Source organism: Uloborus diversus, chromosome 8, assembly GCF_026930045.1.
Source record: "Uloborus diversus isolate 005 chromosome 8, Udiv.v.3.1, whole genome shotgun sequence".
Classification (NCBI taxonomy): domain Eukaryota; kingdom Metazoa; phylum Arthropoda; class Arachnida; order Araneae; family Uloboridae; genus Uloborus; species Uloborus diversus.
The window spans coordinates 125386239-125458327 of record NC_072738.1 but is presented as its reverse complement, the minus strand read 5'-3'; the positions used below and the strand labels follow the sequence as shown (position 1 = coordinate 125458327).

Genomic DNA, 72089 nt, shown 5'->3' with positions numbered 1-72089 from the left:
TAACTAGAATCTTAGTTAAGTAGTTTCATAGTATTTGTTTCACACATTTATCATATTTTTATTTATAGTACATTACATGACACAGACAACAGCTATAATATTTAAATTTAAAAATGTCTTTTTACATTCAACGCTAAAGAGGGGGAAAAAACCCTTAAAAAGCATATTTATAAGCAGTTTCTAATTATTACAAAAAGAAAAAAACAGAGAGAGAGGAAGGGGGGGGTGATGCTAGTATAAGACCTGAGATTCTTTGCTACTTTGGTAGGAAAAAAAAGTGTTTTTTTTTTTTTTTTTTGGAATTGATTAGCTGTTTAAATAAGAAAAGTAAAGCTGAGAGGAGGAAAAAACAGGGATGAAAACAGCCCAAAGTCAAAAAAGAGGAAAAACTGCGAGATATAATTTTTTTTTTACTAGTAGAAATGCTAACAAATGAATAAATAAAATAAGCTTGTAGTAATTTAAGATTTTAACAGATGTATCAATTCCATTTACCACTTTCAATTTTCCATAGCCTACAAATCAGGTGAAATTAAAACTTTATAAAGTGACATCTAATGCAATAAAACTTCCGTATAATTAAACACTTAATACAAGCTGAAGCATTGGACACCATAATTACAAAATGATATTATCTGTGTGGCTAACCTTGGAGAAACAATTTGAGGAGCATTTTGAAATTTTTTGGAGCAGCTAGGTATATTCTGACACAAGTTTGGTAAAATTTTAGGACATTTTTAAGACAACAAATATCAAGTTTTGATAACTTTATAAGATTGATTTTTGTAGTAGGTATCAAACGTTTTAAATTCAATCTTGAAAACTACATTAGAATGCATTCTTCAACACAGACATTGTGAACTTAAGATTTGAAACTGAGTTAATCTAAACAGGCAATTTAAAGGTAAATCTTCTGATGAATTTGACTTTATAATAAGTACACAAAAAAACATTTTATTACAGAAATAGACATTTTTGTCTCCCACTACTTTAGATTTTATGAACTTTAAAAACATACTTCTAATAAGTTTGTCCAATTTTAGGTACAAAAAAAAAAAAGAACACCTGGGCTTCGTTCTGGAAAAGTGGTACATATTTTTTCGAGCAGGTTGGAGAGAAATGAGACAAAATGTAATTGTACAAGTGTAAATGGATCTTTCAATAAATTTGCAGTTCTATTATATCTATCAAAATTGCCACCTTCATACTGAACAGATATAGATTTAAGAAGTAATATTCAACAACTAAATACTGCTCAATCAGTCTATCACAGACAGGCCCAAGAGTTAACCACCTTGTTTCAACATGTCGTAAAAAGACATGATCAGCCAAAGCTTCATCAAGCAATTCAACTTGCAAAGAATGAAAATCTCTCATGAGTGGTGATAATTTAAACCATTGATGAATGTTTAATGCAAACTTACCTATGTGGAGCAAGTTTTTCAACTCCCTTGTGGGTCAATTCATGTGAAATCATGCAGTCCATGTTGCTCACTATTTTTGATTTTTTAAATTTTTTGCCTGTTATTTAACTGTTTTATTGGGAGTCTGAAACAGTGGTTTGAAAAATTTTAAACTTTCTAAAATTTTTTTGGCAACCACTTTTTAGTAGCTGCAGAGTTAACTTCTCATAAAAATAGCACTTTACAAAAATTCTTAGAACTTTTTTATTTATGAATGTATCAAAATAATTTAAAAACCAAGTGTTTCAGCAGAAAGTGACCTAAATTTCTATATTAGTTACTTTTCTGATAAGTTTCAAAAAATTTGGGTAACACTGACTTAATAATAATATTTTTCGTGTAAAAATTCACATTTTTAGCATAAAAATATTAGTAGAAGGAAGTAATACCCACTCTTACTTTTCCCCCCTTATAGAACTATTCTCAGAAGCAGTATGAAACGTCTGAAGCAAGTCAGCAGTTAGTCAAACTTACCGTCTTAGCGAAAAAATGCTAAATTTAAGATTCAATATCTGAATATGAGTGAATCTTACTTTCTTCTGCTAATATTTTTATGCTAAAAATGTGAAATTTTACAAGGGAAATCTTATTTTTAAGTCAATGTTACCCATATTTGTTAAAACGTATCAGCAAAATAACTAACATAGAAATTTAGGCCATTTTCTGCTCTATCTAAAGGTTTTTAAATAATTTTACTACATTTATAAATAAAAAAGTTCCAAGAGTTTTTGTAAAGTGCTATTTTCATGAAAAGTTAACTCCGCAGCTACTAAAAAGTGGTTGCCAAAAAAAAAAAAAAAAAAAAAACTCACGGTTTATAAATTTTTAAACCATTGTTTCAGATTCCCAATATAACAGTTAAATAACAGGCAAAAAATTTGAAAAATCAAAAATAGTGAGCAACATTTTTTTTTTTTTCCTGTATGATTTCACATGGATTGACCCTTGTGCATAGCATTATGCACAGCATGCAAATAATAAGTTCCTAGGTTAACCAGATTAGGGAGCGGCATCTCAGTTAACATGGTTTAGATATTTTTCATTTCTTTTCAAAGGGGAAAAACCAAAAATATCAGATCCTTTGCCCCTCCCCTAACTCTTTTTCTGTGACCTCTGCTGCTTACTATTTTATTTTTATATCTTTTTTGCAGAAGAGGAATGACTGCAAGAGTTCTAAAGTATAGACAAAACAAATAGATTTATATTGAGCATATGTTACGGTTTAATGCCCCCCCCCCATCTTCACCAGAAAAAAGGCAGCAAAAGCATAGTTTTTTCTTTCTTTTTTTTTAGAGAGAAAATTTCTTAGGATCTAGCAAGTTCATTTTATCCTAAAATATAGACATATCATCATGAAAAGTTCCATTTTTAGGTTGAATTTTCTTTTTCTGCACAGGTAGGAAATAAAATACTGAAAATTTTACGAATTTTAGCACAAAACTCAAAATTTTAGGACAAAATTGAAAATTTAAAGGATTTTTAGGACAAAATTTTAAATTTAAGGATTTTTAGGACAACAACTCCTACTTCTGTTAAAATAAATTTGTATTTATTAAGATCTTCAAGAGCTATATCTTTGGTGAGCCTGATAAGCATTAAAATCAGATTTGAAGAATGATGTTGGCTTAAATTAACTCAGATGGAATAAGACAAACATTTTTTAATCGGCGTGGCAGTCTTCATAAAATAAATAAATAAAGTATAAGGAGGGTTTAAAATATTAGTCAACAAAAAGGTATTAATGTCTAAGCAGTAGAATGGCATAGCAGATAAAAATGAGAGAGTGCTACAGAAGCAATTGGATTTCAAAAGCTACATCTAAAGATTGCATCCACTGTAACTCTCAAGCATTTCCCCCTCCACTTCTATTTCACCCTCTTCACCAACAGCAAAAAGTTCCTTACTTCTTTCAACTCAAGAAAGAGTGTGCCTCAGCAAAAATCCTGATGGGAAGGACGGAGCAGAAGGGAGGTGAGGGCTGATTTGCGCGATCAAGTCTTCAGCAAAAAATAAAATACAAGAAGTGATGAAAATAATAGTCTACAAAAAGTTATAACATTTTATATATATAAGTGATAGGATGGCATAGTTGACAAAAATGAGCGAGTGTTAAGGAAGTGGATGCAATCGGATTTCGAAATGTATAAACACCGACACTTTCTACGTCATTCTCGAGCCTTTTTCCCTTCCCGCTCACGAAACGAAGTTCCTTTCTTCTTTCTACCTTAGAAAGGACACATGAGTCGAGCAAAAATCCTGACGCGAAGAACGCGAACACAATCGATCGCTTGAAAATGCTTAGCGGCAGGGAAATTAAAAAATATACAAAAAGCGGAAAATCGCGGATCCGCATAAGGTTCTTATCCCTGTAAAAACAAGTTTAAGAAATTGCATGAAATAAGATTTATTTAAAAGAAATTATTTTAAATTGTTTTGCTAGATTAGCTTTATTTACTAAATTAGAAAAATACATCAGAAGTTTAAGTTATGCATTTCATGTTTAAAATACTTGAACTAATGCACTTGAAAGAAAACATAAAAACTGCTTAAGTAATGACACAAGTGGTGAGGACGAGGAGCAACTCACTCACTCATATCCAGTAATGAAAATATAAAGTATCTGCTCACGTAGCTCAAAACTATCTGCAGGTATGAAAAACAATACACAGAGGGTAGTCAAAATGTTCAATAGGATAATGTCTTTTTCTTTCAATCATGTATCCGTGAAAACAAAAGGTGAATTTTAATCACTCATTTATTTATCTATTTTGAAGATAGTCAATGTTTAATATTGATATTAATTAACAACTATCAAGCTATGAATACAGAAGTAATTGGTGGAAAGCTGGAAATTGCTTCAATCTATGCCGTATGGGTCTGGAATGACCATACTAAGTTTTCTCCTTCGCCTAAATGAGCTTTAGCCGTTTCACCCAAAGTATTTAAATTGTTTAAATTAAAAAACTGCTAGAAGCGAACTGGAAAACTTTTTTACCATGAACAAAAAATTAATTTTCTAATTCAAATGATGTCACCCAAAACCAGTCATCTTCTCTGGATAATTCTACTAGAAATTAACATAAGTATTTTTGGATTTCCTTTTAAGTAATAAAATCAGTTCTGTATAAAGATTGGATCGTTTTTCATTTTTTTGTTATACTGTAATGAAATAAATTATTTTCAGCAACATCTAGTATGTCAACTTGATTATCACATACCTGTGTAGCTGCTTCTGTAGATAGGAAAGCACCGCATGTTATTGAGTGTTATTGTGTGTTTCGGGGAAAGCCAGTGGGAGTGGGAAAGGTATGTTCAGGCTTGAATCGCTTGGTTACTTCTTGGTTAAACTTTCAAGGGACCACAAAAAAACGTCTTTAAGTAGAGAGCGTCCTTAAATAGAATGCTTTTAACACTACAGTGGACCATCTGGGACTGTGAAAAGCTGTCGCTTTGCATTATATGATTTCTTGGTGTGAAACCAATTTTAAGACAACTTTGAGACTTCATATTTCTAAAACAACTAAGGGATCAAATATAAAATTTTTGCCACATATTTACAACTACACTGCTTGACAATTGCTAAGGAACAAGTGATTTATGCAAATTTGTACCTCAACCAGCTGGCCAATGGAAATAAATTAAAGTTCAGATGGCGTGGTAGATCAAGACTCGCTTTCTGTATAAAAGACAGTGCATACACGCTCAAAATTCTTGCGAAAATTCACGCTGTTTGGTTTTTAACAAAAATAGTGCTGGATGTTAAAAAGGGTTTTTCTCTGAAATTCTGTTTGGTTCTTGAAATATTTAAGAGTAAAATGTCAGCAAGACATCATTTGAGTATCTACGATCGTGGACGAGCGATTGGACGACTGGAAGCAGGTCAAAGTGTCACTACTGTGGCTGCTGCAATGAGTGTATCAAAAAGTGCCATCTCCCCGATTAAAGGCGGCCGCTGAAGGTGGAAATGTTTTGCAAAAGCATGTCGGGGTTCGTGGTAGGAGCACCGCACCTTCAGAGGATCGCTATGTATCCTCGTGGCAAAAACGAACAAAAATTTCACTCTTGGACAGATAGCTACAAATCTAACAACCACTACCTGTACTCATGTTTCAGCAAGAACCATCTCACGGCGAGTAAATAATGTCGGTTTGTATGCACGGAAGCCTGTACGTTGCAGTCAAGTTCAACCACGCCATCGTCGAGAGAGATTACGCTGGTGTAAGGAACATGTTGGTGGGATCATCAAAATTGATCAAGAGTCATGTTCTCTGACGAATCTCGTTTCAGTGTGACAAGTGATTCTGGTCACCAACTACTGTGGAGAGAACGCGGAACACGTGATGCACAGAAATTTGTTTGCGAACGCAATTGGTACCGCCCAGGCGTCACGGTGTGGGCAGGCATCATGCACAATGGCAGAACACCGCTTCACATTTTTGAATAAGAAAGCGATATGTCGCGAATGTATTGCAGAGATGTTATGCTGGACCATGTTTGTCTTTTTAGGGGTGCTGTAGGACCAGACTTTCTCTTTACGGACGACGATACACGACCACACTGGAGCATTGAAGTGTCAGACACACTGCAAAGTGAAAACATTCTCCGTATGCAGTGGTCTACTTACTTTCCTGACTTAAATCCAATTGAACTTGCTTGGGAGGCTCTTGGCAAACGTGTTGTGCGAAGAACCGTCCCTCCCAGAACAGTACAAGAACTCAAATCCGTATTTAGAGAGGAGTGGGAAAACATCCCCCAAGCACTCCTCAATAATTAGTGGGGAGCATGGAAAACAGATGTAAATTGTGCATCAATGTCCCTGCTAATCATACATCATATTAAGGTACTCATGTCTCGATTTAATCTGACATAGATCATTTTTTTGTGGTTGTATGAAAATCATTTAAGCAAGATTATTTTTTTTATTTCTAAGTTTTTACTTCTTTGATGCAGTGATATCTGTATTATTTCGTACTTAAAATAAAGGCACATCCTCCCTACTAACTATAGATTTCATTCTGTTTCTTTAATCATTATCTATTCTTAACTATTCCGAAAAACGTAATTGTTCCTTAGCAATTGTCGAGCAGTGTATATGAAGGTTATACAGTTAAATTTTCATAGATTTTTGTTCAATCCCTTTCCGGATATTGAATCTTAAATTTAGCCTTTTTAAATTTAGCATGTTATTGAATGTTACGGTCTTCTATTCCACAAGGTTTCGGGGAAAGCCAGTGGGAGAGAGAAAGGTATGTTCAGGCTTGAAATGCTTGGTTAATGGTTTTAGCCATGAAATTAAGCTGTGAATGAAATTAATATTTAATAAAGATATATATTGTGGGTATTCATTTTGTTCAGAATTTTAATTTCTACAAGCAATCTGGTTATATGTATGGCCGTTGCAAGAGTTGTTTTTGAGATATTGTTATATTAATGAAAAAACAGATGTTTTTTGTCACTAATTTGGGCGTAACGGTGTAAGCTCACATAGTAGAAGGGGGAAAACTTAGTATGGTCATTCCAGACCCATACTGCATAGATTAAAGCAATTTCCGGCTTTCCACCAATTACTTCTGTATTCAGCTTTTTTTCACTCTCTAACCACTGGCCTATATATACTGCAAATGTATCTTTTCCCTCACTCCCCATACAGGGCCGACGAAAAGGGGGTGTGGGGGGATGCTACACTCCCCCAGTTTTTCAAAAGTGGGGCAGCCAATTTCATTTTAACGATGCAACTAACAGGGGCAGATACAGAAAAATCTTTTAGTGGGGGCACGGGAAATTGAACAGATATCATATATAATTAAACAGAATCCCCAACTACTTGAAAAATTGTCGGGGATGACCCCCGAGTCTCTTCCTTTCTTAACATCACCATAGATCATCTGAAAGTGTTTTTCAAATAACAATCTTGAAAAATTCCTGGGGGAGAGCCCCCGGCAGGGTTGTCCTGTTTCGTCCACCCCGAAAAAACCGTCCCGGACAAAATGTCATTTTATCCATTTCGTCCACTTTTTTGGTAAACTGAAAGTTTTTATCTAAAAATTTGAAGTTTGAAAATAATAAATAACTATATAGATTCTTCCTATTCAAGTACTATTTCAATATAAAAATAGCATACATGAATACGTATATAAAAAATTGCTTGAAAAATATTTTAAAGTGAAAATGGAAAAATTACGATCAGTTTTAGTTTATGTAAATGTGTGTATAAATCAAATGAGTGTTAATCTGTATATATAAAGTAACTTGTCCTGACTGACAATCAACGCACAGCCAGACCTACTGAGGCTAGAAAGCTGAAATTTGAAACATACGCTCATTTTATGACGAAAGCGCGTGCTAAGAAAGGATTTTTCGAAATTTCGATTTTAAAAGGGTGAAACGGGATTGGGAATGTTCTGCACTCATATGCAAAATTCTCAAGAATGGGCTCGAGTTCAGGGTCGAACCAGGTATTAAAAAATTCGAAATTTTAGGAGGGTTACGAATACTTCAGCCTCATCCACGTAGGATGCTAATTAATGGAGATATTAATTAAAAACTCAATTTTATGTCCACTTGAACATACGTCTATGCCAAAAAATGGTCCGATTTTTTTCGGTTTTTGTACCATTAGAAAGCCCATAAAAAATAATCATTTCAAAAATATCGGCAAGGACTAAAGCCGCGGACATCGAAAAATGACTACAAAAAAAGTTATAAGAGTTTGAAGCAAAAAATAATTTATTTCAAAAAGAAATTTCTTCCTCCGTTTTTTTGCGCGAGATTGATTTTATCTTGAAGAAAAGCTGAACAATATTATTTGTCTCCATTTCTTGCTTGAGTATCTAGAAGTAAAATTTCTTGCAATCGGTTTTCAATAGATTGAGGCTTTGTCCGTAGCAGGGCATTCAAAATATATTTCCCTTTTGATTAGATTTTCGCAACTCTATGTTTTCATGTACGATTTTAATATATGTTTACGCATTTTAGAAAAAGAAAATTATTTTACATCAGAGGGGGGAGGAAGGGATTCCTTTTAATCAAGGATTTTTTTCTTTGATTGGATCGCTAATCGATCGTAGTTCGTATCACTCGCTAATCAGCTGGGTTACGGTAGCGGTGTCACATGGCGAGTTTGACGATACTCAATAGATTTGCGGAACTATATTTACTTTTAAAAGCTGCTGTGAATGTAATTTCATGCCTCTTTTTGTATTTTAACGAAAATTTTTAATTGAAAAAAAACTGCTTCACTCACAAAAGGATTGGGTTCCGGTAGCGTGGTCGCTTGGCAAGTTAGGCGATACAGTTATTGGAGGATTATTTTAAGTTTTTAAGCAACTGAATGCGTAATTTAACGTTTTGGTGAATTGCTTTGAAATCCAAAGAAATGTTTGATTTAATTTTAACTGAATGAAATATACTGCTATTTAATTTTCTTTTTTCTGACGATGATTTTCGAATGTCCCACACGGGAATTTTTTTTATATTTTTTAATTAGACAGATGGGATAGCTAATCAGTCGGAGTTCGCTTTCTTTGCTAACAGCTGGGTTAGGGCAGCGTGGTCGCTTGATGATAAACAAGAGAGTTGCAGAATTATTTTAAATTTGTGAGAAGCTATTTGATTTTTTTCTTGTGCATTTGGCAAAACATTTTAAATTGTAGAAAAAAAACTGCTTTACTCGCTAAAAGGCAGGGTTAAGAAAGTGCGGTTGCTTGGCGGGTTAAGCCTATACATTTGGAGGATTATTTTATGTTTTAAAGCAACAGTAAATTTAATTTAATGTTTTGGCAAGTAGTTTTTTATTTCAAAGAAACTTTAATAGGTTTTTTTTTTTTTTTTTGAAAAGTTTGAGCATTTTAGTTAAAGAAAAATAATCATTTCACATCAGTGGGGGGGGGGGGATTTTTTTAAGTAGAAATAAAAAGTTTTTAAGGGTTGGAATTTCTCAAAACATTAAAATCATAGTTTAAAAAAAAGAGAAAAACTACTTGATATTAATAAAGGAAACGTTGACATGAAGTGAAATCTGTTTTCGTAATACAAATATAATGATCAGCAACAGGCTCTGAACCTAGCTAGGCTGTTCCTAGTCAGTTTATTTGTCCCAAATGAAGATTAATGGCCATTTTAAAGCTATCTACCCCCTTGCTCATTATAGCCTCTTCCGGTACACTGTTCTGAGTACCCACAACCCTACAAAAGTAGTAATTTGTATAACATTAACATATCCATAAACACATGCAGAGTACATAAATATTTTACTATGGGGTGACATCAATAAAAACTCGAAAAATATAATAGTAAATTTTTTTAGTCTATAAATCTTCGTTTTACATGTCTCCAAGCATTTCTTTTGACTTTTCTATTAAATTTAATTTCTACTACTTCAATATATAAATAAAATGCAATATATAAATATTCAATAACTTATTCACATTCTTGAATTTTATTACATTTAAGAAAATTATGATCTAAAATTAGTTGAACCTATGTGTAATTAATTTTTTTTGGGGGGGGGGGATTTATTAAATTCTAAAGTTAACAATCATTTTATTTTAATTAAATGATTAATTCATAATACAAAATGTTTTTGAATTATATAGTAATTTTATTACACCATAACAATAAATTTATGTGTGGACAATCAGTTGATTTTTCATTTCGTCCATTTTGTCCAGTTTTTTCCGGCGTCTCGGAGTTTAACAAAAAAAAAAAGGACAAAATAGCAACCCTGGCCCCCGGACCCCCCTTCTTAAGCATTATCAAACATAACATACGATTGTGTTTTGGGAACCTAAATTTGGGTAAAAATTATCGGAAGAAACTATCCTGGACCTCCTCTCCCCAACTTAAAATACAGTCTAAAACTGCATTTTTATATCTTCAGTTTTGTATTTAAGCCAGGAGATAGCTTCTTGACACCCCCTATTTCTGATTGAATATTATCCTTACGATTAAATTTATATTGCTAGTACTAAGGTCTAGTAATATGACTATCCCTGCTAAACCAGAAGCTAAATCTCTCTCTCTCTCTCTCTGCCTCTTGGACATCAGTTTGAAACAATTAAGGGTGCTTATCCCCCCCCCCCCCCGTTTTTTGACTTAGCAACAGCCCTATCCCCATACATTATCTTTTAAACTGCTATGCTTTGAAATCCACGGAAAAGAGAGGAAAAAAAAATACACTGACTGATAACAACGTGAGACCAGAAATAGTGTGAAACTGCAGTGCATGCCACAGATTGGTGAGGAAGTCTACAGATTGCTTCTTACTGGGGGGGGGGGGGGGGGGGGGGGACCTAAAATTTGAAAATAATTTGGGTGAAAAAAATTTGCACATATTTTCTGAGGTATAATCTAAAGGTAGGATTTATTTGTATTTTTCATGATAGCATCTTTTTTTAAGCATTTAGGAATGATTGATCTAGTGTTGTTTTATGCAGTAGATCATTTTTTTATTTTTTTAATCTGCGTTGCTGATTGCTGAAAATATTCTGCTGCTGAGTTAATAACTCAGTTGTATTACTGAATCAGTGATTCTTGGTTAAAGTTCAAATTATATTAATTTTTCACCACTTTTTAAAGGTCTTTTAAAAATGTATGTACATCTGACAGATGCATAAAAGAGATAACATATAAGTGAGATTATTACATTTTTATTCAAATATCTCCCACCACCCCTCAAAAAAAGGTAAATCTACTTTACTAGTAATTTTTCTTAACAGCATAAATAAAATATTTAGAACACAACAGATAAAAACTTACCAAAAAGATAATTTAAAAGGAAGACGAATGGCAAAATAGTATCCGAATTCAAAAACGCAAGATTCTACAATTCTTTTTACTTACTTCCCATACGTGTATTTTTGATTAAACCCAATAAAATACCTCATAGAAACAAGAGAATGAGTATATCAGTTAATAAATAACTTTTTGTTTTGGGAATTATTTAGTGCAAAAACTGAACTTCAGAACATACAACAAAGTATAAAAAGTTTACACAGTATGTTATAAAGAGAAATTCTTTTACTTAAGATAGAGGAGAGAAAAAAAAAAAGAAATTGTTCAAATACCTTCCAATTCTGGGTTGTTGCTATATTCTAGTTTCAATTCTTCATTTAAAGCAGAAAATTTCTCTTTTAAACTAGGAGTCAAGGTTCCTACAAAGGTATTTCATTAAAAGTTGGAAATATATCTAAAACTAATTTGTACAGTATCAATAGTAATAATACAGCAAGTAATTATAAATAAATGCTTAGTCACAATTGGTAAAAAACTGCAATTTCGAGAGATCATTAGTTTAATGACATGTTTAAAACAGTATATCGTCGCCTCAGAGCAACAGTAAGATATCTTACTGTTGAATATAATCTGAAATATATCTAAAACTAATTTGTACAGTATCAATAGTAATAATACAGCAAGTAATTATAAAGAGTTTATAATAAATGCTTAGTCACAATTGGTAAAAAAACTGCAATTTAGAGAGATCATTAGTTTAATGATATGTTTTAACAGTATATCGTTGCCTCAGAGCAACAGTAAGATATCTTACTGTTGCTCTGAGGCGAAGATATAGACTATCCTTAAATCAGGATTAAGCTACTCATATATATATATATATATATATATATATATATATATTATATATATATATATATTTACATGGTGTGATTCCAAAAGTAATGAGCCTTCGTTTAAAAAGATACATTTATTGAGCTGATTGGTACAACTGCCCTAACAGTCTTAAAAATAGGCACCTACTGCAACAATGTACTTCTGTAGGCGACTTTTCCAGGACTCAAAGGCATCCCCTTAAGTCCTTTTTTGAGGTATCTGCAAGGGCTGCCTTGACATCTGCTTGGATGTCCTCGATGGAGTCGAAACGTTTCCTTTTCAGCGCTCATTTTAATAGTGGAATCAAGAAGTCAGGAGGCCACAAGCTCGGACAGTATAAAGGTTAGGGCAACACGGGAACATTGACTCGGACTTTCTTCAGTCAGAACGCTCGGCACAAGTTTCGCGCACTTTCCGCATGTGCAACTTCTACGTAGCAATGCGATGCACTGTTGTTTCCAATAAGTCCAGGGCTTTTGCTACTAGGTAGAGAATCAAACACCAGTTTCTGTTCAAAAATTTACACACTTGTTGCAAATTTACGTCAGTATGGGCCGAGAACGGGTGCCCAAACTGGGGTTCATCAGTCACCACTTCACGGCCTTACGAAAGGCCTCGTGTGATTTTTCTACTTTGAATAGGACAGACTCTCAGTCCCAAGAGCCTGTTGAAGCATTGCGAACGTTTGGGAAGGAAACCAGAAACATAATTTGACCTCTTTGCGTTGCTCTGACAAACTTTTCATATCGGCGTGTCACAAATCACCTTATAGGGGTTACTGTTAAGGCCGATGGTGTCGCTCCGAAAGCTGGGAGGCAGCTGACCTGCGATGCGCTGTAAAGCCAACAACCCCCACCACCTTAGGTGTCAAGCGGAGCGAGCTGCAGGGTGTGGATGCGCCAGTATAAAGTGAGGCTCATTACTTTTGGATCACACTATGTATATATATAAAGACTCAATTTAAAATATTATTTTTTACCTATAGTATAAATAAATGAACTTGATATGTAACCAGAAAAGAATTACTTTATACAATTTCTGAAAATGGTTTAGTAGCAATGACATTGAAAATTCCTAAAACTTTAGTACTTTCAGCCCGAAATCGACTACAGTATTGTGGCATTTAATTCAGAAATGTCATTTTTTTCCACTTTATCATGCTTTAAATTTACAAAGAAGCCTTTAAAATTAGCTGAAAATTCAAATGGCAGGTACTATCATACTAGTAGGTGTTCCTATACACCTGGTGTGAAGCAGGTCTTCTAATACCTCCGCCAAGTGGTATGTATTGTGTAGTGTTAATTTATTGCTTGTTGTGGGGGTCATCATTTGTGTGATAGATATAAACTCAGAAACATATGCTTAAGTGATTGTGCTTAGAGAATGCTCTTAAGACGTTATAGGAAATAGCTAAAATATGTGAAGTGAGTACAGCAAGTGTCGGAAGGGTATAGAAGCAGCTTCAGACAGCTGAAAATGCTAGAACCAACCTTACTAGAAAATGCGACCAAAAAGGATCAACTTCAGCTCGTGATGACAAAACTTTACATGGAATGTGATTTATAAATCCTCGGTTAACCAGTTTTGACCTGCCCAGGTCCATGGCGGGTAGCTGGTATAGATATTCTACCTTCAACTGTGCAATACAGCCTGTTAGAACACGGGTGGAGAGAACCTCAACTGTAAGCAGCTTTTCACGTCTGGAATGGCACGGAAATGCAAAGTATGGACCGAGGAGGTTCTCTTTCTAACAAAACATATTTTGTGGTTCGAGGATTTAGATCCAAGTTTGTCCGAAAGAACAACAGGCAACCTCTCGATCTGCACCACATTAATGGGGCACTAAAGACTCACGGATTATCCGCCCCACAGATAATTGGGAGTTTAATGTATTGAAAAATAAGGTATTAAAATGGGGAAAATGTGCTTGTCAGTCTGCCTATCACCCCCCCCCCCCCAATAACGTTTGAGTGAGTAGTCTAATTTGAACCAAATCACCTCATTCCCATGTTTCACTTTTCGATTTGAAAATTTTTTTGTTCAATTTTGAACAGTTCAAAAAAAAACTAACTTAACATCACAACCTATGGGGAAATTCAACCTGCAAATATAAATCCAAAACTTCGAAGCGAATTATCTTCAAACAAACTTTGTTAGAAAAAGCTCTTGATGAAGAACCATGTATAGAAAATATATTTTAGATTTGAACAATTTTCCATTTAATTTTGAACAGTTCAAATCACTTAACAATTGCACCTATATTGAAACTAAAACTCAATATAGATCCTGAACTTAAAGGAAGATTTGCTTCAAATAAATTTTGTTAGAAATAGCTTGATGACCAACTCCTAACTCCGACTCCAAGAATTTTAGAGCCATTGACTCTGACTCCAATACCCCAAAAATTAGTATGACTCTGACTATGGCTCCATAGCTTTTCCAGTGGGAAAATGACTGACGCCGACTCTCTGAAATTTCAAACCTTCGACTCCGACTGCTTTATCTCAAAAACAACTCTGATTCGGACTCCCAAATATCGGCAGAGTTGTGTACTTTAAGGGAAAATGACCAATTCCGAGTCTTTGGATTAAAGATCTTTGAATCTTGAATCTGATTCTTTTATCCCAAAATGAGATCGACTCCAACTTTGACGTCAAGGTTTCACTTTGAAATAATTTTGTTGATATGATTTGTTTTATTTTCACTCTAAAGTTTTAGTTTATGTTTTCACTTTTTGGCAGAAAAATTCGGAATTCTTTATGTTTTAACAAAAAGATAAGCGCAGACAATTTTTTTCGATAATGAGCATTCTTTTCTTAAGTTGACATTTTATTGTTGTTTATTTATTTTTGAAAGCATATCTATTCTTTTCTAAATTATTTTTTGGCAATGGGAAAAAACAGACTATTTTTTAAATATAATGTATCCTTATATATTATTTCTGTAGCCTGCTTTTTTTTTTTTTTTTTGCAAAGTGAGATCTTTCTCATTTCTTGATTGATTTCTTTGATTTACCCCTCATTTTAAAGTTCATTGTACAGGCTAATGATGAAAAATAGACCTCTGGTCTAAAAATTCTTTTTTCTATCAAAAGAACCTGTTTTAAAGCACCGGACTGAGGTTTTCGGTTAAACTTATAAGTTTAACTTGCGCTGCAACCCACAAAGCTGAATAGCTCGATCAGCAGAGCGTTCACCTGGTAACCAGAAGAACAAGTGTTCGGGCCCAGCCCGGATGATCTGCATCAAAATATTAGACAAATAGCATGCATTACATGAGCACTTAAAATACAATTAATAACGAAAGTGAGGCAATAAATTAAATGAGATGGGAATGCTCTTTGCTGTTACGAAAACTTGATGCAACTTGTAGCTACACTGATTCTTAATTGTAAGTTTTCTTTTTTCTTTCTTTTGTTTTTAAAGCTTTGGCACAGGTCAAAAATTAAAGCATAATGTAAGCAAAAATATAGGTATCAGGTTTAAGATTTCAGACTACAATGGAACAATTTTTTGTTCAGAAAAAAAATCGTATACTGAAATGTAGATTCTTCTAATGAGTTTTTCACCCTTTGTTAAAAAAAAAAAAAATTACTACCCCCGAATTGAAATTGCGCTTTTCATTTACTTAATCTATGAATATTTATTAGAATACAAAGTAAAACATTAAAATTACTAACAACTCGATGGGTAAAATATCTTTTTTCTTTTGGCAAAAAACAGTCAGTCACATTCTAACTACAATCGAAGAGCTGCGCTTAAAAAACGCTCAGTTCAACTGATTTTGTATTTCAACCGTTCAGTTAAATGATGAACACATGCTGCCATCTATGTCATAACAGTTCAAGCAGCCTAACAAATTGTATAAATTTTCAAAAATAAAAACACTTGTCTTCAATCTTATATATTATTTCTGTGGATTATTTTTTTGTCGGTATGCGAAAACTTTCTTATTTCTTGAAGAAATTCCCTCTCATTTTAAAGCCTATTGGGTTGGCTAATGACGAAAAATAGACATACAGTCTAAAATTAATTTTTCGGAAACGCCCCTTGCTGTGTCAAACCTTGATGCAGCCTGACGTTCTTATGCAGATTTCTTTTTAAAGCAAATTCTAATACAATATTGCAATGTTTTGCGACGCTTTCTGCGAAAAAAATTACAATTAACCTATTTTTTTTTAAATAAAGCTTAAAAGCACTAGACTTAGTTGTTAGGTTAAATTGATAAGTTTTTTGGTAGCGCGTTTGGCTATAAACTATCTGAACTTGGGGCCCATTGGGGCTGTCTGCCATTATAGCTAATTTAGATTCATATTACACATTACATGTACTCATGACATACGACAGATAACACATGTAAGGCAATAAAATAAATGCAACGGTAATGCTCCTTGGCGTTTCAACTCCGTTATGCAGGCTACAGTTATTATTCAGATAAATTGACTATTAATTGTGGGGTGTTCTTTCTGTTTAAACTTTGACTCCATTCAGATAGCTAAGCATAATGTAAGCATAAAAAAAAGTATTAGATTTAAAAATTCAGACCTCAAAGGAATCCTTTTTGTGCAGAAAAACTTTTTCCTTGATGCTGAAATGTCGATTTTTCTAATAGCAGTGTTAGACTTTTTGCAAAAAAAAAAAAAAAAAAGCACTACACCAAATTGAAATTACGAGTTTCACTTGGTAAACCTTTAACTATTTATTTGGGAATACGATGTAAAACATTAAAATTATTATCATCTTCAAAAGAAAGAAATCATTTTCTACTCCTCTGCTTTCGGCGGAATAAAAATGCATTTTGTCAATGTTCGAAAAATTACATACTTAAAAAAGACTTAGTTCAATTGGTTTTTGTTTTGAATATTAAGTGTTTGATTAAAAGAAAAAAATGTGCTGGCATTCAAGCCGTAAGGGTTAAAGCAGTTTGCTATGGGAAATTGTATCAATTGTCAAAAATAAAAACACTTATTTTCAAGCTAATTTACTATTTATCTAGAATGTTTGCTTCAATTGCTACGAAGGATTAATTTGCTCTCCTTTTAACGTTTGCTCTCCTTAGCTTTCAAAAATTGAGTTCACACGATTTGATCAACATTAACAAATTAATGTTGATCAAATCGTGTGAACTCAATTTTTGAAAGCTGAAAGTTTAGAGAAGCAAGCTTTGTTGCAATCGCCCGGTAATACACCTGGGGCGGTAATATGAAAAAACTCATTGTTTTCATCAACTGCTTTCCTCTAATGTAAGCTACAATAAAATTAATCCACGATTGAAAAATTTCAATTAACACCAAAAGAAAAAATTATTAAACAAACAAAAAGATAAAATAAACAAATTACAAAAATAAAGCAAAATATTGGAAAATAAAGATAATGTGAAAAGAATATTAACGGTATTAAAAAGCATATTGAATCAAATTACAACATAGACAGACTTGTTTCCCTAGAGAATTAAAATATATAATGGTACAACTCACCTCTTGCTGTAAGGGCTTTTGCAAAATCAGTTATTATTTTCTATGGAACAAAAATAAATAATGAAAATACACAATTGAAAGGTATTTTAAACAATACATGTTAAAAGATAACTTTATAGCTTAACATCTGAGCAAGTCATACCAGAAGGTGCCTATGAAGAGCTCTTTTCTTTCTGAGAGCATTATTAGTTGCATTAAGAGTTGAATTCATCTCAGCTATAGACACTAAGAAAAAAAAAGTACAAAATATAAACAAATAAAAATGCTTGTTTTATTTGAGCATTTATTTATTTATTTTGTCTGCAAACTCAAAGTAATATATACTATTTTTTTTCTGATGGTAACTACATCAATATAAGTACATTTCTTTACATAAAACAGTTTTTAATGAAAATTTTCTGGAGCGACTATTGATCTGAGGATCCAAAAATCTAGTGAATTTTCAGTATGACAGTTTAAAAATTTTCAGCACCACAACCTTCCTTTCTCTTTTTTGAAATTCTGAAACGAAATGTGAAACAAAAGAATACGTAGAAACTACACAATACACTTTCAGACCTTGTATTGGTTTCATAAGATAACCAGAACAAAATATTTAGGACACTTTCGGCAGAAAAGTTCCAATAGTACGCACTTAAAAAACAAAACAAAGCCAAAAAAGAAATGAAATCGTTTTCTTCTGATTGTTCAAGAAGCCTGAATTTTTTGAAACAAATTGAGACCTTCAGCTTCTTTGTTATTTTTTAAACTTTTACTACGACTTTGCTTTTAATGCTAAAAGTGAAAAAAGTTGCAACTGGTGAAGACAGGGAAAAAATGGATAATATCTTCAACATGCCTAAACAGGATTAGAAAAAAAAAAAAAAAAAAGAATTTTATTGCTTTTTTAAAAAAAAGCTTACATTTTTTTTTAAATGACACAGGACAGAAAAGTTACAGCAAAAACCACTACCCAAGGAAAGTATTTGATTTATCTGCTTACAGAGAACCTTTAAATTCTCAAATCTATTAATGTTAACTTATAACACTTTTTATACATATATATATATATTTTTATAAATTTTAAAGCACATTTGTGTTAACTTTTAAGGATTTGTAATGATGTTAACATAACAATAGTTCAGGTGGCTATCTTTATGTAAAGAAATAGTGGATAAGCATGTGTCAAAGGGTGCGCAAAAGAAAAAAAAGTTATTTTTGAGTCACTATAAATCACAAAAGTTGTGATTGAAGATTTCTAAATCACCAAAAAAATTCTTTGAAATGACATTTTTTATTTATTTTAGAAATGAACAATTTCAGTATTTTTTTGTAATTTTTTATTTAAGTGTTTGATGAGGTAAGGTTTCTTTTTTTTTCTTCTGTGCTATACACTAAAAAACATCGCAAAAGACGTATTACAACCAAGCAAAACTTTTATTCCTTGCAATCAAGGGCATTGATCAAAAAGTATCCATAAATTTTGAAAGTAAAGCTTTCTTTTCTGAAATTTTTTTTTATAGTTTTTACTGTTTGAGTCAAACAAGTTCTGAAAAATCACTTTTCTCAGCAAAGTTCCTAGTCAGGATTATAGTCATATAAACACCATTGTGGGTCTTTAATAACTAAAAAAATGCTTTAAAATTATAAAAAAATGCGAAAACTTGAAACTTTTTGGATTTATTTGAGGAATTGAAATGGGGGCTGGTAAGCAGTTTCTTATACAGTGGTTCTCATTCTCATTGCAACTTTTTTGTAAAAAACCATTAAAAAAATATTAAAGCAAAAGTTTTAAAAAATCCCATAGACCTAATTTCATTCATACTGCTTCATGCTTATACGATGCTGTCACTTTTGGTATTTCCAACACAATAAATTGTAATACAAAATTAAGTGCAAGAATGAATGTTAATAACTAGTGCTTGTGTAGAAAAAAAAAATATTTTTTTCTTGTTTAATATCTTATGAATAACAATTGTAAGAAAAGCAAAATACAAAGCATACTTACCATTTAGAGATTCATTTTCAGCTGTTACAGCAGTTCTTAAAGAGAATAATAAGAAGTTAGTAACTAGATATTTAATTTTGAGAAAAAGATATTTTTAATCTCTGACACACAAATGAAGGGGGTAATAAGTTTGAAGTGTCTGTGTATTTGTCTGTGGCACTCTAGCGCCTAAACGGATGGACCGATTTTGAAAAAAAAAAAACTGTTCAAAAGGAGAGTTGATCTAGAGTGTTCTTAGCTAGGTTGCATCTTTGGATGACATTAACGTATATATTAATTTAAAAACCTCTAAAAGGTTTTTCACGATTTTTGCAGTGAAAACACAGTTAAAATGTTTTTAATTTAATACCGAAATAAAAAGAATTTTTTCCCCGCGTCTGATGGAATGTGTTTGGAACTTCCATGTTTCATAGAATTCGAATTATAACCTTTTTTTAACACAAATTTTAATAACGGCTAAGCTTTTATTCACACGATTGATAACCTTGTTAACCAGCAAGGAAATTAACGCAATGATTTAAAATTTTTATCTGTTGCCAGTTTCTATTTAATAGCAAATAAAATACTTGACACTGATTTTCAGTAAATATAAGGCTTTTAAAAGGATTTTCAATTTTCCCTCTTGATTCTACAGTTGCGACTCAGTTGGGGTTTAAAATTTTTAATTATATCATTATTACATGAAAATAATACAAATATTCATATTCAAAGTGAGACTTAGAATACAGAACTGATAATCTAAACAACTTTTTTTGTATGGGGGGGGGGGGGGTGAGTACAGCCCTTAAGAAAAACTTGCTTAGTTTTTAATGTTGTATAAATGTAGTGTGTACATTGTTCTTATACTGAAATAAGAATTACATTTTGCAGATATAATTTTCTTCATATTTTATAGTAAATAATCTATCTGCACAAAATGCAGAGTGACATGAAATACCTTGAACACATAATTTTAATACTAATGAAAATAATATGACCAAACTTCAAAAAAATTACGAATTAATTATTCCCTCTAATATATTTAAATTTTCTAAGCAGCTACCTTTAGAATTAACACAGAGCTTTAAACGTGTCTCAAAATTTTATGGCTATGGGCTGCAACTTACTGATACTTCCTTGCATAAGGATTTCTTTAGGGATGCCAAAGTTTTATGGGGTTTAGCACACACCCTTGTCTACTAGTTCTCCTTACATTGTTTTATGGATTCAACAAACCCAATCTTAATGGTTTGGGGTGGGATATGAGACTGGTGGAAAAACACCACTTTGTTTTTGCTGTTAAGGGGATAAAATTAATGCAGAAACATATCGCAAACTCATTTTGGTAGATAATGTTTTACCTTGGCCTCAAAAGTTCTTTGGAAAGAAAAGATGGACCTTCCAAAAAGGATTACGCACCTGCACACAGAGCTAAAGACATTCAAGAGTGGTGCAAGACACATTTTCTGGACTTCATTGGAGCACAAGAACGGTCACCATATTCCCCAGATTTGAACCCAATAGATTACAGTCGAACCTCATTGTCCTGACACCCGGATTTCACAACAGTCCAGATATCATGTCACTTCAAAGTCTTCTTTCCTTCAAAGTCCCGAACTCATGCTATACAATCTTAATATTAAGTGGCTCCGGATTTCAGGACAGTGTTCAATGGTAAAACTCCAGTTACAATGACACTTTAAGCTGCTTACACAGGATCGAATTTTACTCGACAAGTAAAATTTGAAATATTTCACTTTACAAGTGAAATATTTAGGCAAAATAATGAAAACATCTGGAAAAGCTTAATGTAGGAATTCCAGACATGAGATAAGAGACATGTGTTACTATGGACCACGCATGCCACCTCAAGAATGGTGAGGAGCGAGTAAGATAAGTTCTGAAAAACAACAGATTTCAGACTTGGACAAGAAGGACAATCGCAAGAAATGCAAAGCAGGTGAATTTTAATTTTAGACTATGGAAGCAGCAGGAGAAGAGAAAGATCATAGCTGTAGGTGGCCACTGAAAGCTTCTTCCATGAGAGAAAAGGAGATTAGAGCTACTTTAATAAATTGACTCGAATCAAATCGTGGTCAAAGTTTCCTGCTTGGTTTCTTTCTTGCTGATTACAGGAGACCTTTTTTTCAATAATCAACTTTGTGTAAAGTAGGAGTGTTAATATTATTCAAAAACAAAGTAAACCCTTATTGGAAAGTATTTGAGAATGCAAAAAAAAAGTGATATATTTTTTTATAAATTTAGTTTTACCTACCAATTATTCAAAACTTTATTAGTGAAACCAAATTAAAAACATGAAAATATTTGCTTTCTGTAACTTTAGTATAAACTAATGTTTAATTAATAATTTTTAAGCTATTCCATTTATGACATTGCTCCGGCTATGACGACACTTTGTTGACAGTCCCATAGGTGACTTGATAACGAGGTTCGACTGTATTCTGTTTGGTTATTCTTGGAGACAAGGGTGTGGGCCAAACCTCATAAAACTTTGCATTCCTAAAGAAATCCTTATGCAATGAATAGGACAGGTGATGGTTTTTACCGTCCAAAACTGTCTAAAGCTGTCCAAAAGTGTTCGAAATTGTCCAAAAGTATTCTAAAACTAAAGAGGTGTAAATCTAATCAATTTGTATTTACTGCTATAGTTGTAATGCATAAATATAGATATTAATGAGGTTTAATTAATGAGTATTTGATAATATATTTCTCTAAAATGTTCATTTAAAAAAAAATTTCCTTCAAAAAATTACCCCTTATGTAGCAGTTGGTAGAGTTATGAAAGAAAAATAACAACATCATCAAGACAACTAATTTCAGTTTAATTTGTAACTCAAAGGAATGTAATTAAATATGCAATAGGTGCAAAAAAAGAAAGAAAGAAAAGAGCTTAATTTTTTAAATGTTTTTTTGCAAATAGGTTTTACATGATGCTTCAATGAAAATTATTTTTAAATCATAAATTAAAGAACAAGAAATAGATGATTAAACACTTATATTTTAAAACTTGTGTTATTCTTTTTTTAGTTCATATTTTTAATAATTTCTGTAAATTTCTGTAACTACAAAAAATTGTAATTTTTGGCATTTATGTCCATTTCTGAACTATACTTTGAACACTTTCTTTTGCACACATGCATAAATGTCTAAAAATTTCGTTTATGGGGGGGGGGGGGGGGACTCATGCATGCAAAATGAAATTTTTAATGACGAGTTTACTTTCTACATAACTAGATTAAAATCAACTGCATAAATAAGTAACATAATATTCATACTTGAATGTTCACATTGAATAAATACATTAAATAGTCAAAAAAAAAAAAAAAAAAAGACACATTTTGTTCTGTTTTTGATATTTTCTCACAAAATATAGTTCCTTAAAAGATAGTTTTAGACACTTTCATACAGTTTCAGACATAAGGGTTTTAAACAGCACGGTAAAAAACCTTGGCAAAACTGCTTTCATTGGCACACATGCATAAACATAGGGAAATTTAGTTACATTTATCAATAAATAAATAAATAAATAAATAAATAAACTCATACATACAAATTGAAATTTTAATCAAGAATTCAACTTTTATGATGTAACTAGATTAAAATCAGCTGCATAAGTAAGTCAAATGTTCGTATTGAATAAATGTTCAATATAAAACATTTGATACATTTCATTCAGTTTTTGATGTTTTCTCATAAAATACAATGTCTCTAAAAATATAGTTTTGGACACTTTCGGACAGTTTTGGACACAAGGGTTTTGGACTGGACGGTAAAAAACAGGATTTTTACAATAGTGTCCAAAACCTTGCCAACTTTGCTTAGGTTGGAAAGGGAAATACAAAAAGAGAGTGGAGGGGGGGAGTGAGAGAGAAAGCTTCAAAATATATATATAGCCAGAAATTAGAACAAAAGCAACTTACAATTTGTCCCAAACTTCTGCTCTAGCTCCCAGGTCGACTTTCCTTTTTTTCTTTAGTTCAATGAACATAGACAGTTCAACCTAAAAAATTTACAAAGTGAATGAAATATGTATCATTACCATATACAGGGTGGCGACAGGAACTGTGAAAAAAAGTTCCCTGACTTTTCCCTGATTTCCCTGATTAAGTTCATCAAATTTCCCTGATTTACGTTACCAATGATAATGGTTTTCTTTCTTTGCTCTACTTGAAATCCATTGTATGTTTGTATAAAACGCAGTATTTTAAACGTTTTAAGTTATGTAAAGTTGTTGAACTAAAGATATATTTTTGAAAAATGCTACTTTTTTAATAAAATGGTTAAAAAAAACATAAAGTCAATTTCTTTGGGAAAAAACCCCCTACAAAACAGTATATTAAATTTTTCTACTTGGAAAAATTATAGAAAAAAAATACTTTACTTCCAGAAACCACTTAGCATAAGAATTTTTAAGAAACTTAGTTCAAAATAATTTTAATTACTTTTTAGCTCTAAGTTTTCAAACAGTATAATAATTGTTGCAAGAATAACACGTAATAGTGAAAGACTAGAAGTAATGTAGTTATTCTTATATATAACTAATTGACATATTTATGCAAAACAGATGAAACCATTTGACATCTATTCATAGGGAGCTTTTCTCTAATCAACAATATAGGTTATAATGAATGAATGCAGCATTTTAACAATAAAAAATTAAAGATATTTACTTAAGTACACAAGTTAACTCTGTTTCAAATGATTTCAGTATGCGACGAAAAAAAATCTTAGATTGCTTTTGTAACAAACAGCTTTTAAATGCAAGGAAAAAAAAGAACAAAAAAAAAAAGCAATTAGTTAATTTCAAAATATATAAAAGAAGAATACAACTTGATTATAAAATTAAAGAATCACTCAAGACTGAAGAAAAGAAAACCTTTATAATCTGCGGTGACAACAAACAGTATATAACGGCAAAAAACAAAGTTTTTTTAACTGAAAGTTCAATTTTAGCAATTAAATTAAAAACGCAAAGAAGTAATAACTTTTAAGCTTTAATAGTATTAATTCAAAAACCAAAGATTTCTTCTTGAAATCGTGATTACAGTACGCTAATTACTTCGAGACAATGGAATAAAGGCAAAGGAGCTAAGGCATTAATGAAGGCTTCCTCTTTGCCTGTATGGTTGTTTATTTTACGTAGCATTGAAAGCGTAAAAGGAAATTTCAAGCAAGGTAAAATAAACAACCAAACAGACACAGAAGCAATCTTAGGAAGTTCATCCTGTGGTTAATAAGTAAGATTCAATACTTTGACGTTGAGGAAAAAAGATGCACAAATATGCGGCAGTGTATAATAGCACCTCATTAATTTTACTTTTTTTTTTAAACAGATAATTGGCAGAAAATGCGTAGGAATTAGAATACTTAATTTTGTAAAGCAAAAAATTTTTTTTTTCTTCATAAAATCAATTTTCCCTGATTTTTTTGTTATTTTTTCAAAATTCCCTGATATTTCCCTGACTTTTCCCTGATTAATAAAGTTCCCTGACTTTTCCCTGATCTCCCTGATTTCCCTGATCTGTCACCACCCTGATATAAATCATATAATGGGCAGCAGGGGCATATGTAAAGGGTGAGTTTTTCTGAATTGTTTCCTTAGGCTTAGCAGTGCTTTTAAATTTTTCCCGGTGATTTTACAGCCTTTTCTTCAACTCGAAAGAAATGAATGAACTCTTTGGGTGTTTCTTGCGCGCTTTCAAATGAAGCCAAAACTGCTCTAAACTATTTTGGGTAGAAAGAGCCATTTAATGCCATTTTCCGGCCAAAAAATTAAATTTGAACAGTTTGGTTCTATTTCGGCGTTTGAAAACTACCTCACGTTCCTTCTCGGGTGCCCAAATATCATCCTGCCAAATTTTGTCCAGGTCCGACAAAAACTGGATTTGTATAGGGAACATATAAATATACATACAGTGGTGTTCCCATTGGGTATACTCTATATTCGCCGTATACTCTCAAGCATTTTTTAAAAATATAGCATAAACCCTCAAGCTCCATAAATTTTCACGTTATGACATACTATGTATATGATCACATACACAAATTGTGCGTAATGGATTACTGGGAATATACCCTTAGAAAAATTGATAGGAACGTCACTGCATACATATATATATTATACATACATATTCTTTGTTTTATTTATATCGATGTCTCTATATTTATCTAACCTCTCTATCTTTATCAATTAGTATCTGTATATCTATATACCTATCTATATTCGGCTATTTATCTCTAACTGTCTATATTTATAAATCAGTGTGCACTGATAGACCCCTAGATCAAAAATCTGGCTCACACCTTCGACCCAAAGTGCACCAAACTTGATGTCTCTAGGACTTACTTTTATTCATGGAAAGCGTGCCATAACCAAACATCTTATTTTGTTAAATGAACACTCAACCCTGTTTTTGTTTGGTGGATAGAGACGCATTAAAAAAAACTTTCATTTTAAAAAGAACTTTGTCTGTTTTACAAATAATTTCATCAGTTGAGTCCCAATCTGATTGAAATTTTCAAACACCGCACAAAAAAAATTGGCACAAAAACAGGTTTGAGTATATAGATAAAATGTAAAATTATCATGAATTTTCTACCATTAAAAACAGCATGAAATACACACAATTTAAGCTATTAGTTCATAAAAGCTAATAATAATATTTTTAAAAATGTATGTAATATATTAAGATTTGTAAATTATGGATCTCCTCCCTGGAAAAGCAAAAGTGACAATAAAAATGTTTTTAAAGTTTAAACATGTTACTTATTTCAGTAATATCAGTTATTTCAAAATGGCCCCCAGACAAAGTGATGCAATCATTGCATGAACTTTTCATGCAGCTGAAATAATATTAAAAGCACAATTAATTCTGAAAAAATTAGAAATTTTTACATACTTCTAATTGTTGAACTCTTATTGCTCTTTGCGCGTTATCTTGTTCTGCATTACCATAAGTCTCCTGAAGTTTGTCACGTTCCTAAAAATAAACAATTACCCTTTTTTGTAAGCTAAAACCTAATTATGGCATGGTTGAAAAATTACTAATTAAAATAAATTAATAAAATAGAAATTAGTACTTCAACAGAAATCTACACCCATAAATATTAATTAAGAGATTTTGGATGCAACATTAAGCAAAAACTGCAGGTAATTAGTATTGAGTCTCCCGAACAAATAAGGAGAGTTGGCTGAGATGGCATGGGTGACCACCTAAGAACGGTCATAGCACAAACTGCGTCATTGAATTTTTTTTGGGGGGGAGGGGGGGCTTTTGCTCTTGGGGTCTAATAGCTGCCCTTAAGTCAATCTTTGAGGATTGACTTAAGGGCAGCTATGAGTTTATTAATATTGATGAATTTATTTATTTCTTGAATGACTGAAAAAAAGTCTAAAAAATTTTGATCTGTGATATTAGTGAGATTGGGGTCAGTTTCAGTGGCTGGAATACCTTGTGCAGTGTAGGAGTACGAACGGCGCGAGTCCACACGGGCAGTATCCCGGTTGAAAAAGCGTCGTTTGTCTAGGGTGATCCTGGGCAATCTGCCTTAGTGTGAGCTTAACCGCACACCACACATCTGACTTGCCTGAAGCAATTCTCCGCCAGGTGGTTAAACCCCTGGCAGGCGTAACATTGCAGAGTAGATTTCCTGATATGATATTTTTCAACTGAAATTTTGGTATTCATTACGTTTCCCAGGTCCGAAAAAGAGGCAGCCTGGGTTTTATCCTTCTTTTTTAGCTGGGCTACCTTGATTATTTTGAAATTGAGTGAAGTAAGTTCTTCAAGCAAGTCAGAGGTGTGGGTTTCAGAGGTGTGGGTTGACGAGGGCAGTCCTCTAATGACAAATTTAAGAACCTTTTGTCCATTTGGCCTACCAATGTAAAATTGGGTATTATAGTCTTTTAAGGTGCATAATCACTAAGTTACGTGCTGTGGGATCATCCACGAAAATAGCACTTTCATTACGATTCCTATTCCTAATTTGGAAGTTTTTACAGTGTAGGTTTAGTTGCCTGACAAAATCAGCATAGTTTTGTGGCATTTGCACCACAATAGGGGGGAGTTTGGGGGGGGATTGCCTGACTGGGAGATGGGTCAAATCAATTGATTTAAATTTGATTTTAAAAAATTCAACTGATTTTAATCATAATTTAAATTAAACTGGTTTAAATCAACAAACCATGCTTGATGTTAAAAAGAAATAATAATAAAAATCTTTTAATTTATGTGTATGCATTGATGCTAGAGACAATGTTTGTTTTTAGACTTTGTATTTCTATTTTACACTATGTATGCAACGTAGGAACAGGTCTCATGTGCAATACTTTTCTCCGACAATAGACCATTTAATATAGTAGTACCTTAAGATGGCTAAATTTTTTTCATTACAAAGCATAAGTTCGTAATAAAATGGCTACCACTAATAGTAAAAAAAAAGTTTAAAAGTCAATACAGGGTTCATACTCTATTTGGATGAAAAAATTCCATGACTTTTCCAAGACTTTTTCATGACTTCAATAAAAATTTTCATGACCTTGTTATAGCACCATTTAATATCTAACTTGCCAACTTTTAGAAATGAGCATTAGCAAAAACTTCTACATGACTGCCACTACTTTATTGAAGCACTTACTTGTAAAGGGAAAAAATATCAGCGTACACTTAAAAAACTAAACTATTTTTATTTGGCTTCATCATATAAGTTTAAGTAAAGTAAAATTGCAGTAAATGGAATATAATGATGCGTAATTGTCTATTTTTTTTATTTTTATAAACAGCCAGAATGATAACCAATGGGACAAAGGTTAATGAGTCATCACTAAGTTTCAATAAATTTGCTTCAGAAGTTGTTTTTTAGTGTCAACAATGGCCTTTAATCATCCACATAACCTCACAGTATTTTCGTTTTTTAAAGTAAAGCCACATAGTTTAGTTTTTTTTTTTTTTTGTGTGTGTTTCTAAACCAGGTAATTATATAAAAAAACCCATTCAGTAGTGAATAAATCATCTGATTCAAAAGTACTTGTTTTGCTTACTTATTTGCACATTTTCAAATGCATATAAATTAACAAGTTCAGAAATTTCAACACATAATGTGTGATTCCCGACATTGAACGTAGCAGTGGGCCGCATGGACTAGTTTCGCGGACCATATGTTGGGCACTACTGTTTTAGAGTATTAGAATTCCCCCTTTTCTGTATTTTATCACCTGACTAAAGATCTTTATTTTCTAAAACCATCAACAAATTAAAATAAACTCTGATAAATTTTATGCTTAAGTTATTACGAGTGAAGGAAACTAACTCGGATGCAATTGAATTGCGTCTTGAGAGTGGGCGTGGCCAAACCAAGAACTTGCAAGTTTGCTACTACAGAATATAAACGTAAAAATTGTTGAAAATAATAGTTAATTCAAAATGAGTGATGCCCAAGCAGTAAAATCACATCACTAAAAAAGGCGAGTGGTTACGACAGAAGTGGATGCAATGAAATTTCAAAATTCAGATCCGATTTTTGGATTTTTCAATTTTTGACTTTTAATAACTTTTATGTGCTATACTATTAAATTACTTAAGATTTCTAACGCTCTTTTAGTTACTGTTACTTTCTCTTTGTCAAGGATATTTTTCCATGACTTGAGATAAATTTCCATGACTTTGAATGAAAATTTCAATTTTCCATGACTTTTCCATGTCTGAAATTTGCTTATTTTTTTTTTTCCATGACTTTCCAGGATTTCCATGACCCGTACGAACCCTGTCAATAAGGTACAGGCTAAAATTTGAATTTTCAAGTCTACTGTTTGCATTTTTTATACGCTAGTGATAATTCTACTGCCAATCCTGGACTGACAAATGCTTTCTACCACACACAATCCAAATCACAAGATGTAAACAATATAAGCAGTGGCGGATACAAGGGGGGAGGTCATGAGCTCCCCCCCCCTTCCTTTGCAGGAGAAATTTTGAATGTTTACTTGAAAAATATTTTTTTAAAAATGTCGAAAACATGAGAAAAAGTAAATATTTTATTTAATTCAATTTTTTTTGGGCATTACATGAGGTGGTGGATACAAAGAGAGGGGAGGTGTCATGGGAGTCATAACCAACCCCCCCCCCCCTTCCAATATGTGACAACACTTTTTAATACTTAGTGATGAAGTATATTTTGTGAAGTTTAGTGTATTTTCCTGCATGCAAGATGGATGTGTGACTTGTGTCGAGTATTATGCTTATGTTTAATCAATATCTAAATGTATCATGCTCATAAAATATTTAATTTTTATTAGATTTCTGTAGCATTTATTGCATTGTGTTGGCTGGTGTTGATACTGCTTATAATACAACTTAACTAGACCATTTTAATGTATTGAATTATTATTGATTGGTTTTAATTAACAATTTATTTAATTTACAATTTAAATTAACATTTCAACCAACTAATGGCCTACTGCTTTTATTGACACCTAAAGAAATCTAAGTTCAAGAAAATTGTCATATGTAAGACTATCTTCTTGAGCATGACGCCCTCCCCCCCAAAAGGAAATCCTGTATCCACCCCTGCATATAAGTGAAAAGACTAAGAAAGTGTAAATAAATTTCAGTGGTACTTTTTCTGTAAAAATATGAGGTACAAAAATCAAAATTTTTGGATACCTATATTTACAATTCAAAATATTAGGAATTTTAGGACAATAAAAAAATTGGGAATTTTAGGAAAATTAGGATTGCTCTGACTTTTCACTCCAGAGTCCCCCGTATCTGCCACTATTTGTGCCTTAACCAGTTGGATCGGACCCTGAAAACAGCTCTGATTTTTTGAACCAGACCAGAAACTGAGCAATCCCTGGTCCAGCCTCCCAGAGGTATCATTTAACTTGGAGGACTTTGTAATCACGAGCATATTTAACGTCCCCCAGTCACCATTTCTAATATAAAAACTAACAAAATCAACATGAGAATGAATATCATAAAAATTGTACAATTAAAATTCAAGTACACACACACATACTGATTTATTTATTACTCACCACTCTAACTTTAAATAGATTTCCCATGACGTCTGATATCTTGCTTTCATGCTTAGCAAGATCCCTATAAAGAGGGGGGAAATTAAATAGAGCATGTGACAAAAAATTCAAATGAAAAATGCATACTGCAGGTATAAAAAAATTTTCATAACCACGTTCTAAGTCCTTACTTCCAACTGAGAGTATAGGTACAAAAGTTTTAAACTATCATAAAACTAGAACAGACTCAAGATTTATGACAGCAGTCTCCACTTTGGGACACAATGATTCTGTTAACAACAATAATAAGCAAATCAAGATAGTAGATAAATTTCCCGGTACTTTTCCGTTAGCCGAGTGCAAGCAAAAATGGCTAAATGATTATGCTCAATGCCAAACGATTATTTGCCAAACTGATGTAGACATCCGTCAATTTTCTTACAATCCTAGTTGGGCGTATTTGCTTGGCGAATTTTCGCTTGCGCCTGGATAACAGAAAAGTACCAATTTCCCAATCTAAGTCACATATGCAGAGTTGCATATTAAAATGAAAAACTTGAATATTGCATAAATCCATTGAAAAACAATAGGAGCCTTATTTGATGTTTTTGCAAGACTGGCGAGGAAAAAAAAACATAATAAGCAGGAAAATGTTGTATCGAGTCAACCAAATTTTCATTAATTCCTCTATAACAATTTGAATGGAAAAAAAGTCATAAAACACATTTACACCATATGAATGTAACAAAAAATTTCATGTACAGAATGACAAACTAAAATAAGCTGGGTTTTAAAAATTCAATAATATTTGCCTGTCTCATATTTTTGTTTAGTCACAGAAAAATCCTTCTCAATCAGTGAGAGGTTTTGTAACTGTTATAACATTGACTTAGTGCTGAATTGGTAAGATTTGCATCAAAATGCAAGAATTTTTCAAAATGGAAATTAATGTTTGAAAAAACAATAGAGATTAGTGAATTAACAACTTGATCAGAATCCCCATCCAATGTTAATAGAAATCCACTTTGTGAAACAATGAGAGATTGCATTTTATGTTCATTTTTACAGATAGGGGATATGAAATAAAATGCATTAGTCATTTAAAACATTAGTCGCCTCCACGCAGTTTTAGCGGGCTGAACGGAAAGAAAATATGAGAAATAATTTGAATCAAATTTTTAGTTTAAAAGAAATATGACATGTAATTTGCCATGAAACCAAAATGGAGAATGTCGACTATCATTGGAAAAAGTCAGAAAAAAAGATAAAGTCTTGAAAAGGTAACACGTTGTGACAAAGCATTAAAAAATTAAAAAAAGATAAAAAGTGAATGCTACAAGCATGCAGTTTTAAAGGTTAAGAAAAGCAAGAAAAAGACATAAATGATGTACTTTTGGACATATATTACAACACTACATAAACTTACATCTCAAGACATCTTGACTGTTTTCTTAATTCATCAATTAATTTATTTTCTTTCTCCAGTGCTGCATGCAAATCCTCATCTAATAATCTGTTAAGAAACTTGCAAATGTATCAGGTATTAACATGCTCATTAAAAAATTTAGTTCAACACAGATCAAACAGTCAATTGAATTATTTTTTTTCCATTCCAATAGTGAGTACATGACACAGTAAAACCCACAATACAGAACACAGAAACAATAGCAAATACAAGAGGAAAAAATATTGACCCCATTGCATGCCAGTAGCATCTTAAATGTTTCTCTTACCCAAGTACATGAGCTGCGATAAGTTCTACCCTTGATACCATCAACCAAGAGTGGACATGTAAAGCTTGAGAGGAAACAACCTATACATAGGCTTGCCAGATGTTCTAGGTTGACCGAGACAATCCCGGTTTTCAAGTGTCCCAGTTAGATTACTTCCCGGAAAAAAAAAATTTGATTACAGATGACCAAAAAAGTCTAAAAATAATTAACTGTGAGGGATAATTACTTTGTAATTACTTGAAAACTTGACTTTAATTCCTCATTCAAAGTGTTCCTACGTAATAAAGTAAGTTATAAATATTGACATGTAGAAAATTAAAAATGTTTAAATTTATAAATTTATCTGATTGTGTAATTTATTATAACTCCTGGTTTAGGTTCATAATTAATAACCATTTATTGATAGCACGGAGAATGAACCACCCTTTTAAACACTCTAAAATCCAGTCTGAAGTCTCTACAGGGTATCTGCTATGTTTTGAGTTTTAAAAAACAATGACTTTCCCTGATTTCTGCTCGTAGCTTTCCATGACTCATGGAATGCTGTTTTTTCAGAAAAAATATTAATTTTTACAAGAATATCTAAACTAGTGTTTTGTCGAAATGAAATTGCAAACATCTGATCTATGCTTTAGAAAAATGTTTTAAAAATTCAAATCAAAGTCAAATGTCACTAGCTCACTAAGCTAAAACACTAAGTCACAAGCTAAAACAATTTATACATTAAAGACTAGTGGTTGATACACATGAAACAATGAGTTTTAACCTTATTATTTCATTACCAAAGTCATACATTTAGAAATCTAAAAGTTTTGAAAATATTTTTTAGATACCAATAAATCATGAAAATTTTTTAGAAAGGTAAGAATTTACATGCGCATAAATTAATTATTTTTTCTCCAAATATCCTGATATGATACACAATAATTTTCAATCATTAAAAATACTGAAAATGAGTTCCAAACGGCAAAATGATTTTTCAAAATAAAAGAAGCTTCAACCAAGCAGCAATGCTGATGTAAAACTACTGGTGAACAGCAAAATTTTTTAGCTTGATTTTTTTTATTTCTTTTGATTTTTTTTAAATAAATATTTTATTTTGCAAAAAATTAAAAAACAAGATAGCAGTTTTCTAAAAAATCTGTGACGAACAATAATTTTAGTAACTACTAAAATAAAGTTTACAATAAATAAAAAAAAAAAAAAAAATCAAAAAAAAAAAATATTAAATTAAAGCACTTAATAATTAAATTACTGGACATTACCAGATTTATTACCACCAAAGTTTTAGAATAAGCTGCAAATATTGAAAAAATTCTCAAATTTGTGACTTTTGCAATTTTTTTGGATTTTTTAAAAATTTTACCCATGAAAATTACCGGATTTCTGTATTTTATTGTTATCCTTAACGTCCTTAATTCTTTAGACAATTTTTTTTCAAAAATCTTCCTTCAAAAAAAGACACTGCTGAAAATTAATGAGAGTCTCTTGAACCAACATAGATGCAAATGACGTAAAAATTTTTAGTCGAATGAGAGAGGCAAAATTGCAGATCTACAAGTCCTCAACTACACAATTAGACAGTTAGTAAAACCAGCAAATATTATAGATGCAATCAAATTTCGAAATGTGTGAAAAACGGGACTGACGTGTGAAAGCATAAGAAACGGGTAAGATGAGTAAGTTTTGCACCTATTCTGAACAATTTGATAACTATGCATGTTCTTGAATTCAAAATCCATGACCAATTGTCAGTTTTGAGCATTTTTTGCTGATGACTTTCCATGACTGTCTTCGATCATAGTCAAAATCCATGACTTCCCTAACTTTCCAGGTGTGCACACACCCTGTGTGTATACTGCATACCCCTTTTGATACTTGCGAGGTACGGCATTCTGGATGAACATTTGAGAAATCTGGCAAGCCAACCTATACAAAATTAGTAAGTGGCGCTTGGCCAAGCAGAATGGATTGATGTCCTGATTGCCATTGTCCTGTAGAAAAGGACAACACAAATTAGGGATATTTCCTCGTACATATTTTCAAATCAGCTCTTTGTAGAATTTCTGTTTTAACTGTGTGCATAATCATAGATCCTTTCGCCAACATATCCATTTATTCAGATACATAATTTGCAACCAAATGCAAACCGAACGATTTTCAAAGCTGGAAACTGCACCAAGTTAAAGCCATCAGTCATACCTTAAAAACTAATCACTGCATTGCTTGAAAAATTAAAACTTGACCCTGGCAGTGCATATTGTCGCCTCACAGCAAGAGTAGGATATCTTAAGTGTTATTTCTAGGCTTAGATGTCTTACTGTTGCTCTGAGGCGACAATACATACTTTTTCAACATATGGTTGCAAAGTCCCCTGATGTTTCTCCTTGGACCAAAGTGCCTTTGGTCTGCTGAAAAGACCCCTTTATAAACTCAAACACATTGATAGCATGGGCGCCCATACGCAAATTTGCAAGGGAAGGGCTCAAATATTTTCCCTGTGGTTTAGCTGGATATTTTCCCCTTGGAAACTGATTTCAGGACAGATTAGAGTCATTAAAATTTGACATTTTCAATAACTTATTCATTAATGGCTGGAGAAGAAATGTTTTTACATTTTTGCAAAGAAAAAAGTACTAAAAGCAAGGAAGTTCTAATTTCAAAGTGGGGGGGGGGGGGGGCTCAAGATCCTAATTGCCCCTCGATATGGGCGCCCTTGATTGATGGACTTCAGAAAATTGTAGAACCGGAACAGCACGCAAACCTTTAGAAATGCTACAAAATGCCCTTCTTTGATGAAAAGCAAAAGTAGACTTATAGTCCAGAAACAAAGTTATCAAACATTTACAATAAAGATTTTTTACGTTTTAAACATTAAAAAATAGGATCCAAAATCGTTCTAAAAGTGTATAAGCACCCTCTGTGGTAGTTATTTTTATGAAAATGGTATACAGTCAACTCCTGCTACAACTAAAATTCAACTTATGCGAAATGGCTAGAACGCCACTTTTTAAAGGGGTAATGAATTTTAGAACCGACGTGAATTCCTTGTCCACAACAAGAGTTTTTTTTGAAAGGAAGTAACGGCTTCATTACAGGTATAAATATTGGTTTTGTAAATGTTATTACATCCGTTCAGCACCCCCCCCTACACAGCGAAAGTTCTCACATCAAACTAGTCAACGCGTAAGCCCAGGGCAAATGCGCAAAATGGTTAAAGTGACATGCATCTCAAGTCTTATGATTAACAAGGTTGGACTGTGTAAGTAATTTTTACTTAAAGTTTTTGAAGCTCCTTTCACAAGACAAATTTTTAAGAAAATTCAACATAAATTATGAAACTTAGAACAAAATGCACTATCTGAGTAGATTATGTTTTTCAGTGATAAAATATATTCAAAGGATACGTTCAAGATATCCATTCTGCTCTGTTTTTGAAGGCACACTAAAAAAAAGGAAAGAAAGAAATGCATAGCAATATAAAAAAATAATATTTGTATGACTAACAAGTTTTCTTAGGCTTTTATAGAATAAGAATAAAGACTACATATTTATTGATCAGGTGAATAAATTTGGAATAAAACGTTTTTAATGTCTAGCATATTGACTATCATTTGGATATTAGATTTTTTTTAGTGCTGTTTCATGTAAAGCATATCCCTCCCCCCTTTTTTTTAATATATTATGAAAAGAATAACAAAAATTTACTGCTACATAAATTTCATTCTTGAACAAAGTTTTGCCATGAAAATTACATTTAATGTTTTCGAATTTTATATCAAACCAAGCAAACCCTTCAACATTTAAATTTGCTTGACCAAACCAATGTAATGATAATAATAACAATAATTAGCTTTTGCAAAGTTCTAAGCAACAAGTACAAAATCAAACAAATCTGAAGTGCTCTGAATTTTTTAATCATGAAAATATGACTTTACAGTCATAATCATTGAATCATTGTTTAAAGATTCGAAAGTAATCCCCCCCCTCAGGGCTTCGAAGGAAAGAACCAAATTAAGAAAGAACAACATTATGAAGTACATATAATTTGAGAACCTATTTTACAAGAGAAAAAAATACTGTTCTTACAATTTGTTTTGGTATCATAGAATAACAGTTTATTTCTTGAATAGGCATAATTTAGCACAAAGAGATGTTGATAGATTTTCATTTTAATAGTTAAATACACTAATATTTATTCTTGATTTTTTTTTTTAAACTCTGCATTGAATTAATTTTGAGCAAAAGACAAGTGATTTGTTTAAAAACTATTTTAAGCTCTACAAAATACAAAATTAAGTCTTTTAGTCAAATGTGATTGAAAGTTGATTGACCAAAAATTATGCATATACCTCAACCTCCCCCCTCCCTATTTTTATGATGATTGTGTCTGGATTTTTCTAATGTAAGTTATGGTAGCCCAACTCAATACATTAAACATTGTAGTGTATGTATGCAGCATGCACTTTGCATACATACAAAGAAGTGAACATTTGAAACTGTCAATGATCTAGAAAGAATACCATTGATAGCACATAAACAATTGGAGGCAAAGAATGCAACAATAGCCTAATAAATGAGTAAAACATCGGCATTAATTCAATATTACACTACTTCTACTACAGTGTTATATTTTTAGCCTCTTTAATTGCTATACTTAATATATCATTCTATCTGGAAGAAAAAGGAAATGATTTTTGTTTTTGAGCATGTAGTTAATCTGTAAAAGGTCACTTCTGTATAGGTTTCATTCAAGATCTTATAACAAGGTTTGAACGTGTGTCTACATGTGTGAACAGTTTCATTAAAAAATCTTTCAACTCCTTCCTCTATCCGAACGTATTAAAACATAGTTTATGCTTCATAGCAAAAACAAATATGCTTACCTATTGATATCGTTTGGCAAATTTAAAGACTCCATGAGATTTTTGACTTCTAATTGTAGTTCTGCATCCTGCAATAGTGAAAAATACATTTAAAACAAAGTGCTTGATAGGATCATAAGTAGTGAAATTTAAAAAGGAAAAGAGAGAGAGAGAAGATACAATGCACCATCACATGTAACACAAGGCAAAAAAATGGCACAAAAAACAATACACTTAACTGGAAAAAAATACAGAAGATATATTACCAAGACTTAAACAAAGAAAGTTATTAGGAAATAAGCACCAAAACAACGAATTCAGAAACAGAAAATATGAGTAAGTTATCCTTATGTAGCTAAAATAAGCAGCGTAGATAGAAAAAAAATGAACATTAAATTATGTCTTATTTATGGAAATGAGTAAATTTTTCAAAAACAATGAGAACCATTACATATAACTTAAAAATATCACAATATGGGCTCAATACTTGGACACTACCTAGTAATTTAATTTGTAAATACAAAGGTGACAACTTTGGAAAATCCAAATTAGTAGCATGTCATTTGGCAACTGACCAAATTTACCCAAAAAGAATTCATTCTTGATAAATTTTCTTAGATTTTTGGTAAAATATTTTAAAGGAAGTTTTTTGAAAAAACAAAAAGAGGAAAATACTAAAAAGGCTCATCAAGAAAAATTTAAATTTTACAAAATGTTTAGTGATTTTTTTAGCTGCAATAGTGAGCTTGTATAATGACGTCCGTCTCCTTTTTCTGACAGATGAAATGTTGCTTTTTTCCACAGGTTTTCATTTACATGGCCAAGATATCTTAGTTGAGAGGTTCAGTTTTACAATATTTATTAAGTTCTTTCAATTTCTGTATTTCAGTTATGCCTTGTTCTCCAGCCTCAGTTTACGCTTGTTTCAAAAATTCTTCTCTCAAATATCACCAATTTAGTACACATAAATATATAAATTTGTGGTACTACATTATTTTTAGTGACATTGATATGCTCTTCTCTTTGAAATTCAGCAGCACCTCTCAGGACTTTTCTGATAATTTTTTCAGTCAGTCTCTTTTTAAAAGGCTTCCATCTTTTTTTCTCCTTTATTCAAATTATTTTTCAATGCTGTCCCCATACAATTTGGCAAACTTTCCAAAGTTCTTACGCAAATAATTCTGCTAACTGGCTTACCCAGGAAGCTAACCTTTTCAAACAGTTTTGTTTTATGAAGTCACTTTATGTGTCACTATTATAGATTTGAAGAGGCAGAAGTTATTGTTTTGAGTAGGAGCTTGGTGATTCACATGATTTTGAGCTGTGACACTATTCTTGCCTTGTTGTGATATGACTATACAATGTGATACTAAATGTTGCCACTAAAGGTACACGACAAACTACTTTTTTAACTTTTAATTTGTAAAAAAAATAAGTAAATTATTGTAAGAATTATTCAGTTAAGTGCACAAACATATGTCACTTTCAATTTTGAATGCATGCCGATTGGTGAGAGGAGTATGGTATTATGTTTTTTAAAAAATGAAGATATTAGGATGTATCTGAAGTTATTTTTCAGATGCAGCAAATAATTCAGCGCCAGCAACTTGGTTAATAAGCAAATGGGTGGTAATGTGATGTTAAATGGGAAGGAATTAGTACAATGAAAAACTATATAAAACCTTCGACAATTTACAAAATATTTCATTTATTTATACTATCATTCAATTTTTAAAACTTGTTAAAATTTCATACACTATTTAATAGACTGATCCTCGCACTTTTTGAGAAGTTGACAGCTAAAATCTATAAAAATCTCTGCTATTATTCATTCATAAATCTGGAAAAATGAATATTTTTAAAACTATTTTTATTAGAAAAGATAACATTAACAAACACATGTTGTGTAGCACTGGAGATAGGGTTAATGCACTTAAGTATCAGGATTTTCACTTATATAATTTTTTTAATAAAATCCTTTACCCATAAAATGCATTAGAACTCAAAATACACAAGTTTATTTTTACAACAAAAAATCTTGCAACAAAATGAATCTTTTCAATGATCCATTTTTCTAAATTATAACTTACAATTGTTTAGTTAAATCTCTGAATATTTCAACTTGTCTTTGAACATGTAGCAGTCGACTCCTCAAAAAGTGGAGGATTATTCAAGTAAATCAACACCCAGCTGAGAGGTTTAATACAACAATGTGTCAAAAAATGAAACATATTTAACAATTTATTTCCTTACTTAGGTTTTCATACTTTTAGCGACTCTAATAAACAATCAATAGGAGTGCATAGAATACACTAAAACTGTATACAATTACTATTATGGAAATGAATATAGCATTATAAATATTGAAAGAGCTTAGGATTATAGTTATAATCATGATTTGCACTAAGCTTTGATTTAATATTTCAACTTTTCTATTTATTTATACTTTCGGCTTTGTACTTACATTTATGATTTCTACAACAGTTTTGAGTAAAATTTCAATTTTAAAAGAAAAAAACTATTTGATAGAGGAAAGTTGAAAAATTGAATCAAAAAAAAAAAAAAGATTTTTATTGAAATGCACTAAAAATTAGTGATAAGAAAATTATGGTTTAGCATAAAATGATGAAGTGGGAATATTTTTTTAGGTCAGCAAAAATCAGGTTGCATAGTGGAGATGAATGTAATTTTTTGTACCTTTTCTGTTTGTAAGAAAAATGGTGCATGGCTTTATTTTTTGAAAGCAAAAATTGGTTGGTTAAATATAAAAAATATTGACTTTATCGTGTAAATTTTGCAAATACTAACTAACACTGAACAAAGTCAAGAAAATAGACTTCGACTGACCGCAAAGACTAATTTTCACTGTCTTGAAAACTATTTTTTTCAATAATAAATAATACTAAGAATTAATAAAGAAAAAATCCTAACTATCTTATTCACATTTAAATAACAGTTAATGCTATAAAAATGCATAAATGAAAGGGGAGAAAAAAACAGCAAGGAAAACAAACAACAAAAACAAAATCTCAAAACAACTCTTCACCAACTACATTCGACTTGGAGATGTGCTCCATGCAGTTTTATGATTAGAGAAGAAAAAAAAAAGTTCCACAACAGCTGAAATTGTACAGACACATTGTTGCATTAAGCCTATCATTCACATAAGACCTTTTCACCAAATAATATTACCATCAGGCAGCAATTCTCAACCAGAGTGCCATGAGATGTGCCTTTAGGCGGGCTGAAAAATATTCAATCTATTTAAGAACATTTCTATTTGAAAAAGAGTAGGTTAATAACTCATATAAACATATACACTTGAAACGTTCTAATCCGCCTATTCCTATTTTTGAGAGCTGTTGGATAACACAAAAAAAGGGGGGGGGGAGGGGATAGCCATGTGATCTGACTGCCACAAAGCCTGACACACTTTGCGCACTGTCCTTTTTTTTTCTATTTTTTAATTTTACTTTATTTTTCAAGAGGTAAAAAATTATTTGTAAAATGTTACTGATTAAAATGTTACTTAATTGTTACAGTGGCTGGGTCACATATTTTTAAAGTAAAAGAGAAATAAAGGACCAATAATCAGGTTCAACAAGTCAGTCGGTCTTTGGCTTTGAACAAATTGCGTTATTTTCTTCTGTTTCTGTTTTTGAGTATCGTTTACTAACTTCCTCCTCACAATGTTTCAATGACACTACCTCCATATTGTTTACATCAGACTGCTGTAGCAAATGCACAAGGCCCTTTTTCAAAACGTATTGCAGTTTTTGTGAGTAACATTAACTCCAATAGCATAGTTGCGCTCTTTTCCTTGATTTCATCAACAGTCTCTTCCTCCAAACCAAGGATTTCTTTGTTAATCAGAACTTCCATTTGCTCGTACCAAAATCAGTTCACAATATCCAACTCGGCAATGTCTTTACACCCAGGCAGTTGGTGCAACACTTCTTCGAAGTCTAATGAAGGTATCATTTACAGTTTCCACCTTGTTGAAAAGACCAAGCCTAAGTTTCTCTCACCATTTCATTGTTTTTTCGGCAGAAATGCCACCTATCAAACAGGATCAACGTGACCAATTCGGCTCGCGTCTGATAACAAGATAGGCGGATTAGAAGGTTTTTAGTGTAATATGCTTGTTTTCCTTTGAAAGGTCGTGCTAATATTTCGCCTTTTACTAAAGATGAAGAGAAAGAAAAGGGCTCAATTCTTATATATTTGTTCATCAGCCGGTTGGTTTTGATGGTACAATTACCGCATATACTCGGGTTTAAGTCAATCGCCTGCTTTTAAGTGAAAAATTGAGCAAAAAATCAAAAACCCACGCATAAATCAAGCTCTAACCTTCTGAAGTAAACCTCAAATGTTTTGCCACATTTTTTTTTTTTCTGAATAAAAGTTTTGAAAGAAGGAAACTGAAACTTACATCCTTACAATAAAAAATGTGCAATTTTTATATTTTGCTTAAAAAATGGGTTTCATTTCTGTGGTCATGGTTTTTATAAAGGGGATGTTTTTTCAGTTACGGATTTTGTTACTTGTTTTTATTTTGAATTAATATCAAGAAGATTTTGCACTGTAGCCATATTGCATGCATTTTTTAAACGGACCGCTAATTTCCACATGACCAACTACAGTGAAATACCTTTAACACGAAAACGCTTAACGTGAAAAATCGGTTTATGCAAACTGGTATAGCGATCCGGACTGTATCCTGCGCACTTAAATATAAATCTTTTTACACGAAATTTGTTTAACATGAAATTTTTTTTCAGTCCTTTCTGCTTTGTGTTAAACGTTTTCCACTGTATGAGGAAAATTCTCGAACATATACAGTTCTGCACCATTTGTGTAATTGATTTTAAGCTGTAATTATTTGGTCTTTATTTCAAAGTCAGACCATGTAAAATTATAGCAGAATGCATGAATCTTTATATTAATGTTTGTTTCAAAAATCGTTTGTTTGAACTAAAATCGGAAAAGGTTCTTGTTTGTTAGTGTTTAAATTTCGCGACTTATAAACAAGTATATACGGTATTCAAAAACTCATTAAAATAATCGCAAATATGGTGAAAAGTACTAACAATTAACAAATATAAAATAAATAATTAAAATAACACCAGCAATGAAAATCATGTCATGATAACCCACAGTTCAACTAAAAACATGTTTAGCAGCAGTAATATTATGAAGTGTAACTGAACATGGATTCTTTTTTTTATTATTTCAACGATGAGCAAGATTTTCTCCCTAACTAATTTTGTAACTATTACTAACAACTTTTCTTCCAGATAAAACTATTAGTTGTAATTTCAATCATCAATTTTAAAGAAGCACCATTTAGTTACTTAATGCTATAAGCATAGACAAATTCATGAAGTAAACTAGGTGATCCACAGTGAGTTTGTCATGAATTTTAGTTATATACAAAATTTGCAATTCACATCACCTACATGAAGTTATGAAATATACTAATTTTTAGCCGATTCATTTCCAGAAATAACTGTCCTCATTTACTATACACAATGAAAATTTTAAGACAACAAAATTTTTTAACATTAAATCATGCTAGATGGTGACATACAAAAAATTACACTAAGCAATAAGATAAGAAGACCTACTTTATGTTAGATTTCCTTTTTCAGACGTATAAGCGTAAGAGTTCGTAAAAAGAAATTTGAAATTGTTTTGAGTATGTATAAATAGAAAACATTTTTTCTCATAAACATATTAATACTTTAAAATTCTGCTTCAATTCTGAACCTGCTTGAAAGTTTATTGGCTCTAAGTTATAAAATTACAATTTTTATAAAACCAAGATTGTCTTCTCCTTTCTTTTACATAGAGAAACTATATTATGTCACTTTTGTCCACCACTCCCTACCTTTCAGCGTGACTTAGGATTTATTTTATATCCGTGAAATACATACTCCAGAACCTACTATAAAAAGTTTAATTGGTTCTGAACTAGAGAGAGTAAAACTCAGAAGATGTTGCAATTAGCACAGCAAAAATCCTTGCTAAATAAAGAAAAATATAAGTGGTCAGTAAAATGCATTGATACATGAAATGAAAATAATTTGCATACAGTCAATCGTATTTGAAATGTAAAAAAAAAAAAAAAAAAAAAAAACTTTGATCGACTTGAAACAACAATGAAAAGATATATTAAACGCAAAACAAGGCTTCATTATCTAGCATACTATTTACTTTGTTAGTTTAATTTTCAATCTTATAGGGTAGAAATTTCAACATCTTATACTCTGCTTAAATGAACAATAATTCCCTGTTTCAATTTAAAAAAAAAGTGTCTAATATTCTAAACAATTTTAGAAAACTAGGTGTTGATTTCAACCAAGAATACAATCATTTTCTGATTTTTTTTTTTAAATTTGAAATTGCAGAATATGAAAAATTAATATTTAACCTAATTTTTTTTCTTCCGAAATGCACATTTATTAGTAGTAACATAAAGAAAAAAGAATTGCCTTCATCTTTACTGTAATTCAACTTGGAAAAGAGCAGATCATTGCAGCAAAAGAATACTTTAATGCCAATAACTAACAATAACTAATTATACTATATTTTAAAGTTTCAAAACAGACTACTTTATCTACTGCAGTATTAATTTTACAAATAATGATTTCTCTCAAGTATGATAAGAACAAAATTTCAAACAGATTGAGCGATTGAACCCCAAAAACCAAGCAATTAAGTTTTAAAAGTGCAAACACAATATTAGCAAATCAATTTTTGAAAGGGATAAAAAAAACTAACAGAAGGAGTGACTATGACACTTTTAGTTAAGAGAGTAAATAAAATCCACGAACAGAGGAGAAAGTTCAACCTAAATAAACATAACATACTTTGCTTGAATCAATTGAGAAGCAGTCGTCAAAGTCTAAGAAATCAAATAAGAGTTCTGTATTATCATTGTTATTCGTAGTTGGCTTCATGTCAGTATTTGTTGGGATTTCCTCCATTTTCAAACAATTAATCACCTGTGGAAAAGGAAAGTATATCATTAGTATATCACAATTATTTTTTCTTAAAAGATTTAATTTTAACAAAAGCTTCTTTGTTATATTAAGAGGCACTATTTTGAAACTCAGACAAAAAGATAACTTTTTGCAGGGGCCAATCCAGGATTTTTTCCCCACTACCTATTTTATGAAAGTATGGCATCAACGTTCTATTTTTGTGAAAGTTTTTCTTTTCTCTTTGCAGCATTGTTTTTGTGATTTTGTAAAGGAAAATTCTAATTTTGGTAAAATAAAATTAGAGCAAGTAAAATTTTAGTTCAAAAAGTGTAAAAGTCATTTACTATTATTTTTAACAGTTCTTTTTTTCGTGTGGGGGCGGGGGGGACTAAAAACCTAAGAGGTACAAAAAAATACCATCATATTTCAGCCCCAATAGGCTTTGTACTGTGTACAATTCAGGAAATTGTCAGAAAAATGGCCCCCTAAAATAAATGCTAAAAGATAGCAATTAAATTGCGTAAATGCACTTTGGCGAAAAACGGCAAAAAATGAGTTAAAACACAATGAAATAATTTTTACTCAAGCGATTGTTCATATAAATCAGCTTAACATTTTATTTTATGAGTAAATTTTGTTTTAAACAGAGAAACAAATTAAAAAGGCGATTTTTGTGAAACTTTTGATTTTTTAATATTGTTTTCGTTACTGCCAATTTTCAAAGTATGTTTTCAATGTATTATGTGAAAGTACCAGAAAACTGTAGTAAAATCAGTCTGCTCAGTATAAATTCTGAAATTTAGAGGTTTTGCAGTGTTGTTTTCGGAAAACAACTTAAAGGCACATTTCAGTTCTCTAGTTTTTACATCAACACCACCTCACATTTATGTTTATATTTATCAATTGTACTGTTTTTGTTGATGATGAATTTTGCAATAGTCCACCATAAATTTATATCATTATACCTGCAGAAAACTATATATATTACGAGAACTTCTCTAAATTATCTTAGCATATTACTAAGAGTGAAATAAATCACACAAGGTTTATTATCATGTTTATGAAAGTCTGTTATGAGACTAAATCTGTGTTTAAATCTATGTTTTCACTTCTAAAAGGGATTTCCCTCTATATTTTCAAATAAATAAATTTAAAATATATATATATATATATATATATATATATATATATATATATATATATCTATATATATATATATATATATATATATATATATATATATATATATTAGGGTGGTCCTTATTTTTGAAGTTGCAGATATTTTACGCGACGCCCCCCTCAATTTGTTCCATTATACAAGTAAATGATCCTTGCAAAATTTTAAGTCAATCCATGAATATCACGTGCCCCTAGGGTCCCCTTTTTTGAGTTTCAAAGAAAAAATTGCGGATTTTCTCATTTTTATGTAAAAATATTCAAACGTTTTATATTTAATGTAATTTTGAACCTCAATAGGGGCTGCTACATCCAGACCGACCATTCTCTCACCTTCATTCTGTAAACTTTAACATGTTACAGAGGGTACATGTACACCAATGGCCTTGGGTGAAGCGTGCCGCTTTTCTGCGCTTGTTCCAGCCAAGCGGGTAGGGGAACGTTTCGTCCCACCAAGATGAACACAAGGGATTCTATAGGCCATTATTGAATGGCCGAGGCCATTAATGAATGATCTTTGACAACAACAAATTGCCTCCTCCAGGCTTTGGGGGTGTTGATTTACAAAATTCCCTTAATGTAATAGGTGTGGCAAATAAAGTCGCAAGGTTTCACTGTTATAAATATAAGTAATTGCGATTTTATTTTAATTCGCTGTTCTGTAGTTATAAACATACCTAAATGCTTATGCAATTTTTAACTTTTAAAATATAAATTTTGAAAAACCTTCGATTACCTCTGACATAAAAATATACTGTATTTTCCATAGCTAAAATATAAATTTAAAAAAATATCCAGATCGGAACAATGTAGAAATCTATACTTTAAATTAGTTTTCTTCTACTTCAGTACTTATTCCTTTATTATCATCTAATTCTTCTTGCAATTCACGAGATTTAGAAAGCGAAATGGTTATCTATCCTAACCTGTTGAACTTTTGTTTTCTACAGTTGGTCTACCACAATGCAAAAAAGCTTGACAACTATTGATACCTGATCGCCTTTCATCACTGTTAGACAAAGGCCATATTAGAGATAAAATATGCTGTTCATTTATTAACAGCCTATGTAGATGCAGTAAATTTAAATCCGAACGACCTTCATATCAATCGTATATTCATTCCTTAAGAAAGCAAGAGAAAATCTTCGAGAGGTAAAATTAAATTTCATGAATTTAGATTTTGTAGTTATTCACTGGGATACAAAGCTACATCCAGATGTAACTGGAAAAAGACCGCCGACAGGATTACTGTGATAGCTTCAGGTCCTAATATTGAACTCGGAAATTCCTTAGATATTTCTTCAGTTGTGTATGATATCTTAGATGATAGCTCTTTATTGCTAACTGTTCTAGCTGTAGTGTTTGATACAATGGCTTGCAATACAAACCGTATAAATTGTGCATGCAATTTTTTAGAACAAAAACTGAACGATGATATATTACATTTGGATTTCTATCATCATGCACTTGAAATCGTACTGCAGAGTGTGACCTCTTCTTGAACAGTTCTTGCCTTTCTTATTTCTAGATCAAATATTCAATTATTTAAGCGCTTAAAAATTTTGTGGAAAGATCTCCATCATTCAGAACTTATAACATTTCAATCAAGTACACGTACCACTTAAATTCTAAAAGACGAAGTTGATGACATATTACTATTCGTAAAAAGCGTAATTAAGAAAGATTACAGAGAATTCTTATAACTAGTAATAATATTTCCTGTTGAATTTCCTCCAACAGGGATATGTTTTCGGCAACCAGGAGCTTATCCTGGAGCCACAAGGGTGGCAAAAGGAATTTTTGTTTGAAAATTTTTATATTTAGGAAACAATTTAAATTGACTACATGAAAAGAAAGCCTTTCAATGCTGTTTTACAAAGCTGTTTTGCAATTAAATGCTGTATGAAGATCTAGTTTTTTCGGAGCAACCCAATCGAGCCTCCTTTAAATAATATATGTCTGAAAAAAACTAGCAGCGTACAAAATGACGACAAACATGGAGAAGAAGCAGTGACTGGAAAATTCATAAATCACTTATGGTATTTAGGGGATAAACTAGTAGCATTGTCCGTGTTCGATGAAGGAATTAACTTTGAAGATACGAAAAGACTAGTCCAAAAAATGCTTGTGATAATGAAGACGTGTCTGATAACTGTTTAACAAATTTCAGATAACAGTAGATGATTTGGAATACTTTTATTAGTAAAAAAGTATTCCATTCTATTCGATTCTATAAAATAATAATTTTTATATTTTATAATTCGATTCTATAAAGAGGAAGATAATTCCTCTTTATAGAATCAATTACGAGTCAATAAAACTGTTTGATAAGCTACAAATACTAAAAGATTTTTTCCTCTTTGATCCTGATTCACGGCAAAATGAAGGAAGCTATTAAAAGGAAAGAGTGATCGCTAAAATACTAAAAATTGTGAATGATACAACTGAAAGAGGAGCACAATTAATCGAAGAATTTCACAACTAATTTACCAAATATGAGTCACAAAAAGAATTTATTTTACAGACCGTCCAAAACTATCGGAAAAAAATACACACTATCGAGATTTATTGAGAAAAGCGTATGATTAAGGAAAGTTTCTAAAGCATATTATTTCATTCTTATTCAACGTAAAATCTTTATATGATATAAAGTAATTAAAAAGATTAATTTTAGTGCTACCTCATGGTAAAAATATTTTGCAAACCTAGGAAAAACGATGTACTGGGTCTGAAGTAAAAACTCGAAGATTTGTGGGAAAACTAACAAAAGTGTGAAAGTTCAACGGCCTAGGGGCACGTGTTATTATTGACCGGTCGAGTTCAAATTTTGCACACGTTACTTTTTATTATAGTGTCACAAAACTAGGGGGCGTCACTCGATGAATTCCGAAAAAAAAAAATTTCCCATATAAATAAGGACCACCCTAATATATATATATATATATATATATATATAATAATAAAAGTGAAAAATATTGAAAAGACCACATCAAGAGCCCATAGATGCGCAACGCAGCAAAACTAAAAAGCCAAGTAAATTCTCTTTTAGTTCATAGTTAAAATTTTGGTCTTTTGACCATAATTAATGAATCCTCCACGGCTGATGAGCTCTGGATTCATACTTTATCTTTTCCTACTTATTAGCTGTTTGCATTTTTTCTTTTTATCATCATTAATTATTTTTGTTTAATATTTGCAATTCTATTTGCTTAATTTTATATATATATATATATATATATATATATATATATATATATATATATATATATATATATATATATATATATATATATATATATATATTTCAAGTTATTGACTGTGCAGTAAATATGCATACACAGATTATTCAGTGCTTTAAAATTCTGCTTTTACAACTACATTTTCGCGAATACCATACACACCTAGCAAACCACTGGTTAGGAGCAGATGGTTTAAGCAGTCACTAGTGGATGAAGAACATTTGTCGGAATCTTTCCCTCTCTTTTGCAAATTTGTACATTTTATATGTTGTTTACCTGTCTTTTACATAAAAGTTTGTAAGGTATTTAAATTTATCAGACCTTTCAAAATTGCTTTTCGGATGCTTAGCATCCATCCCTTTTCTAACCCTTATTTAAAAAAAAATAATTTTGTTCCCTTGATAAGTTTTACAGTGGCCAATTCTATATTCTATGTGATGGAACGAGACATTTGGAGCAGTTTGTAACAAGATTTTGTTTCATTAATACAAATAATATAAGCTAGAAATTTTGTTTCTGATAACAACAGTAGAGATTTGTCATAAGATAACTATGCAGAAAATCAAAAGTTAGTCAGTTTGAAGAAAATAATTGAACAGTGTGCATAGAGGAGTCCCCTGCTGTCATGGGCACTTTATTGCTTATTCTTCAATTATTTTATTTCAAAACAAAAGGTTGTACTGTTCTACGGAATTCTTATGACTGATCTTTACTGTTTCTATCAAAAATAAAATTTCTAGCATTATTTTATTTGTATTTATATAACTGATAAAACTATCTATTCCAAATGTCTCATTCCGTCAAATGGAATGGCCCAGAACAGAACATCACATTCAGAACTAGAAAGTACATTTTAAAAACTCACTTTATACTCTTGGTACTCTTCAATATGTTTAAAGTCAATTCAAATGCATTGCAAATTTAAGCCTTGTTCTCGACAGTCATGTTGCAAAACAACTAGAAAAAATAATAAATCAGTTAATGAATTCTTAAAAAAAAGAAAATTTAAAGAAAGGAAAGGAAAATTAAGTGACTGTAGTGTCACTCTTAAAATTATTATTTTTAATTCAGAAAAATTCAAGAGTTAAGAAGTACTTTGCAAAGAAATTTATATAAATAACAGTTTCCAAGGCCTCAAAAAGTTGAAAACTGAAATGCACAATCCAAATAAAACTAGAACAAGTGTAAAATAGAAGGACAACGATTAGTTCTAAATGCTTAATGATGATACAGGAGTTTAGCTGAATCAATAAAATACATTTTACCGAGTTTTTCTTTATTGCTTCCTCGTACACTTTAATGGAACTTTCTACAAATAAGAGCAATTATAATCTCAATAATCTTTCGTTAAACCCCACTATATGAAATAAGTTCTTTTTTTCCTTTGTGCACTATACCTAACAAGTTAATATCACAGATAAGAAAGTTCTAGTAGATATAACCAACCGACTCAAATTGCAAAAATGCTCATTTCCTGTTAGATCAATTTTTTTTCTCTAATAATTAGAAAATATGGGTCAGAGTTTGAAATTTTGCATAAATTAAAACAAACTTTAGTTTGAGAGAAGCTCAAGAATGCCATTGAGGGACGAAACAATTTCTGCTGCCGAAAGCAATTTGAGGCACATCGAATGCGTTAATAAATTCTCATAAAAAACTGCTTATGTTTACTAACATATATTCGTGGCACGCAATGTTTTACCTTTTCTTTAAATTTATAAATCTCTGCAAGGTAGCGTACTGGAGTTGCGAATTGTTGACATAGATTAGTATAAAAATTCTACTATAGAGCAATCATAGTGAGCTTTTATCAAGCCCTTTTTAGAGAAGCCTTTATTCAAAATTCTTGTAAGGCAACGAATTTTTGTGACAATGGGTTCTATAATTAATTAATTAATGAGGAAATTACATGAAATTTACTGTTTTTTTACCCATAACTTTTTCCCTACAGAACAGATATGTTTAAGCAAAGGTATAAGCCTAAATTAGACCATCCCCTAGGTATGTATTAAACAAAGAATAAACAAAATCAGTGCGCGAAAAAAGATACTATGAGCGGAAACAAAAAAAAAAAAAAAAAGAAAAACATGCAAATGGTATGAATGGACTATGTAGGCAATAAAACACATAACAGTTTATTTTCTCTCACCTCTATCAAACAAAGGTTATCTTCAGACAAAATACGAAACACAAAAGATTCGGCATTCTTCACGCTAATCGGCAGACGCCATGCGACGCGACAATATAATTAACTAACACCCGACGCTCCGCTCCACCCGTAAAACGTGAACAGTTAGGGACCAAAACACGTTAGGTGAAATGGTGCAATATCTCCGCTTTTTTACTCTATTTACTTTTACTTATATTTTCTTATCGTTCATAATGCCATCTAGTGGATAACAGTACGAGTATTAGTCAATTTTAAATATAAAAATAAGGTAGCTTAACCCTCGTAACGGATAGGTTCTCCTTTTTTTTCGTATTCATTTATTCTTTATAATTTGCAATGATATAAATGTTTTAAAAATCATTAAATTAAATAGGTCAAATTTATTGTTTACGGTGGAAAAAAAAAGAAATATAGACTTTTTCATTTGCATACATGACAGCGCATAAAGGAAAGAGAATAAGAATCGAATATATTATTTTTGGTTACACTTGGATGAAAAATGGATGAATGAATAAATTTTCAAATTCAGTAATGTATAAACATGATGAAATTCAAATTGCCTACAGCTGTTAGTAGTAATAAAATTATTCAAAGAGACAGGAATAAGATAGCACTATTAAGCGTTTAATTTTAATTCATTTGGGTTATTCTGAATAAATACATTGCACATTCACATGATGATCCATGAAAAGAGTAATTAAAAATTGGAAGAAAAAAATAACAAGTATTGAACGTTCTTGGGAATATATATTGGTATTTGTTGCATTTTTGCAGGATATAAAATTAATCCTCTGAACAAAAAAGTTAAATTCACCTCAACTGATGAAAGTATTCAGTAAACTTCGCTAAAAAGCCATAGAAATGACATAAATAACTTATTTTAAGATAATTATTTCTTTCTATTCATTTACTTTTCACAATTAGCATTCATGTGAAAAATAACTAAACACAATGATTTTTTTTAAAACTAGTTTGTTGATAATCATATCTTTAAAAAATGAAAAGGGTGCTGAAAAATATCGATCAATAAAAGTGATCAGCTAAACTTTTAGAAAAAAAAATCATTTCCAAATTCGTTTATATCAAATTAATTGATGAACATATTAGTTAAAATATGAATTTTAGTTTTACCTTAAATACAGACAAAAACACTCAAACATTTTAGTCTACAAAACGCTCATATGTGGAACGCATTTTCTATGGAACAATTCTATATGAAAAAAGCTTAATTGTAATAATGATGAAGGTTAGATATGACAGGGTTTGTGGTTTTTATTTTTTTTTTTAATCAAAAAATTCGAATTTTTTAAAATTCATATATATTTTTTAAATCTTCAAACATTTGTAGATTGTAGATAATTATTACTTTACATTTATAAACATAAAATATTTCACACACAATAGATGAAAAAGCAACTTCTAGCTATTTTCATTTCATGGCATATTGTTATTCAGACATTAGCTACTAATGTTTGAATAACTGGTATAAGTAGACCACAGAGTTTTAATACAAATAATACATGATTCAAATTAAATTTAACGCTTAAAAAAAAGGGTTCATAGAATTTTATTTTGATCTTTAGTGTAAGTCCAGATGGATAGTCCGAAGTAAATTTCTATAATAAAATGTATGTACATTATTCATAGTAAGTTATTTATCTACAAATTTTCCCCAGTCCCTTCTCTCACCTTTTCTGAGTTTTCAAGCAGAATTTTCTCTTTTTATAAATGAAAACTCACTACAGATTTTGATTACAACTACTAGGTTTCAACTCTAGCTGCTATGTCCCTGTCCCCCCGCCTTCAACTTTTACTTTGGGGCCAATCATTAATTACGTAAGGGTCCCGGGGGGGGGGGGGGATTGGAAAAATCTCTACACACCCTTAATTGGGGGGGGGGGGGGCAAATCCAATCTTACGTAATACTTTTCAAAGTCAGTGGCAGTGTTTTGGCAGTGATCATAGTTAATTTAATAATAATGAATTTAATAACGATTCCAGTGAGGTAAGATTCGTTATTTTATTACTTTGAAAAACGAAATGGAATCTTACGTAAAAATAGGCCCGGGAGGGGTTCGAAAAATCTTACGTACCCTAACATGGGGGAGGGGGTCAAAAATTGCCAAAATGATCCTTACGTAATTAATGAATGGTCTCTAAGTGTAACCAAAAATAAAAACTTTCTTCTCCTCTTTCCTTTATAAGATTACGCTATATGATGTAAATAATCATGCTATGTAAATGAAAAAGTCTATTTTTCATTTTTTTCCACCATAAAGAAAAAATTTTACATGTGTAATTTTTTTAATTTTCATATCATAGCTAATTATAAAGAATAAATGAATACGAACATAAAAATAGAACTTTCGTTATTAAGGGTTTTGCAACTTTATTTTTAATTTACTATTGACTAATACTTGTACATTCATCTACTAGATGGCAGCATGAACGGTAAGAAAATCAAGCAGAAAAGCGGAGATATTACACTATTTCACTTGACGTCTTTCGGTTCCTAACCAAACGCGAATAGATTGCCTTACGTAGGTAATTCTACACAAAAAATTTTTCAAAGGAATTTTTTCGCTCACATTCACCTACAGACCCCCTCCTCCCCTTTTCCCTCAACATCCCAAAAATTTCATTAAAAGGCCTCACTTCAGAAACATTTTCCTGGTAGTTCTCTCGAAATACCCACCTTCGTCATCTCTCTGGCGTCACTGGAAGGGACTTATCGTAACCTCTCCCAGGAAACAATCCTGGGTGTGCCCCTGGGTTCAGGGACTCTCACACAGCGATTTTTTTCAAACTGAGTCCAAAATCGCGCATCTAGAGAAACAGAGCTCTTAAAACTCCAGAAACAGCTTTTTTGAGCGGGGCGGCGGTACCCCTGTCCAACTAATTCCTCTATGTTCATCAAAGACTATATGTTTGTGTTTTAGAAATTTTCTTTTAAGAAACAGCAACCACTTCTGAGCCGTGTTCATTGTCTTTGAAGTTTCCCGGTAATTTACGATTGTCCTCTCTTTATCGATTAGAATCACAAATAGCTAGCACAATCAGAATTTAACCTTCTCGGAGGTGGGGTTCATAATGGTTTCTTACATGCACAGTAGAAGAGCATAGCTCTCATAGACATGCTCTCAGAATTGCTCTGATATTCTTATAATTAAAGAGAACAATTAACCCATTAAACGCCGCTACATGAACCACATTGAAAACACTTAAGTTTTCATATGTTTTGAGGTTCAATACACGTCTCTAATCATATGTAGCTGAAATTTTGAGAAAATATTTATTCGATTACGATATATGGTATGGTCCCAAAACGGGAGACTTGGCGCTTGATGAGGATAACATACATATCCCTGCCACTATTTTGATGGCTGGAGAGGTTTCACCTGAGCACATTCTATCTTGTTTGGGTTTTACGAAGGACGAGGTCCTTAGTGACCCATTGCTGTTCTTGGATTTTTTGCAGATATTTGGATTCATGGGGGTTGTTTAGCATTGCTAAACATGCCCGAGATAAGTCAAAAAAAAAAAAAAAAAAAAAAAAAAAAAAAAACTATTTTGATACTTGAATAACATCTGACTAAATCCAATTAGAAAAACCTAAAATCATCTTTATGTAATAATAAAGTTAGTAATTAGTACTTTAAGTACATATTTAACATATTCAAGCTTTTAAATATAGAACTTGTAAGTTTTCCTTAGGCCCAGATCTATAAATTTTGGGACCCCCTGCAACAAAATATGCAGAGGCTACCTACAGAGCCAGCAGTGTACATTTGCAATGCTAATAAGTCTTGTGTGCTAGTAATTTTATTTTTTTTTTAAACTTTTGAGCCGCTTAGGGACGTCCCCCCCCCCCCCCCCATGTCCGCTGATCTGGGCCTGGTTTTCATCCCCTTTTCTTATACATTTGTATACAAACTTTTCTCTTTTAGCGAAAAGCTTTAGGTTTTCCATATGCAAAAAGAAAAGTAGTAGGTCTCTTCAAGTAACCATGTTGAGGTTTGAGTGACAGTAAATAACAATGACCTGAATAACTAGACTCATATAAAACGGAACTAAAGTATGTTTGGGCTGCCTAACGGTGTATTTGTTTCATCATAGGCGAGGGTTTTTAGTCTACGTTTCGGTTGCTTCACAACATGTTTGATGAAATGATTTACCTAATTATAATGGTTTCAGAGATTAATGGCCTGCATGCTTCAAGTTGAGGAATTTGCAATGGTTCTAGTTACACCGATTTTATCCAACAAATTACAATAAATTGTAAAATTGCAAATTGAGAGTTATCGCAATATCTGTGATCTAAGCAATTTCGATTTTTTTCTTATCAACTATCCGAACAGAATCACTTTGAAAACGTGCTGTTACTTCTGACTGAGCATGAGGGGAAAAACAAATTTGATTAGGTGAAATTCCATTAGAGATCAGGTTAAAGCAAAATTCAAGAGTTACATACCTAAATTGAATAGTACAGTAGTCTCTCAAAAGTTTGAGGTTCGAAGTTCTTACTTTATATATTAAGTTACATTTTTCAGTTCCAAAAAAAAAAAAAAAAATCATTATAATAAAAATCGGAAAAGAGAAATATTTTGCGGATGTACCTATTTAATTACATACAGCTGTAAAAAATGTATTAAGAGGTTGGTTTCAACAATCATTTCCTAAAAGACGACTACTGAATATGGATTAAGAGATGACTTGGAAATAATAACTTGATACATAAAATTGACCCCGATTAGCCACAAAGAATGCGTAAATAACGACTTTTAGAATACCTAATTGGACTAAAAAAAGATTCCCAACTTGACGTTGCAGAAGGTAAAGTAACGAGACTTTTTTTCAAGAAAAAGGAAAACGTGTAGTGTAAATAATGTTCTACTGAGTACAAACAGGTAATTTCTTGTAAAATGGAAAAGTGAATTAAATGTTAAAAATTCCCTGCAGGCTAATAGTGCTAGAACTATTCAAAATTGTTGACAAGATCAATGGTTTAATACTTTCCTTCACAACTACAGTAGCCCCTCGTTATAGCGCTCTTTTCTTCTGTCTCCTGAAACATTAAAAACTTTAAAAAAATACCTTTCCTTAAGTTAGAAACCATTTGCGAAAACATATGGTATTACTCAAAAGAGGTCTCTTTCTTTTTTATTTTGTCAATGAACAATACAAAGATGCCTCCATTCTTCTGAATTCACTGGAAAAGCAAGAGGCTATATCCCTATCATCCAAACATACATACCTGCTGAATACTTCAGTTTAAGAAGATGGTCTGACAACTAACTTGACATTTTCTTTTTTACTGATACTAAGACCTTTACAACAAGTGAGAGATAGCAGGCAGTAGGTGTCATACTAGACTAAGTAGATGCCCTTGACTGCCTTTTAGTACAGAAAAGATTTGTGCTTGGTTGCACAAATCTGATCTGGACGGTCGAGTTTCCTCGAAACAATCAGGTTACTTTTACTTTTCACATCGTTTCAACAGCGAATTGATGGGATTAGCGAGGGGAATTCTATTGGGAATAAGCGAGTATTGGAATGTTCACTCTTATCTCGCGACAACCAAGAAAGATCTTCATTCACAATTTGTACTTTTTTGACACTGAAATTGATTTAAATTTCAATCTTGTTCAAATTTTAGCATGGTACGGGTAATAGTACATTCGTGAATTATATTGAAACCATTTGAAAATCATGTCAAAAAGAACGACTGCTAACACACTTGTATGTTGGATGGATAACTATTTTCAATGACCTTGGTTATGTCGCATTTTTTCTATGTTCCCCAAAAAGTGAGATATAACGAGGGGACAGTAACGAGGGGTTACTGTATTTATTACATAAGTTATAACTTCCTGGTAATATATGGATTTTGGGAATATTTCCTAGAGTATTAATTCCCAGGAATTTTAAGTCACTAGATGTAGTGACAAAACCCATTGAAATGTATTCAGATGGGTTGCACACATACATACCTACACAGACATCGTAAAAAAAGTCGAAATACATTCGAGGTAATTAAAAAGTGAAATTTATGCCGAAAATTAAGTGATAATATTTTAGGTAAAGCAATACTACCTCTTCTTTGTAAAAGGTACTTCTCCTCAGGTCATCAAAGAGTAAAATTTTAATATGGAAGGACTTTTCAGGAGGTGGCGTAAGCCCTAATTACCATGATTTTTTGAGACTCTAGGGTCAGGTGGTGTTAAATGGGTATAAAATAGCCTACTTTCGAATTTTCCCTCAAGTATTTTTGTCAAAATATTTCATTTCTACTTTTATTTTAATTATGTATACATTACATATGATGAGAGTAGAGTTAAATGATATTTATACATAATTTGATACAAATTTATTTTTTAGAGGAATGCTTATGACTAAATATTTTGTAAACCCTTTTTATCCCGGGCAGGTGAAAATGGGTAGCCTATGGGGTACAATGGGTATATAAGTCTAAGAAGCGATAAAAAACCGTACTATTTGTTCAATGTAGTATGATAGTAAAGCCGTATGGCCTATTTTTAAATTGTGGCTTTTAAAATTTTTTTTTATCATTTGATGTTCTTCAATGAAATATATGTCGTCTGCATCAGGAAAAATAAAAAAAAATCCTCCATCTCGGATTTTTCAAAAAAAATTTCATCTTCTAATATTTCTCTCAACAGCCATATATATTCCAATAAATTCTTTCTTGCTTGTTTCCTCTAAGTATAATACTTATACTCAGGCTTATGTGGTTAAACTTTGCTTCATAAGCATATTTTTAGCAGTTTCTATATCAGATTTCACTTTTAAATCTCAGCCTTTTTAAAATATCTTTTTCAGTACTTCCTGTATTTGCCAGCACCTGTTAAGTTGTTTTAAATAACTCATGCAGGTAGTATTCAAATCTGAAGCTATTGTTGAAATTGCTGACAATATTGCACTTTCCAAATCTTTATAAGGTGACGATATCCATGCTTTGTGACATATTCGGATTAAAATGAGGATGTGTTCCGAGAATTTAAAGGTACATTAGAGAAATTGATAGCATCTGGATTACAATCAAATACAAATGTGATGACCAGCAAGACTCGGCTTAGCATATTCTGAGGAAATTGTTATTTTGTGCGCAAGTGCACACAAACACTAAAATAAGTACACCTCTGGCTTATTTTTATTTATTATGATGGAGCGAAGTTTATGTTATAAAATCATGGCATTGCATATTTTTATGTTTCAATCATTTTAAATTAATCACAAATGAATTAATATTCATTTAAAGGAAAACATGCTGTATCTTTTAAAACAACTTGCTGGAATGATAAGCCAAACCATATATACCCACTTTCAAAATATGAGATTAAAAATAGAAAAAATCTTTTTTCTTTCTTCCCTGTAAGTTTAAACAGTAATAAATTCTTCAAAAATCAGGAGCTGGAGATATAAGTTTAAGCAGACAACATGCGGCTTGAATATTGAAAAAATATATTTTGTGAAATAGAATTCAGAATAGCCAAGAATAATATCCAACTTTAAAAAATGCAAATTTAATTCAAAATAACTTGTTTTTTAAACCATTAACTTTGATTACCCATTTTACCACACCTGACCCTACTGTTCCTGAATCAATTAAGCATGTCATAAAACACAATATAAATAAGAAACAGGACTAAATAATACAGCTCACTTTTATTTCAAAAATAATGAAATAAGCTGCATAACAATATATTTATTTGGAAATTATTTGTAATCAAAACAAATTTTACAATATCCTGTAAAAAAAAAAAAAAAATGTATCTCCAAGCACAAGGCAAAAACCATTAAGATAAGTTTGATATAAATTTCTATCAAACAAGTTTTGAGCAAAATTTAAAACTTTTATCATCAAGTTTCTTTACTTGTATAAAGGCATGTTATTAAATGACTGAAATCTGCTAGTGTCAACCTGAAAAAAACAAATCAGAACTAAAGATGAAATATTAACGACTAGATGGAATTCAATAAATCCATACTCAAATTGATATTATACATATATAGAGAGAAGCCAAGGATAATTTTTTTAGCATTCAAGGATTCTACATCTACGACTGTTTTAACTTTTCACAAGCAAATAATGCTTGCCCTTAAAATATACATTTGCAACAAAAATCCTCGTGAGGACATTATAAGCCATTGTCATGCACTACTACTAAAGAACTAATGTCACCATGACTCAAAAAATGCTGCTCTAAGTCATTAGGACTGAAAAATGTTTTCTCACAGACCTCACAAACATATTGTTTTTCCATAATACAATTGTTATAATGATCTTGTAAGGAATCTAAATCACTAAAAGCTTTCCCGCAGCCTTCACAAATGAATGGCTTGTGCTCCGAGGACTCGTTTGAGTGCGTTGCCGAATGACGACGCAGTAAACTTTTAGAAGTAAAAGTTTTTGAACAAAGATCACAAGGAAAAGGTTTTTGTCCTGTGTGTATAACATAGTGCTGTTTCAAATGTCCTTCTTGGGTAAAACCCTTTGAGCAAATATCACAAATGTATGGCTTTTCTCCTGAATGCGTCAAATAGTGACGCTGCAATGTTGCATTATTTGCAAAACCCTTATCACATACATCACAAATGTGCGGAATTTCGGCATTATGAGAAATATAATGCTCTCTTAAATGACTTTCCTGAATGAAGCCCTTGCCGCAGATTTCGCAAACGTGAGGCTTTTCTCCTGTATGTATCAGAGAATGACGACGAAGGGCACTCTTGTAGGTAAACCCTCTTTGGCAGACATCACATTTGTGAGGCTTCACTCCAGAATGGATGAAATAGTGCTCTTTTAAATGATGCTCCTGTATGAACCCCTTGTTGCAGAACTCGCACATATAGGGTTTTTCTCCTGTATGAATCAGGAAATGCCGATCTAAAGTAGACTTGTTTGTAAAGCCACGATTGCATAGAGAACAAACATGAGGCTTCTCGCCTGTATGAATCAGGTAATGACGTGCTAACAGCGTTTTATTTTTAAACGTCTTGTGACAGATGTCACACTCATGCGCCCTTCCTCCAGTGTGAGTCAAGTAATGCCCTTTGAAGAGATTCTCATCAGCAAATTCTTTACCACATTTTGGGCATACGTACGGCTTTTCACCAGAATGTATCAAACTATGCTCCGTGTAATCCTTCTCCAACATGAAACCTTCGTTGCAATATTCACATACAAATGGCTCTTCGCCGGTATGAACTAAATAATGCTCCAACAAATATTTCTTTCGAGTGAATCCTTTATTGCATACAGTGCACGTATGCGGTCGTTCACCAGTATGGCTCAAGAAATGTTGCTGAAGATTGTATTTTTTGCTAAATACTTTGCCACATAGATCGCAGTTGAAAGATTTTGGTGGATTATGAGTCGTTTTATGCTTCCGTAAATCATTTTTCGTCACATAAGATTCACCACAAATATCACAGAAAAAATAACTATTCATATTTATTATCGGAACGTCTAGATCAGACACCATTTCAATCTGTATCTCTTCCGGATCAGTGGACATTAAAACTTCTTCAACGGACATTTTCAATATGCGGAAAAATATCTAGCAAAGAACTGTCAAAACGAAAGATAAATTTCAACAAAAATTCAATATTATGCGCAATTTCCTTAATATTTCAAATCAACATCAAACATGGCGGTATAAGAGGAGTTGAGAGAAAGGAAATATGCGTTGCCAGTTAATATTTTTGAAGTTAACAGCACACATACAACTAATCGAAGATATAGTTATGTAAACAAAGTTGAAAAAAATGAGAAATTTCGGAAAAGAATATCACTTTATGTTTCAGAAATGACTATGACGATTCTGAATATTTCTTCAACAAAATTGTACATGATTTTAGTTACGAAACGTTTGGCTCATTTTCCTTAAATTTCAGTTTGCCGTTGTATCTTCACATTACTAAATCATCAGTTTATTTTAACTAAAATACATTCATATTAGGCATTTTAGAGCTTGTAATTTATTCATTCAGATTAAACATTGTTTTAGTCGTAACCTAAAGTATTTTTTATATTTTACTGGCAACTACAGTAAACCGACCATGTTTATAAACACAGAACAAAGCATTTGTGTCATTCGAAGCACATGTTAGGTGAGAAAAATTTAAATCCAGCTTTCTTTTTAAATAATTGTAAATGTTCTGCTTGTTGTGTTTTTTTAAACCAATGTCACTTGTTAATTTTTGACAGTGTCCAAAACTTACATCAGCTAATTACTCACTAATTACTTACTAATATCTAGGTTTGTAGTGTTTTGGATTTGGGGGGGGGGGAAATCAAAAATTAATTTGAATTTTGACGTTTGAAATTCAAATTATGTCTTTCGCAATCACGAGTGTGTGTGTATGTAGGCGTGTGTGTATGTGTAGGTATCTGTATGTATGTGTTTGTGTATGTGTGTGTAAGTATATTCTTATGGGCATAAGTAGGCCGGCAGATTTCTGAAATGTTCAACCGGGACACTGTTTGGTTTTTAGAGGGCATTCTCAATGCTACGAATAAATGGTTACTCATTATGAGCCTAAACCGGGGGTAATAAATAATATAAGGTGCAAGCAGATACATTTAAACATTTTATCTCTTACATGTTAATATTTTTAAGTTACTCTAATACGAAGAAAAATTTTGGGAACTACTTTGATATACCCCCCCAAATCGGAAATTTGGCGACTTTTTTTTCTCGCCTAGGAAAATACCTGTTTTTGGCGCCTTTTTTTCTCCTTCAGATTCCTAGATTGCAGCCTTCAACAATCCAACCTCCATCAAAAAATCAATTAACATCTGCATATCCTGAGCCAAATAATGCACAAATAAACTATTAACAATACCTGGTCTTCCAACTGTCGGCCTACCCGATGAAAATGAAGAACACAATTATCAATTTTCCGACTCAAACTGAAACTTTTCAACAATACTATATACAGTAGGCATATTGAAAGCTAAAAGATAAAAATAACTAATAGAAATAAATATAATTGGACAATTCAACCACATTTTCAGCAAAATACAGCAAGTCAGAAATCTGCTTGATCACTTCACAAAGAAATGGCCACTAAAACAAAAATGAAATCCAAAAATTGTTGTCACAAAACTTTAAAAAAAAAAAAAAAAAAACTCAAAAGATGGTACAAAATACAAGACTACTAAATTTAAAAACTTAAAAGCTGAAAAAACCTAATTTGCAACACCAAAATAAGAAACAGCAACCCTAAAAAGACCGTAGGGAGTGCCAGATTTGGCGCGTAACTTTTGGGGGGGGGGGGGATATCAAAGTTATACCAATCTTTGAACGAATAATAAATATTTTAACAATATTTACATGTACTTTGCTTTGGTGTGCTTTTTTAACACAGGTAAATAATTACAGAGAATTTTTTTTTTTTTTGGAATTACATTTGCATGGCTTGATGTAGACTAGGATTCCACATACAATGCAATAATAAACAGAAAATCACAATATTTTGACTTACGTCAGTCTGGTTCTGAGGTACAGAAATGACAAAGTTATTATTGTGAATAATCTTTCACAGTTAATTATTTTTAGACTTTTTTGCTGATCTATTAAATTTATCTTTTACGGAGACATGAAGTAAACCATCAGGGATTTTGTCTGAAAACCGGGACATCTGGCAAGCCTAGTTATGTAGCACTCATTAATAGCACAACCCCATCTTTGTATGAGAAAACTTGATAAACGGGAAGGAATCAATTCAAAATGCCATAAAAATGTGGGATGAAACAGTTCTCACTTGTATGTGCCTTAAAAAGAGAGCTATTTTAGATTGTCGTATTTCCAAATAGCAAGTAGTTACGGAACATTAAGTTTTTTTTGTTATGGTAGAGAGGACTTTGTGGGATTTTGTCTTCTTCATTACTTCAGATTTTCCATATTAATTCTAAGTTTAAAGTACGCTGCAGTAGCATGTTTCATTACAACAGCATAATGTCATTGTTGTTTAAGATAATTTGAATTGTTCACTGTATTTCTAAAATCAAGAAATGTTCTTTTTTTTATTTGAAACAACAATTTATATTTTGAAATTTTTTCAGTGTAATCATGTCAGCAGCTACTACTTGTGAAATTTGTAAGGCGAATGTCTCAAAATATAAATGTCCTGTGTGTTTAATCAAATTGTAAGTCTCATTTTTGTATAAATGTGATTTGAATTATTTTGCTTGCATTAATTTAGTATCAGTACATGGGGGCAAGGTTGTAGCCAGAGGGGCAGGTCAGACAGTGCCCCAGTGGCAAAAAGTTTTGTAGCTGTCTGCGACAAGCTTTTAGAACTTCATAATCTGTCTGCAACATTTCGGGTGTGGTTTCAATAAAAAAAAAAATAAATTAATAAACGAGTCTCTTTTTAAATAATTATTTTTGAAATAAGGCAGGACCCCCCCCCCCCCCCCCCAAAGACGATGGTTCACTTCCCCAAATTCTTTGAAGCACTCCCCTCTCAAGAGACTCCCCCCTCCCAAAACTGAGACCAAAATCTTTCTCAAATTACCTCCTAAAAGTTTCAATGGTGCAATCTGATGACCTCACTGTCCTTGTGGGCACCTGACATTTACAAACGTGTTGGCTATTGAACAGGGCTCTGCCCAGGATTTTTCACAGGACCCATTTTATTTGTGAAAAATCAATTCATTTTTTGGAAGTATAAAAATGGCTCATAAAAGAATAAATTTTTTAAAAATTGTTTTCGAATTGCATTTTAGAAGCCTATGATAAACAGTTCATTAATATCTATAGACACAGTTGCAGAAAAACTAAAATTAAACCATCTATTCAGCATTTAAGTTTTTGACTCAAACAAAAACAGAATTTCATTTTAAAATGGGGTTTTAATGGACTTTGCTTCATATGGAGGCAAATAAATGAAAAGTTAGGTTAAAAAAAAGAGTAAAATTTCAATTCTCATATCGGATGCAATCAGATTGCATTTATCAAAATGGAAGCAATAAAAGTATAAAAAAGGTAAATAAAAAAGTTTATTAAAATAAAATAATTTTAGAATTACCATTTAACAGAGGTGCATATTGAATTTTATTAATATCACTGACATATGCACCGAAAATTCTTAGTCTTGGAAAAAAAAAAAAAAAAAAGGATGCGTAAAGGTTTAACACCAGACACTAAATGGTGATAATTTTAAAGCTGGTAACCGTATTTGAAGCGTTTTTTTTTAAAAGTCATTAGCGGGAAGAAAAAGTTCTTACAGTGCATTTTTAGAGAACTTTATAACAACACTGCTAACGATATGATAAAAACAAACAAGCAAAATTATTCACATGTTAGTTAAGTATCGCTTACATCACAGAAATATGAGGACTTTATTTTTTCTTTCTTTTTTTTTTTTGTACACAGAAATATGCGTTATTTTGATTTCAGATTTACTTTTTCAGTAAACAATTTGAAAAGATCGTTTTGTTTTGGTTTATAAGTGCGGCAAGCAGGCAAACAAGAATAATCAGGTGTGTGATCATTCTCTCCCTGCGTCAGCAGTTCATTATGTCCGACAGGTGCGGACAGCTTTATTATTATTTTTTTTTTTAGCGCGGAAAGAACTTTCCGCGATCTGTCTGCGATGGGGTTCCGTTGTCGGCGACATCGTCGCCGTGTTGCGGCGTTTCTGCCACTGGGGACAGTGCTAATACTGGAAACTTTTTTGCCTGTACTGAGATAATACTGCATTTGTTTCCTGTAAATTTTCAATGTGAAAAGCATGTTTCTCGCTTATATATTGCTAGCTATACCTGCACGCCGATGCCTGTGCTAAGAATTTAAAGGAAGTCCGTTGAATAAAAAATCCACTCCCCTCCCCCCTGTTTTTACGCCAAGTTTGATGCCATGGTGGCTGTTTTAATAAATTTGGTAGTTGTATTAATTAATCAATATCTATCTTTTTCGTATTTTCTATACCTATTTCCAGAAATCACGGTACATCTAGGACAGAAAGGAAATCCCGTATCCTGTACGAAAAAGGATTCAACTCTCCTGCAGAAAAGCAACACAATTAAAAAACTCGGCACATCTGGGCCAAAAAGGAAATCCCGCACCATGTATGAAACATTTAACTATAGAAAAGCTATCTTCTGAGAAAAGGAAAAAAAAAACCTCTCTAGAATTTAAAAAAAAAAAAAAACCTCCCCTCCCCCCGTCTGATGTCAAGTAATCATAATTTTTAACTAAAATGCGTGAACACCCTTTGAAAACCTAAATGCAATTCTTTGAAATCTGAAATATTTTGTGAAATAAAACAAATAATCTGCAACTACATTGTTTATTGCCAAATTCGCCAAGCGACTTTCAAATTAAAAAGAAAATCAATTAACATTGCACAATGAATTTAACAAAAATGACAACAGCGCAATAATTGAATCAAGAATTCACCGGTTCTACTATTTGAACGCAACCATATACTGAAGATGACGTCACTGCAAGCACATTTAATCCGTTGTACCGAAGATGACATCACTGCAGAAACAAAAATAGAGTTTAGCCTTGAAAATTGACTCAATTAGGATCGCAATTAGAATCGCTTATATCTCCTGTTCTAATTAATTGAGAGAAATGGGACAAACATCATCTTGTTCGGAAAGAAAAGCTCTTTCAAAACAACATATAATGTTAGGGGTGGGGGATTTTTTACCCCCTAATTAGGCAAAAAATGTGAAATTTCAGCTTAATTAGTTAATTATGTAAAAACTAATTATAAATTTAGAATTCAAGCTTCGAGGTGCAGACCCCTGGAGTACGTTTGAATTTTGTGCCAAGTTTTAGGGCTGTAGGTACTATGGGGTCTTCTGGCCATTGGGTACAAACAAAGAAAGTAAGAAACAAAGAAACACCGTCACCTTTATATATACTGATAAAAAGATCGGTACCTGCCACTAATATTTTGCATTGATATGTTTTTGGGAGTTGAAGGACAATGTAGCCTGCACTCATTACTAGTAGGATTTCTTAAGACTAGGGATTGGGGAGGGAGGAAAGGAAGACTAGGGACTATAAAAAGGACTTACAATATAAAGTCCTTTTTTATATTATAATAATTCAGACTCCATGGAATTCTTAATGAAATAATATTGTAAATCATTCAATTTTGCTCAAAACTTATACTTATTCCTAATAAAGTGAAGCCTCAGAAATTTAAACTAATTGGGGCTGAGCCCAGTTTGGTTTCTTTAGGATTTACCAGGTGGCCTATTTGAACTCTTAAAAATATTAGCTCCATAGTGATTTGAAAATCTTTATTTTAAATTAATAATAAAGTAATTTTACCCCTTATAAAGCATCTCTAGGGATAAAGAAGTAAACAGTGTTTTTTGAACAGTGTCCTTTATAAATGAAGTTTTGTTCCTCATTGATCATAAAGGTGATCAAGTTAACAGATCTAATAAGATCCTATTTTGTCTTCCTCCTAAAAGTAATGTCTGACAAGGCTACATGCCTGCAGGGCTGATTCAGATTTTTGTTTTCAGGTCAGCATTTTGAAAAGAAGAAACATTTTTGTGCAAAAGTGTTTTGGAACTATTTTTTCTTGCCTTTTTTGTCATTATTGTTAGTTTTTTTTTGGAGCAGTCATGATTGCTTATTGTTCTCACTTGACTGTTTTTGGTGTCCTATGATTTTATTATCCCTCCGCCTCCCTCTGCACCACCGTCGATCGACCTCATGATGCTGCTCCTGTAGCGAAAACCATCTCCAAGTTGCGTCCATATCCTACCACACACACGCATACATGCACACCTACACACACACATACCCACACACTCATGCCTGCACAGACACAAACACACGCCTACACTCACACATACACATATATACACACATGCCTGCACACACATGAAAAAACACGTGATGGAGAAAAACATAATTTGAATTTAAGATGTCAAAATTCAATTTTTTTTTGTGGCAGCACAATCTTGTCTTAATGTAAAAAACATTTTCAACTGTCACAATTCTAATATGAATATTTTAGGCCAAAAGGTCTTTATAAGAAGTGTGTGAAAGTGGAGTTTTTTTCCCTTTTACAAATGGTTTATTTTCAGGCAATTTAGCTGAGTTTTTAACAAGTATAAATGGCCTGTTTTTATGCTGTATCCCTCCAGTTTTTGTTGCTAATAACAACAACCCAGCTATATCTTCTTTAGACTTCGAAACAGCAGTTTTTTTTACAGGACACTGTTTTAAACCTAACCCCAAACCAGAAGGATCAGGTCCTGTTTAGGTTAAGGACTAAGTTGGGACTTTTCTTCATATCTGGTCACCTCACGGGTGAATTTTGTAGTGTAAGAATCTAGCTCTTACTCCACAAAATGATATTGGTTGAATTAGAGCTGGCTATCAATTTATGATGACCATTCATGGTATCTATTTCACTAATAATTTTTAGGTCCTAAAAATTGTTTTGTTTTAACACTGATGTTATTCTATATTGCAAACTTGATTTTCTTGTTAAAATGAAAAAAAAAAAAAAAAAAAAGTTTGAAAATATATTTGAGAGTATATAATTGAAAATTTATTATTTTTTAAATTTTAGTTTAACGCTGAATTTATTATTTTAGTTGTTGTGTTTCTTGTTTCAAAACTCATAAAGATTCTGGGCCATGTGTAAAACCTGAAATTATCATTGAAGAAAAAGGTACAGAGGTAAAAGGTAATTGTTTCATACTCAAATTGGTGAATTTTAAAATCAGTAAATAACATTAAACATTTAGATTTTTATTTGACCGTGGTTACTGTGAAGGAAGTTGTTATATTCATTGCAACATTAGAAATCTCAAAAAAAAAAAAAAAAAAAAAATGCAGATAAGCACTAGTGCATAATATAGACGAAGGCACTAATGATGTTCACAGAAAATTTTTGGCTCTGCAGAAATTTTTTGTCAAACTGCCAACGTTAATAATAATAATAATAAAAATTTAAAAAAAATTAAAGGGAATTTTTAAAAAAAATCCCAGTTTATTTCTATTGAAGCCTTTCTCCAAAAGCCTTTTAAAGCACATGTGTGAGAAAAAATAATGGTTCTGGCAGTTTTCTTCAGTTGGTGAAAATTAAGCACAAACTAATGTTATTGTAAAAAAAATAAATAATTGTTCTTTGCACTTTTTTTTTTTTGGTATTTTTCATATTTGAATATAAATTTAATTCTTTATTCAAGGGTGAGTTTGGCAAAATAATTATTTGCAGAAAATTTTCCAGTTAGGATTTGTGTTTGCAGAAAGCTTTTCATTTTATCTAAGTCTGCAGATAAGTTGCATCTAAGCATGAAAGATACTGATTCGCAGACAGTGAGACTTGTTCACAAAACACAAAATGTTGTTTCATGTGAAATAGATTTCTGAACAAACTTAAAAGCATTTTATTTTCATCTTATTTATTTTTCATAAAATTTGCTCAATGTGGCTTATTGGTTTTAATTTAAAATGTAAAGCATTAAACTGACTGCATACAAGAAAAATTTAGCAATGTAAATGCACTAAAAATATTGGACTTTTATAACCATTGGATTGGTACAATTTCTAATTGTGATCAGTTTGTGGTTATTTTCATATATTCTTCATTGCTGTATGTGCATTACTTTTGGATGTATACCTAGTGCTTTGAAAATGAATGAATCATTTGTACAATGCTAACCATCTCATTAGCTTTGGAAACTAAATAGCTAACTATGCACATTTTTAAAAATAAAAGCAGGTTTTTTTTGTCTATTATTAGTCGGTTTTGTTGATTTTCTGCATTGATTACATGTGTCTTAAAACTTGCAAGTTGAACATACATCATCACTCAAATCTACCCATTAGATTCATGATGACTGCAATAATTGTTTGGTTTGATTTCTATGCATATATATTATTGCATATTTAAGGAAATTAAAGCTTTTTAAAGATCACTTTTTATAATAAGCTCATGTGAAAAAAGAATCTGACATTATGTCTTGTTCATTATATTCTACAATGTTATGTTCTTATTAAATATATTTTTTTGCAGATATCAACTATGAATTTGAAACTGAAGATACTGTTCCAACAGAGAAGTTGAAACTTTTAAGTATGTTGTGTGAAGGCTACGCTGTATTATTTAACCTTTTTTTTTCATTTTAATTCTAAATAGATATTTTATTCATTGGGTAATATGCAAATACTTTTGAACCAACTTCTTTCCTATCATTATGCTTTAAGGTGAAAAGAAATGAATTAAAATTTTAATGAAATATACTAATTTCTTAAGTAATTAAGATTTCTTGTAGTTCTTAAAAGGGCTGCCATTTAGAAGAGTCGAGCAGGGTCGGCAGCGACAAGTGGGGGGGGGGGGGGCATATTAGATTTAAATAAACATAAATGCCTATCAACTCGTTCTTAGAGAGACATCTAAATCAGTGCAGTTAAGGAAGCATGCAGCTTACCTTATCATATGTGTTCTTCACCTGTCTTTGTTATCCAATCTGATATGTTGGAGGGTTCTTCTGCTAAATGAGGTAGGTATCCATCAATAAGCATTCACGGACATACTAACACACAACTCCTGCTACACTAAGAAAGATAAATTTAATATATGTATTACAGCACTACATGTTCACACTATTCGCAACTCCAGAGCTCAAATATGCTACCTTGCGATGATTAACAGTACTTAAGAAAAAGGTAAAACATTCCATTCCACGTGTTTTCTTTGGGGTAAATTAATGGCTTCAGACAGTTTGTGGTGTAATGTAATAGTTTGTGGTGTAATTTCAGAAGAATAGAAAAGAAAACTTCCCACGAACACGATGAAAAATTAAATGTTATTCAGTAAGTGACAAGGCAAGTTTTAAGTTAGGGCATGCATTTGTTTTACCTTTTTTCATCCGCCATTAGACAGTGGCTGCAGTGCCCTCTATAGTTTATTGGAGTTGCGAATAAGTACTAAGAGAGAAGTGAGTGAGTTCTAACAAGGAATTAAAGTTCCTGGTTTGCTTTTCGGCAACAGCGCCGTCTGGTGGAGGAAGTGGGCAAAATACAGTTTCTAACACAGCAGGGTCGGCGGCGACAAGTACGGGTGGGGGCAAAAGGGGCCAATGCACAGGGGCCCAGGACTCACAGAGGCCGACGAAATTAAAAACCTTTCTAGTGCTTAAAATGTACATTTGTTGTTGAAAATTTAAATGACAGATGAAGTTTAAATGCTTTACAGCTGCTCTTTTTATCACTGTGGTGCGCTTAATGTGCAGAGAATGATTAGTTGTAGCTAAATTCAAGACCGATTGAGGCAGCGAGAAGCAAAGGGATGTAAATGGACGCTTTCAAGTTTTGACTAAAACGCAATTAAAGATAACATCCTAGGTAGGTTTCCATTGAAAAGTTGTTCCAAATCGTGCTGTATAGCAGCACCTACCAAGGCTATTAGTACTCTCTCTTGCCCCAAAACAGAGAAGAGGTTTCTCTACCATTTGTACTGGTTATCTCAAAATTTTAAACTTTTTTTGGCACTTACCGTATATACTCGTGTATAAGTCGAGAAATTTTGTCCAAAAAATGAGATCAAAGGAAGGGGGGTCGACTTATACGCGGGTCAAATTTTCCGAAATTTTTTTTCCGATCAACGAGAGCTGGGAAGCTACGAGAAATGCCGATGTGCGGTTACAGGTAGTTGCTGATAAGTTGATCGTGTGAAAAAGTAAACTTATTCAAAAATAATAACTAAAAAAACCTAAATAATACACATAAATAAAGATAATTTTATTCTTCTTTATTAAGGATCAAATCAGCAATTAACAAATATCGTGAAACGTATGAAAATATTTATCGTCAACAGTCACGCCATTCAGACTGAGAGTGCGTTCGACGAGCACGACCGGGAGCGACCGGTTAGTGAATCACGTGACAGCTAATGATCACGTGCTCAAATCAACCAATCAACTGCTTAGAATAGTAACCGCTGCGGTAACCGGTTGATCATAGAACGCCGCGGTTAGTAACTGGTTACTTACCGGTTTACCGGTGAGGTTCGTCGAACGCAACCTTTGATGTCATTGACGATTCTGCAGCCGCCGATGTATACGATGACGCGGTGATGACGGAAGCGGACTTTAATGAACTTTTTTTTTGCGTCCGACTCGGAATCCGAGTTTGAAGGCTTTTAGAAATGTTTTCCTATTTAATTCCTATTTTATTTGTAAATAAATGTGTTCATTATTTTGAAATTTCTTTGAAAATAATTCGCGATGTTTTTGGAAAGTGTGGGGGTCGACTTATACGCAGGTTTTAGATTTTTTCTGGATTTTTTCTCTGAAAAAGGGGGGGTCGACTTATACGCGAGATCGACCTATACGCGAGTATATACGGTACATTTCTTTGCCTCTCACTGCCTCAATTGTAAACACTGAGTGTGGTGTCGCGGCTGTGAGAAATTTCCAAGAAAGGTGGTGCCTGCCTGGCGCTGGTATCTCATGTTCTCATAGGCCCCGTGCTGAGCAGGGCGCAGAAGCAGTGACTCATTACCTTCCCACCCACCCACCCCTTCCTTACCACATGTTTCAACCTGACTGAACGGTAAACAACAGAATACTAAGCCTATGTTTCTTTCAAGCTCGCATTTCAGTGCTGTTTTTATGTTCTTGTGTGATTGATTTTGTACAATTTTCGGATTCACATTGTAAGCATTAAAATGCAATTAGTATTTAATTTTTTTTTGTTTTTCATCCAAAATATTTACTTTTTCAAATGGGTAATAAATAATCAACACTGAGAATCAATTAGTGCAATTTAGTTATAGTGCATTCAGTGAGAAATGATAGTAGAAGTAAACTAAGCAACATGACACTTGGCAATATCTTTGTCTGCTTGAAATTGGGATGATTGAAGCCAAGGCCAATCAGATTAGTGATACATTCATGAACATAATCACCAATCCAACAAGTAATTCATAAAAGTGGCTCATGTTGGCACCAAACAGCAACCCTCTCCAATTACTTCCGCTCAGAGGCTGTTCTAGTAGTTTTGCCGCCCCAGTTGATGTTGACAAGTGCTGCCCCCTGCTTTTAATAATTTTAAATCATCAATCATACTCTCACGTATTGTTGCAATTTGAGCTGCAAAAAGAAAAATACTGAGGAAAAAATTTTAGTTTTTCATTTTTTTTAAATTTTTATATTTTGCCATCACCATCATGAAATTTGCCACCCTAAGCTATATAGTGGTGCAGGTCGCCTACCCCAGGAGCCCGACCTGCTCCCGCTATCTGTTTTCCCTGAATGCACTATAAATGTTTTCCTGTTTCATGAAGTAAACTTCTCTTTAAACTTCAAGGTGAAATTAATTTTGTTTCCAATTCCTCAATTAAAGGTAG

The 72089-nt window shown here is 32.1% G+C and overlaps 3 protein-coding genes across 4 annotated transcripts in view; 1 reads left to right on the top strand and 2 right to left on the bottom strand.

Moving 5' to 3' along the window:
* Nucleotides 1-11519: 11519 nt before the first annotated feature.
* On the bottom strand, nucleotides 11520-35702 carry LOC129228584 (uncharacterized). Its single transcript, XM_054863267.1, has 9 exons — nucleotides 35689-35702; nucleotides 31975-32053; nucleotides 30570-30633; nucleotides 26434-26514; nucleotides 23455-23534; nucleotides 19535-19569; nucleotides 17690-17772; nucleotides 17548-17587; nucleotides 11520-11614 (listed from the first exon to the last, which is right to left on the bottom strand). Coding segments are annotated over exons 2-9 (480 nt in total). The 5' UTR covers nucleotides 31977-32053; nucleotides 35689-35702.
* Nucleotides 35703-53619: 17917 nt separating this feature from the next.
* LOC129227400 (zinc finger HIT domain-containing protein 3-like) overlaps nucleotides 53620-72089 on the top strand; it is a 20203-nt gene continuing 1733 nt past the window's right edge. The window contains exons 1-5 of one of the 2 annotated variants that reach the window (XM_054861952.1): nucleotides 53620-53719; nucleotides 62809-62892; nucleotides 67327-67418; nucleotides 68754-68813; nucleotides 72086-72089. The exon at nucleotides 72086-72089 is cut by the window's right edge and continues 1733 nt beyond it. In XM_054861952.1, coding sequence (XP_054717927.1) covers nucleotides 62816-62892; nucleotides 67327-67418; nucleotides 68754-68813; nucleotides 72086-72089 — 233 coding nt within the window. In that variant the 5' untranslated portion in view covers nucleotides 53620-53719; nucleotides 62809-62815. Of the gene's footprint in view, nucleotides 53720-60656; nucleotides 60852-62808; nucleotides 62893-67326; nucleotides 67419-68753; nucleotides 68814-72085 lie in introns of those variants that run through there. The other variant, XM_054861951.1, reaches the window with a different exon arrangement.
* LOC129227399 (gastrula zinc finger protein XlCGF26.1-like) lies at nucleotides 58403-60389 on the bottom strand. The gene has a single exon (XM_054861950.1). It carries the CDS (start codon nucleotides 60275-60277, stop codon nucleotides 58877-58879), a length of 1401 nt encoding a protein of 466 aa, XP_054717925.1. The 5' UTR covers nucleotides 60278-60389; the 3' UTR covers nucleotides 58403-58876.

What these genes read in the sequence shown, in the direction of transcription:
- LOC129228584 (XM_054863267.1), bottom strand. An exon ending in TAAGAGTTCAACAATTAGAA is followed by an intron (nt 23,535 to 26,433) that starts GTATGTAAAAAT and finishes TAAATTTTTTAG; the next exon opens with GTTGAACTGTCTATGTTCAT. An exon ending in AAAAGCCCTTACAGCAAGAG is followed by an intron (nt 11,615 to 17,547) that starts GTGAGTTGTACC and finishes ATACCTTTGTAG; the next exon opens with GAACCTTGACTCCTAGTTTA.
- LOC129227399 (XM_054861950.1), bottom strand. Translation starts at nt 60,277, where the DNA reads ATGTCCGTTGAAGAAGTTTTAATGTCCACTGATCCGGAAGAGATACAG.